The sequence below is a fragment of the Panthera tigris genome, chromosome C2 (genome assembly GCF_018350195.1).
Source record: "Panthera tigris isolate Pti1 chromosome C2, P.tigris_Pti1_mat1.1, whole genome shotgun sequence".
Lineage (NCBI taxonomy): Eukaryota > Metazoa > Chordata > Mammalia > Carnivora > Felidae > Panthera > Panthera tigris.
In genome coordinates, this window is record NC_056668.1 from 7,640,705 (window position 1) to 7,712,793 (window position 72,089).

Consider the following 72,089-nt stretch of genomic DNA (forward strand, 5'->3'; position numbering starts at 1 on the left):
GCTAAAAGACAGAACCCACACTGTAGTAAAGGGAGAGGGTGATATGACTTAGGGTAACAGGAAATGACCTTGGGTGAACGATGGCACGATGACCTTAAAGCTGTCCTGTACTTAAGTGACCCAGTGATGGATTTAGGAACAGCCAGTGTTTGTCATAGCTCGTCCCCTTCACCACCACTATGCTGCTTTGTGCTAGTACAGAGAGGCCTCCTAATTAAGAGCTTCGTATTAACTGGAGCATCACTGGAAGCCATGGGGAACGTTAAGTGACATCCTGGTCCAACAACAAAACTCAACTTTCTTTTGGAGATATTTTACGCTCCCTTGTCCTCAGAGTACACGAGCTGTTCGTGTATCTGCCCTGGCCCTACCTAGACTGTGAGCCTTGAGGGAAGGGGCAGTGTTTTGCCCTGGCTCGCCTCCCATCGCTCAGTACTCGGCCGATGATCGATACTGGGTGCATAGCAGGATGTAACCAGCATTTGCTGAACTGACTCTGCTGAAGATTGGACTCTTTTTGCCTTTCTCGATCATTCCTTCTACAAGTCTTCCTGAAGAGCCTCATGTGAGTGTGAACGATGACTAACGCACAGTGCTTGTCCTCCAAGAGCCCACAGTGTAGGACCGGATTCAGGCATGTACACAACCAGTTATAAAACTAAGTAGTATGAGCGACAGGTGAACGTATTGGGAGCGTCATGGATGGCTGCCATTTTCAGACTGGACGGGTGACAGGGAAGACAGCCTACTAGTGGGTATCAGTCCTGGTCCCCCATATGGTCTTGGCCTCCTCCCACATGTGCCTTTCACTTTTCTTTTCGATTCCCCCATCCTGCCCTACTTTTATTTTCCCTTTGTGATTCAGTGGCCGGTAGAGTTTACTAGAGACACTAAGTGCCCTGATAGGATCTCTACTGAGTACAAGTGCAGGGGCACCTGGGTGGCTCACTCAGTTAAGGATCTGACTCTTGATTTCGGCTCAGGTCATGAGTTCATGGTTTGTGGGATCGAACCCCGTGTTGGGCTCTATACTGACAGCACAGAGCCTGCTTGGGATTCTCTCTCTCTCTCTCTCTCTCTCTCTGTCTCTCTCTCAAAATAAATAAATAAACTTTAAAAATGCAAACAAGCAAACATGATTGGAAGAAACAGGTTCCTTGGTTTCTGATGCTGAACCTTCTTCCACCGTCCTGGCCAGTCCTGGCCTCCTGCCTGAGCTCTGCTTGATAAGGAGGAGGGTGGTTGACCAGCAAGCCGGCTGGAAGGCAGCCCAACCCATTCAGGGATGTCTAGAGAGCTGTGCGCGGAGCTTGTTTTCGACGCTTGCTGACTTAAAATGCCGCTAAATAAATCGCTGCAATCTCACAAAGCTATCTGCTCGGAATTTCAAGTCACAGCGCAAGGAGGGACACAATAGAAGTGGATATATATGTGAAATAGTAGCTCTGTTCCTCTCTAAAGAAGGTAATTCTTTTTTTAAAAAAAAAAATCCCCATCAACACAGCAATAGTCACAATGGGGTGTGACATTATAACTCCATGCCCAGAAATAATTCAATTATCCTCCAAGGCTACTTAGTTCGAAGCTAACATTTTGCTGTTCTCTTCCTCCAGCCTCAGTCATTCAAAGCTGAATGCTTATTGTTCTCACAGTGCAGATTGACAGCAGTCAGGAAATCAAAAAGAGCTCAGTCTCCAAATGCAACCATTTAGCTGTCCATTCCTCTTGAGGATATTTTCAGACGTGTCATTCTTCTTTTTTTTTTTTTTTTTGACTTACGCTTTCTTTAAGAAAATCTCATGCTCCCTTTTCTTGCTCTTTAAGTTTCTCTTCTCCAACTTGTGTTTTATCTTGCAAAATGTCAAACACATTAAGTGTATGAACTTCTGGTATGCTCCGAAGAAAGAGACAGACAATATACACCCACTCTTGTTCTGAAACCTGGTATTCTGGTAAGTTCAAACTAAAACTGCAGGGTCCAAATCTATCAGATAAAAATCACAGGAATGTTCTTAAGCGGCCGGCTCTCCTATCCACTGTGGACTGGAAGAAATTGCAGGTGATGCCAGCGGTCCAGAAGAAAGGCCTTCCTGCTCTAGACTTTCAGAGTTGTCCAGACAGACCTGGGCAGGAAGAGTGAGCGAGAGGGGGCTCACGGTTGAGCCATCATGCCTGAACTGGTTGTCGCTTGTTTTAAAACCAGGCTTTGGTCCATTTCCCTCCCCTCCCCCCTTTTTAAGTTTGTGTGTGTGTGTGTGTGTGTGTGTGTGTGTGTGTGTTTAGAGAGACAGAGACAGTGTGAGTGGGGGAGGGTCGGAGAGAGGGGGAGACAGAGCAGGCTCTGCACTGTCAGCTCAGAGCCCGGCAAGGGGCTCAAATCCACAAACTGTGAGATCGTGACCTGAGGGGAAACCAAGAGTCGAACTCCTAATCGACTGAGTCACCCAGGCGCCCCGGGTCTGTTTCCCTTTTTACTTAATCCTGCCACTGCGGGTTCACTGCTGTAAGGTGTAGCATGTGCGGATAGTGTGTGCGTGATGCACAGGGCCAAAACAGGTGCAAACCAGTTTCTTCGAAACCATTCAGTATCCATTCGGGGGCTGAGCCCTTTGGAACGTGACTTGTAAGAATACAAGTGCTCCGTCGCCTTGGACTTGAGCCAGACGAGATAAACTAAACGGTGAGGCTGTTGGTGTTCCAGGTGTACTGGCCACGCTTCGAGCCCCGGCATTCAGTGGTTTCCTGGATAGTTGAACCCAGGCAGCCCCAGGTCCGATGCGCTTGGGCTCTGACGTGGTCTTGGTGTCATGGATTGAATCGTCCAAAACGCTGCTTTGAGCTTGGGCTTGGCCAACTTGCCTATTTCCTGTCATCCAGACTGTGTACACGCGAACCTGACCACGTACATTCCAGAGCGTGGGCTTGCTCACTCACCAACACACACACACGCACACGTACCTCTGTGACTGGTGTCAGTTCTCGTGTGTAGAGGCACAGATGTGTCTTTGAAGATTGTGGCTCTGCGGCCACCGCCTCTGTTTGAATCTCGGCACTCCCCTTTATTAGTGGGGTGACTTTGGTCAAGTAACTCAACCTTTGACAGGCTCAGTTTACTCATCTGTAAAATGGAAATAAGAAGAGTTTCTATCTCGAAGGGTTTTGGTGAGGATATAATGAGATTGTACGTGTAAAGCGTGCACCTCAGAGTTTCACACAGTCCGGGCCCAGTTGTGGGCTTTGGTCCCGCTTGCACAGGGGCCAGTGCCCAGAAGGAGAAGGGCCCTGCGCTTGGCCTAATGCTCTACCGTCGTTGTATTGAAATTCTTAACAATTTTTTTTAATTTAAATTCAAGTTAGTTAACATACAGTGTAGCCTTGGTTTCAGGAGGAGAGCCCAGGGACTCATCTCTTACATTAGGACACCCAGTGCTCATCCCGACAAGTGCCCTCCTTCGTGCCCATCCCCCATGTAGCCCACCCCCCACCCACCTCCCCTCCAGCAGCCCTCAGTTCGTTCTCTGTATTTAAGAGTCTCTTATGGTTTGTCCCGCCCCTGTTTTTATTTTATTTTTGCTTCCCTTCCTTTATGTTCATCTGTTGTGTATCTTAAATTCTACATATGAGTGAAGTCATATATTTGTCTCTCTCTGACTGACTTATTTCACTCAGCATAATACCCTCTTTTTCCATCCACGTTGTTGCAAATGGCGGGTTTCATTCTTTTTGATCGCCGAGTAGTATTTGGCATATATATGTATGGTGTGTGTGTGTGTGTGTGTGTGTACGTATATACATACACACACACACACACACACACACACACACACACATAGATATATACATATATGACATCTTGAACAAGGGACCCTGTGTTTTCATTCTGCACCAGACTCCCTCAAATTATGTAGCTGGTCCTGAACCCAGTAAATGTTAACTGATACTATCAATCATTGCTTTTGGTTCTTTTTCTTTCCAAGCTCAACACACACTCAGAACTTAATGGATCTTTACTATTATCTTTTAACTATATAAACCAGCCAGCAACGCTCTTAGGGCCCTGAATTATTTAGTAATAGAATAACTGAGCCGGGGCTCCCAGCACCACTGGAGGGTGAGGCACAAACCCCCCGCCGGCCCTAAGAAGCTGCTATGGAAAAGGCCAAGGTTGACTTTCTACCATTGAGTCGAGTTCAAAGAGGAAATGACTCTGCTTTAACCTCTCAGAAGCACAGATGCATCAGCCACTGAGCCCGAGGAAGCTCAGGGTGGACAGTGGGAGGGGGAGATCTCTGCCCGCCACCCCCTCCCCACCATCCTGCAGCTTGGGCTCTCCTGGTCAGTGGAGGACATAAGCACAGGCCGGACGGAAGGAGAGGAGGAAACAGCACGACAGAGCTTGGCATCTGGAACACACAGGAAAGGCGGTGCTTGGCCCCACCCCCACCCCACCCCAGAAAACAAGGCAGACAGCCGTCCAGCTCCTGGCCAGCAGGCTTCTGCTTTTAAGGTTCTTCTTCCTTTTACAGAAATAATGCCTGTTCATTGGAGAGAGCTGGGATTCCCCTTGCAGGGGTGACCACGTTCAAGAGAGAGTTCCGCAAACCCTCCATTTGTGTTTCTAGAACCGCCGGTGGAGATGAGCGGGCCCCCAGGGTGGACTGACACCCTCCAGCTGGTGGCCAGGATGCCCTGCTCCCCAGCTAGTGTCAGTGACACAAAAGAAGACTTACCTTGTGATCCAGACTCCAGGTGGCCAGAGGGCTTGGGTTCATCCACACATTCAGTCCCGGAACGTTCGATGAGGACGCCTTTCACACCACACCCGGCGGCTTTGATTTGATCCGACGCCTGGGTTGGGCTGCTCCCCGGGAGATGTTTTATTTATTTATTTATTTATTTATTTATTTGTTTGTTTGTTTTTTAAATGTTGATTTATCCTTGAGAGAGTGGGAGACACAGAGGGCAAGTAGGGGAGGGGCGGAGAGAGAGAAAGAGAGAGAGACACAAAATCGGAAGCAGGCTCCAGGCTCTGAGCTGTCGGCACAGAGACCGATGCAGGGCTCGAACCCACGAACCCTGAGATCACGACCTGTAACCGACTGAGCCACCCAGACGCCCCAAGATGTATTCTTTCTCGATGCCCTTCTGCAGCCGTTACTTCACCTGCTAGGTACTGAGTGATTAACCAGCTTCACTGTCTCAAACTGCTCCTGGCCCTGTACTGATTGATTGTTCAAAGCAGCCCTTAGGGTGTTTGTGCCTCTTACGTATTTATTTTCATCTGCATGTAAACGTTTGTTTGCTTAATAATTAAACTCCCTCCCCCCCCCCCCCTTAAAGAAAAAGTTACACTACATTTTCAGGGGGAATTTCCCTTTCGTTGAAAAATCCACACGTTTAACTTCCAAAAAATGAGATCCGTATGTCTCCGGCTTATCCTAAATCCATCACAACATTGTAACAGCTGCCTAATGCCCAAGAAACATTTTGATGTTTCTTGATAGGTTTTTTAAAAGCTTTTTTCTTAAAAAATAGAAGAAGGAACGGGTGGCTGTACTCCGTAAATGGGAAATACACCCAAACACCAAACTTCTGCCGCTGGGGACACATTTCACGCTATAGACTCACCTCTCCCTCGCCGTTGATGGAGCAGTTTCCCCATCTGTCTGTCAGTTTACTCATCTGTCTGCAAAAGCACATTGTTCTTTGAGTGACTTCTTCCAGATGTGAGGAGGGAGCCATGAGTCATGGGTGAGGAATACCCAGGAATACAAGTCCTGCTGGGTGTTAATTCAGGAAAAAGTCTCAGAGCCCACGGCGTTATTGTGCACACACTTTTGTCCTCTTGTCCAGGGTAGAGCTGGCCTCGGGGCCTCCCCTGGCTCTCTTCCAGCCCTCCACCTGCACGTTCTGCTAGGAGAGTGGGCGGGAGGTACCCAGGCCCCCATCAGCCTCGTCCTTCACACCTCGATTCCCATCCACCCGGAACACTCAGCCCACGCTGTCTGAGCTCTCGCTCCAGTCTGAGTTATGGGTGCCGGGCCGAGAACAGGCTCAGAGGGGTGGACACAAGCCCCATGCAGTGACAGTGGTGGCTGGGATGTCCCCCGAGCCGTATTCTCAGTCCAGAGCCCGCAGCTGTCCTGACTGCATCCGTCTGTCTTTCTCCATGCGAGCTGTCCTCACCTCTACTGTCCCCTCTGATGTTATTAAACTCTTGTGTCGGTGGACAGTGGCAGTCTTGGGAGCCCCCAGTGTCAAGAGGGGAATATGCAAGCAGGAAGTGGAAGGCAGTGGATGGGAAAGAAGGTTCAAGATCGTGGGAAGAACCCCTGAGCATGACAAATCCGGGAGACAGAGATAACAGCGCGTCTCCCAAGACTTGCCCTCCATCTGTGAGACCCACAGACGGTCCCCCGATCCGACCACGAAGCTCCCACGAGCGTCCAGGCCAGGCTGCGGGGTCCAACGCAGGGTCCGGCCGAGCAGCAGGTGCGGTGGATATGGGAACAAGAAAGCCCATGATGGACATGGGCATCACCAGATCCCCCTTTGATTTTGGTGGGGTGACGCCCTCGCAAAGTCCCTCCGAGATTTCCAAACCTCTTCATCAAGGGTAAACACGGGATAATAGAGAAGCCAAACCGATCAGGCGCACCTCGTACCGCGCACACGTTCTCCTTCAAATGATTTAGAACTGCTTTTAATCCTTTCCCAAGAGCGGCACTTGAAGGCAAAACAAGAAATTATCGAATCGTTTCACGTTTTTTGAGTGCACTACGTGGGCTACCTCAGGATGATTCTCACAGAGTCTGAAACCCACAGCGGCAGCTTTCAGTCGTGGCAGACTGGGTTTTGTAGATTCCCGAGAGGCGACGCCGGGGGTGGGTTTGGGTCCCTGCCAGCTAGGTACTTGGGCTTGAGGCCAAAGAGATAAATACTGGGCTTCAAGTAAAACAAATGTTTAAAAGGTCTGTTCCGCTCCTAAGATCTCTGTTTAATGGCGGCTATTGCTGACATTATTGCTTCCAGATCTTTAATTTATCTAACCAGATGCATAAAGCGCCGTGTCCATCTGCGTTTCAGCAGGCCAGGGAGACTCATCAATCGCGTGCCCTCTTAGTTACCGCAACACGCATAAGCCACAGGACGGGGATAGCTCAGCGTGCAGCAAAGCCTCCTGCCTCCCACGCTTCCGGGACGCAAGAACTTACTCCGCAAGCTGTCCACTTTGGAGAGCTGTGGTCCTTCTTTTTTTTTCAATCCCCTGCATCCTCCCAAGGACCTGTGCCACTCTCTGTCTCGGCTTGCCTCTGCTTTTGCAGGTGCGTCTTCCGACTGCTGCTGTCCACAGCACCTCACCCCTCAGGCTTGTCCGCAAGCGAACACAGTCCCTCATTTAAACTGCCTGGCCCCGGAGCCCACACTTTCCTACTTCGCATCTACCGGTGGGGCCACAGCCATCTGGTCAACCAACAGAGTGATGGGAGATGGGTTGGTTTTCCAGGCTCGCCCTCTAAAGGATCCTGAGTAGGACTTTGCTGTCTTGCTTGGAAGTGCGAGTGACACAGGAGGTATACGTACGCCACACCACGTATGTGTGGGAGCACGTGTATAAATTGCTCCCACCCCCATCCAAGCTCTTGATGGGGTTTGAAATGAGCAGAACGAGCTACACTCAAATTATACACACATGTAGAAGCCTGAGGTGAAGGTTCCTATCAGAGTCCAGCTTAACCAGATCCGAGAGTCACTGAAACTGACAACTTAGGAGAACGGTTATACGTTTAAAACACAAGCTTGGAATAGTTCTATGAATTCGGGCACGAAAAGCACAGAAAGCAATGCCTGGCGTATAGTAGGTGATCAATAAATGTCAGCCATTATTACTATTCTTTTTTATTTTAACTTGTTTTATTTATTTATTTATTTATTTATTTATTTTTAATTTACATCCAAATTAGTTAGCACATGCCAGCCATTATTCAGATCAGAAGAGGGGTCCCCTAGGAAGAACGTGGCTTAGAGCCCATGGAAACGTTGATAACAGAGCAAGAACTCTGGCTCCTTCCAGGCCCCCACAGCATGTGATTCATTATTTACTCCCGAATCCTGCGGATGCTTGACTCACGGGCTGGTTTGACAACCCCAAGAAACAATTCACTCACTGCCTAGAGCTCCGCTCAGGGACCCACAGAACCTCATCTCCGCTCCGCCCGCCCGTTTGAGGGTCACTGTCAATTTCTAGCACCTCATGCAAAGCCCACCCTTTCGTCATCCCTTCCGTCCATCCCCCCCCCTAAACTTCCGAGGGAGACCTCAAACACACAGCTTGAGAGCCATGTTTTAAAACTGTCACCCACGTAAACAACTTCCAAGAATTTTCTGTACTGTGAATTCGGAGGCACATTTTTGTTTCACTTGAAAACTGCTGGTCCCTCTTCCCTCCCCACCGGTGTCTGCCCATCGTAGGAGCCTGCTGTCATTCTGCTTAGGCTGTTACACAGGGCTCAGGCTGCGTGAGTTGTGTATTGCCCCGGCACGTCCCGGAAAGAAGTTCTTCTGCCTTGGTCTGGAGCTCTGCTTCAGTCTACACCTCTTAACAGCAGCCCCTAGAGAGTAAGGGAGTCAGTCCTCCCATCTCACTTTCCCAAATGCTTTTCTGGATAAGACGCGCAATTTACGTCACAGGGGCACACTGTTTCTAACACAGTTACACACGTATTCAGTTTAATTCTGTGATCTTTTCCTCAAAAAGGCCTTCGAGGAAACTTTTTTTTAGAAGTATGTTCTGGAGGGTATAGATCTCTGATCGCGGATCCCATACAACTCACCCCAAGATCGGCGGTCCTTCTCTGTGTACGTAGCCCTGTCGGTTGAGAAAAGGAGAGGTAGGATGTGTCCCCCTCTGTTCCATTTATTGCAGTGTTTACAGGGTGCCCACTGAGCCCTGACGCTTCCAGCCCCACCATCACCAGGGCACCAGGACACCAGACAGGTGGGAGACCCGGAGTTCCGTCTTTCTTCTGCTGGCCACGAGGTCCGTCCCAGGGAAGGGACAGTCCCCACCCCTGCCCCAGTGTTTCCGGCCACCCAGGAGAGTTAGCAGCATCCGCCGCCCCACCCACCCCCCACAGGAAAGCCCAGTGATGAAGGCAAACTCCCCCCCCGCCCCCCACTTAGCTCTTTGGACACTTTTGACACAATAAATCCCAAGTGCCAGGTAGTGCTAGCGTCTCAGAGCTGGTGACCTTGGATGATCCCCTCCCCCAGCTTTCCCCTCTGTTCCTCGGTCTCACTGGCTGCCTGCTTGTTGTCGTAATGTATTTACCACGCGTCCTTCTGTTATTTTTATCATATGGTTTTTCACCATCTGCTGTGTGGCTCTCCAAGCGACATTGCTCTTTGCAAGGTGAGGTCTGGCCCGCTACGCGATCTATTGAGTGTCTCTCCTTTTACCATTTGATCCATTTCAAATGCAGCATTTGGAAGCAGATAAGCTATAAACACACGCGCATAAACAAATGCTTGTCGGTATATGAGAGACGGAGAGTGCGTTTAACTCTTCTTCAAAGAAACTATAGCAGCGTCTCTGGTATCAGTCTCAGAGGACAAGATAAGGGATCTGTACGTTACCCTCATTTAAAAAGAAAAATAAAAGAGTATATTTGTGTTCACGTTGTCCCTGCTGCAAGCCTGCTGCCTGGGCCCCCCCGGGGGCCTGGTGACCCCTCGGCTGCCCTCACTGGGCAGATTCTTATCTCTTGCATCCAAAGACGACGCAGCCCGTGGCATTCCTGCCTGCATGTACCCAAGACGTGTCAGGCATTGTTAGAAGATACTTTTTTTAAAAAGTTAAGGGGCACCTGGGTGGCTCAGACAGTGAAGCCTCTGACTCTTGATTTCAGTTCAGGTCGTGATTTCACGGTGCGTGGGATCGAGCCCAAAGTTGGGCTCTATGCCAACAGTGTGGAGCCTGCTTGGGATTCTCTCTGTCCCTGTCTCTCTGCCCCTCCCTCGCTGTCTCTCTCTCTCTCTCTCTCTCTCTTTAACTAAATAAATAAACCTTTAACAACAGGTAAAACTATGACTCTCACCCAAACCTAAAATGAACACGTGCCAAAGATTTTACGGGACTCATTCCTTGACAAAGGAAATCATCTAGATGTCACAACACGTTCAAAGAAGTCAAAGAACCACAAAGTTATACGGGGTCCAGGAACGTTGAGATGGTTTTTCTATGGAGAGGGAGACCTATTGAACCTCTGGGGACAGAATTTACGTGCGGGGTCTGCCCACGAGGATTATTTGCCATTGGTAATTATCCTTGCATTGCCATCCGTTCTCTACAATTTACAGATTCTAAAAATAGCTCCGTGGCAATAAACAGCTAGAAGCAGGGAACCTAGAAGGGTGCGCTCTAAGCAGTGCATAGTTTTCCACTGAAAACATCCAGCTTCATCACTGCTTATTCCTAAATGTCCACACACAAAGCCTGACTGCCTATTCTTGGCCCTCCGTTCTCTTTCTGGCAGCCATTAGCCATCTCCACTCATCCAGTGACCCCCCCCCCCCACCGCCCTTGACCATGGTCTTGTGGCAGGTGAATAGATTCTGGTCATCTGGGAGTCACCATTCACCCATTCAGCTCCTTTCTGTACTGCATTTCTGATCTACACGTCTCTTGCCCATTCTCCCTTTTCCACCCAGTAGCTGCTGGGCACCGAGCCAATGTCCAATAAGTCATTACATCAGAATGCAACCCTGGCCTCAATATCCAGCTAGGGCCAGGTCTGCTCCTTCAATAAGAGCTGCACAAAGCTATTTGAAAGATCAGGCTCCTGGTTCCATGAAGTAAGAATCAGTGGCCTGTGGCCACACAAAGCCTTACCTTCTCTTTCTGTCTTCTATCCGTGTATGGAAACCTTAGGATATGATCACAGTATTTCAGACCCATGTATTAATTACAGTTGCTCCCTTGGGTATCAGTCAAGATTCAACCAGAGAAGCAAACCCCACAAAAAGTATATAGGAAGAGGCTTACGGTAAGGAATGAGCTTCCATGACTGAGGGGCTGGTGAAGCACGTCAGACATCCACAGGGCAGGCCGTCGAGAAGGAAAGACCAGAACTCTGCAACATGGACTGAAGTTCTCTCTGTCCACAGGTGGAATTTCTTGTCTCAAAGAAGCCTCAACCTTACTTTTAGGCCTGATTAAGCCAGGCCCACCGAGGTTACCTAAAACAATGTCAGCTGATTATAGACGTTGATCACACCTACAAAATACTTTGACAGCAACACTTTGATTAGCATGCGAGTGAGTAGCTGGGGCCTGTAGCCTAGACAAATCCACACACGACTCGGGAAACAGACCATTGAGTTAAAGACACAGATTAGGTTATGTTGTAGTGACAAAGACGAATCACTTGATCAGTGCTAGTTCCAAGCCTTGGGTTCCAGACGGGCACTGTCACCGGAGCCATCAGCCTCTGTGTACATCCTTCATCTGTGAAATGAGCATACCCGGTCCGGGTAGGGTACCTGATCTACTGAGCTAGTCAGATGCGATGTCGTCCGTTTGTGCAGAGTTGCTACTGACGTGTATACTGGCGACTAACTGGGAACTGGCGTGCGTCTTCCAGTTTACTCTTAAGACGTCTGCAGGTCCCAACAAATTCGCTCAGTGTAGCCTGCTTCCCACAGCGGAAGCGGACGAGCAGAGAAGACCCAGGGAGGGGAAGGCAAGAATAGGAAGCAGAACAGCAGGTGCATTTTACCTCCGTGTCCTCTGACGTGTACAGGGTAAAACAGGGCTACGTGGGATCATGAAGAAAAGTTTAAACCCAAGTTTGTGGAAGCTGGTTTCAATCCCGTGTCACGCAAATGCCAACCAAACACCGAAAGAAGCTTCTTCCCATGTCCCCTGTTTTGGAGCTCAAAGGCTGTGAGGATATGCTCTCTAAAATGGAGAAATAATGGGGCGCCTGGGTGGCTCAGTCGGTTAAGCGTCTGACTTCGGCTCAGGTCATGATCTCGCGGTCCATGAGTTCGAGCCCCGCGTCGGGCTCTGGGCTTACAGCTTGGAACCTGGAGCCTGCTTGGGATTCTGTATCTCTTTCTCTCTCTCTCTCTGAACATTCCTTCTCACGCTCTGACTCTCTCTCTCTCAAAAATAAATATTAAAAAAAATTTTTTTTTAATTTTGCAAAGGGATTTGCATTGAACTCCCTATAAGATCATGTGTACGAATTCCTTCTAAGCAAGCTCCCCCATTTATACAGTGGTGAATTCCATAAGCCAGGGTCGGTTCTGCCTCTGGCTCCCAACGGAGGAGCTGGGATCCTCATCCCGCAGAACAAGTGCATTCTGAAAGGTCAGATACGTCGCTCCTTCTCCACCTCGGGCCTCTGTCTTTCCTCTTCTCGTCTTGCGCCCTACGACATGGCCAGGAACTGGACATAGATGTGGGTGGCACATGGGTAGCAAAGAAGAATATCCCCAGCTACCTAAAAATGTTCGTGCCATGCCAGTGCCGTGTTTTTCTGTACAATGGTCATTTCTGGTTTCCATGTGAACTGAAGTAGACTATGCCTTTCAGTCACATTGAAAACACAGCTCTCCAACAGTGTGCACGTTTAGTTGAATTCACATATTCAAATGATACATGAGTCACCTGGTTAATGGTGACTCCAGCTTTTCTAACACTCCAACAGAGATTGTGTACGAGTCAGGTTTAGGGGGAAGGCTCGGGCTCTTTCAAGGAGCCCCCGAAGTCTAGTTCTAAGTAGTGAAGGCAAGGAAACCAGGGTCCTGGAGCCTCCTTGGAAATCGTAGGGGTGCTAACGTCCCCAAAAGCACTCTGAGTAAAAAGGAGATAAGGTGTCGTCGCCTGCATTATGAGAAGGGGTGTCGGCAAGGCATACATTTGCAGGGAGCAAGTGCTTGTGAACTGTCATCTCCTGTGACAGTTCAGATCCAATCACGTGACCTCAGCAGAAGGCTCTGACTCCGTGCCACCCCTGAGCTCCGGTCGTACTTTCACATCTTTGTATTTAAAGAGACTTAACCACAACCAGAGCTTAACGGGCCTGGGTATGTTGTTCACTTTGCAAACAAGACAGACTCGTTTTGCAGTGAAGTGAATGAACTGAACTGCAATGAATTGAATTGAGTGAACAAACGCTTCCCTCAACCACGGACATTTCGAAAAGAAAATCGATTAAGGATGCGGACGTTCCTTTCCTGCGTCTCCGTCAAACATCAGGTGTGAGGGGCGCCTGGGTGGCGCAGTCGGTTAAGCGTCCGACTTCAGCCAGGTCACGATCTCATGGTCCGTGAGTTCGAGCCCCGCGTCAGGCTCTGGGCTGATGGCTCGGAGCCTGGAGCCTGTTTCCGATTCTGTGTCTCCCTCTCTCTCTGTCCCTCCCCCGTTCATGCTCTGTCTCTCTCTGTCCCAAAAATAAAATAAACGTTGAAAAAAAAAAAAAAAAAAAAAAAAAAAAAAACAAAACATCAGGTGTGAGTGGATGTGTTGCCACGGACTGCCGTCACACCAGCCCCAGCCCTCCGGTCCTGTGTACCTGTGACATACTGGCTATACTGAGCCCGTGTCTTCAGAGAGTGTCTCCTGGGCTCCCCAGGCAGTCAAGCCCAACTCAAGGTTGTCAGTTCATGTTCTTAACGAACTTAAACAAAGACAAACTAACGAGTCCGGGACTACTCCTGCAAAATATTCGTGAATAAAATAATACAAAATAAAGCAAAGTTTTTAAAGAGAAGAATCCGAAACTTGTTTAAGCCCTCAGTTTTGCCGGTTGATCTTCAGCAACGGTTTTTTTCCAGCTGTTGGTTTTAAGTGTGTCAATTCCTCACGGGCATCGCTCTGCCGTTAGCTGTCTTGAATTCACCTTGTCAGAATCTTTTTTGCCTTTTTAAGAGTCTCTGTTCTACCTCCTGGAAAATCTCCCCGCTGCGGCTATTGTGTGAACCTGACCTCTTCGTCTTTGACTCAACTCTGCTTTTTCTACGTTGGCAACAAAAGATGTCACCTGCCAGTCAAGACTTCCACCCTAGCTCTTTCCAGTTACACCTTGGGGCTGTCTGGAGGGATGACTCAGCAGCTTAACGTTTTTTTTTTTTTTTTTTTTTTAATTTTTTTCAACGTTTTTTATTTATTTTTGGGACAGAGAGAGACAGAGCATGAACGGGGGAGGGGCAGAGAGAGAGGGAGACACAGACTCGGAAACAGGCTCCAGGCTCCGAGCCATCAGCCCAGAGCCTGACGCGGGGCTCAAACTCACAGACCGCGAGATCGTGACCTGGCTGAAGTCGGACGCTTAACCGACTGCGCCACCCAGGCGCCCCAACAGCTTAACGTTTTTAAGGCATTATACTCAATCACAAAACCAACACATTGCACCCAACTAAATCAGCTTACCAGACAGCAAAAATATAAGAAGGAGAAACCCAGTTTCTTCACCTGTCTTTCTGACAATCCACACCTGGTTAGCACTTGTCTCTGTAGCAAAGTCAGGATTTACCAGGCTCGTGCCCAGAGGAAAGCAAGGTCCCCAAAGTTGACAGGTGCTGTCTCAGCTTTTCGTGATTTTTAGCTTCACCTAGCTTCCCTCTAGGGTGGGAAGAGGTCAAAATTTTTGCTGCGATTCTGGCGGCTTAATACAACTCTCCTCTTTTATGGTTAGATCTGAGTTAGATAGCAGGTCAGGTCCTCACCAAGCCAAAGGCAAAAAAGTGTGCGTGTGTGCATGTGCGCGTGTGCATGTGTGAAAGTCACAGTTACAGAACAGAAAAGATAAATTGCAAGCCTTCCTTGCTTGCCAAAAGAAGGCACACTTGGCTCTTTAAACGGTGAGCCTCCCACCTCGCCCATTGTGCAAGTAACGTAGCCCTGAATGTAAAACTCATAATCAACCTTTGGGGAATTCAACTGTACTGGAGAGTGAGGTCTGCGTGATCATAAATAACCAAAGTTTAGCCCTTCCCCACCGCACTCGCAGGAGAAATGCCAAGCACTGGAGATTCTGACCCCTTGTGATGGAAGCCTGTTCCCAGCAAGGCTGTCTTCCAAACTTCAGTCAAGGTGTTGAGGAGCAGGGCCAACGGACGGACACTGGCTGTTTCATTAGAATGGGGATCTGTCCGGCTGCAGGGCCCGAGCCACCTGCTCAACTGTGTGCTGACCAGAAGCCCCGGGGAATTCTGCCTCCCTTTCCTTTCCAGTCTCTGGGTCACCAGAATCCAGCCTCAGCTCGTCAGTGCGGCTGGCGGCCCCCTACTTGCCTCAGGACGGTGAAGGGGTCTTTTAAATTTCAGGGGGCAAAAATCAAGGCACGAGGTATCCCCATCTGGTGCTTCTCAAGGACACAGCGTGTTCCTCAAATGCCTCCTCTCGTCAGTGCTCAGCTGCTCTGTGCTTTGGGGACGTGGAACACAAAGCAAGGATGGGTGGGAGGTGCTCGCCCGCTTTCAAGAGGTAGTTAACGAGAAACTGAACACCCTGGGTGTGTAAGAGGGAGGGGTAGGAGGCACTTCCATCCCGTCCGGAGATAGTTACTGAGACATTGAGGCGTGCTAAATTCACTTCTAACGACTCAGATACGGAGTTCGCTGCCCATGCGGGTTGGGAGCCATGTCGTGGGGGTCCGGGGCCAATGGCCGAGAAGGAATTCTTGAGACGTCTTTGGTATAAAAAGGGGGTTTTATTAAAGCAGGGGGGGACAGGACCTGTGTGCAGAAAGGGCTGCACTGGGGTTGTGAGGAGTGACTGATTATATACTTAAAGTCAAGGGGAAGTATTGGTCAATGGGCCACAGGTTATAAAGAAAGTTAATTTTATCTACATTTTTTTCTTGCCTTTGTTCCGCACATCTCTATGGAAGGGAGGGTGATGTTAGGGCTCCAGGAAATTGAGTCTATAGGTTTCTGGAGATGGCCTTTTTTTTTTTTTTTTCTAGTAAATCATTAAAACAGTTGCAAACTGATGGAGACTCCTGTCTGTGATCTCTATCAGTTAACCATTTGTTTTGTTCTCAGGCAGCCCGGTGCCTGAGGAATGTCGCAAATATCCCACCTGGGTTGCTGCTGCCTGTTCACTTGTGCTTTGCCCTCAGCCTGCCTTGGGCTCCCTCATCAACTACCTCATAATCTTGTCCTGCAGACGTTAAGGGTTGAATTTTGTCCTCTCCCCCCAAATTTATATGCTGAAGTCTGAACTCCCAGTACCTCAAGATGTGACCCTGTGGATTTTACAGAGGCAATTCAGTTAAAATGAAGTCATTAGGGTGAGTGCTACTCCGATATGACTGATGTCCTTAGAAGAAGAGGAAATTAGGACACAGACGGGCACAGCCAGCCAGCCAGATGAGGACACGGGGAGAACGGCCGTCTGCAAGCCAAGGAGGGAGGCCTCAGAGGAAACCAGCCCTGTGGACACCTCGGTCTTGACACTTTTAGCCTCCGGAACGCTGAGGAAATAAATTACTGTTGTTTAAGTTCCACCACCCCCACCGCCCACCCTAGTCTGTGGCGCTTTGTCACCACAGCCCTAGCGAACTAAAACACCAGAGGGACAGTCTACGGTGTGGAGTCGGGAAGCCATGAGTAAATAAATACCGACATTATAATAATAACAAAACCTGTGTCACCCTCATCTTCTGCCTACCACCCTTCTGAGTGCTTCTCATTCCTCGTGATGTTCCTGTAGGCTGAGTGTCACATCACCTCCATTTTACAGATGAGGAAAGTGAGGCAGAGGGAAGTGAAAGACCCACACAGTGTCACACAGCCCTAAGCGGTGGAGCTGAGATTTAAACCCGAGCAGTCTGACCCCTCGAGACGTTTTCCACTCCCATCTAGAGTGAAGATGAAAGTTGCAAGATAAATAAAGCAGAGAGAGGGCTAGAAAGTGATGGGGGTAGAGAAGAGCTCTACACTAGGTCAAGCATCAGGGAAGACCTGGAGGTGGGAACAGAGAGAGCCATGCAAAGACCCAGAGGAAGAGCCTCCCCGACAGGTGCAATGGCCCAGGAGGGAATGGGCATGATGTGCTGAAAGGACAGCAAGGAAACCAGAGAATGAGGGAGTTAGTCATGGGGAGTGTGCTTGGAGATCCTGCCGGGGCTTACAAATCACCTCAAGCTTAAATCTTGTCACAAGTGTGCTGGGAAGCCATCGGTGGCTTTTCAGCCAGAGAGCAAGGCCCTCTGATTTTATGCTCAAAGCCAACAGTCACTCCAGCTGCCATGTAAAGAATGAACTGTAGGAGGTGCAAGAGGGATGGCAAGGAGACCAGTTAGGAACAGACCAGGCAAAAAGTGATGGTTCCTCCAACTAAGGTTGTAGCTGTGAAGTTGGTGGGAAATGGTCAGTTCTGGGAGTTACTTAGAACATAGAGCCCCATGGTCTTCCCCCAAAGGGGTTAAACTCACGTTGGAGAAAAACGATCATGGGAAAACAGTTAAAGGCCAACTTGTGAGCTACTGACTGTGAGTGTAATAGGATTCAGGAGAGAAAGGAATCAACGTGGGGCTGAACGGCAGCTGGCTTTGGGATTGTTCCCAACCGACGAGGCAACAGAAACGAAGATGGAAATGAACTTGATGTGTGCGGTGAACAGTCCACCTGGACAACATGGTGGGTAGACTGGCGCCATGTTGCCGTGGGTATTCGGACAGCAGAGTGTGTTTGATGGAGTGTCTACAGGGAGCCATGGTGGAAGGGACCAGTGAGGTGAAAAATGAGGAAGAGTGGGAATTGAAAGACAGACCAGAGACTAGGAGATAAGCTAACGGGCCATTCGATCAGTTCAAGGGAGTTTAAAGGAGGGTCCTCTAACATTAAGAGACAAATATAAACTGTAACAGAGAATCCAAAGCCCTAGCACATTATAACCTCATGATTGACATTCTGCTTCTTACCTTTTTTAAGTTGACTATAATCTACTGAAACCAGGAAATGTCAGACACAAGTAAATCAATAAGACCATTTGCTGGTCTGGCACAACCCCCCATGAAACAGAGATGGCAATCATCATCTTTATCCCTACCACTGAGATACAATGAAACAGCCATCAGGTTGTCAGAAGCCCTAAAATGAAAAACCAGGGCTTCTCAGCCCCTGATGCAGGTGACCTGTGGAGCTTTTGAAGTATTATATATATTTTGAAAAAGGCAATAAAAATCCATAGTTAAAATAAAAAGTACAAAATCACAGATAGTGAAAACCCTCCCTAGACACCAGTTCCCAGCCTTCTGGCCCCGAGGCAACTCCTATTAGGAGTTTCTTGTGTATCCGTCCAGAGATAATCTATTCATATGTCCACATGCATGTGTGTGTGTGTTTATATGTTCATTGTTTTATATCCTATAAAAATGTAGAATATATACATATATATGTGTGTATATATATATATATATATATACATAAAATTTAGAGTGTATACATATATATGTGAGTATACACACACTCATATACATACATATATATGTATACATGTACATACATATATGTGTGTGTATGTGTATATATATGTACATATATATATGTATACACACACACACACACACACACACACACACGGTCTTAAACACAAGTAGAAGACTGTCCATACACTTTCTTTTATAAATACCTTTTTCGCTTAGCCACATATCTTGGAGATTTTTCCATAAAAATTACCTAGAGCTATATGTATATTTAGAATTGTTACTTACATTAAACCTTAAAATCCTACAAGTATTTGTTTTTTTTTTTTTTTTTGGTCTTTCATGTTATGTTCTGTGTTTGCTTTGCTTTGTTGTGTGGGGGGGAGTTTTTTGAAATTTGCAAATTTGGCAGACCAGCGGTCTCATTTTGTTCTTCTAGAATATATACTATTGACAGAATCTATTGCCTCCCCATCACGAATTTTATTTAATTCAGGTTCTTTGATTTTCATCTACCTTTCCTCCTCTTTCATTACCTGATTTTGGCTGATTATGTTGTTATTCCTGGTTCATCTAGGGATAATTCCCTTCAATAACGTTCTTATAGTTTCCTAATGACCTTTTTAGTTTTAAACATATCTGATCTTCCTGGCTCTGTAAGGTAAGGAACTGAAGTCTCTTTTACTACCATCATATCTTTCTCTTGACCACCTGGATTTTGTTAGTTATATTATTTTAACATTGCCTTCGTTTTCCCTTCTCTCTTCTTTTCTATAATCATCATTCCCGTGACTGTTTTATTCTTAGATCTGTATGTAAATAGATTCATCATTTACTGCATCCTTTGTCACCATTTCTCCTTTATTCTCTTAGATGGCTGAGGTATGTTTTCATGGTGTCTTCAAAAAGGCTCAGAGAGAACAAGATTCCTTGAGTGCTTGCATATCTTTCTGTTGGAATGTTCATTTGGCTGGGTATAAAATAGTTTTGTCCCACTAGCTGTCCCTAAGGACTTTAGATCGGTTTCCATGTCTTCTACCATTGAATGTGTCCAGGCAGAAGTCTCAGGACAATCTGGTTTTACCCCCTTTCCAGTGTGTGCTTTGTAGTTTTATGCCTATCAGATTACTTTTTTTCTTTAAAGCCCAGTAATTATATCAGGATATATAACAATGTCCATGAATCCTTCCTCCTCCGGGATATAGTATCTCCTGTCAATGTTAAGAATTTAGCTTTATCAGAAAATTTTCTTAAATGATCCGTTTGATATTTTGTCTACTGATTTATTTATTTTTTTTCTTCTCCAAGGATACATACTATATGTTGAGTCAATTTGGTCTGTAATCCATGTCCATTATGTTCTATTCAGTCTTTTTTTTTTTTTTTTTTTACTTTTTGTTTGTTCACTTTATTTTCCTTTTGCTCTATTTTCTCAAGTTTGGCCCCATGTCTTTGATTGCATTTGCATTGATATCATTTCTCTTTTGGCCAAATCCAATGCTGCTTCTCTTATCATATTCATTTTATTTCTTCTTCTAGATGAGGTTTATGTTCATTCAGTTGTTTTATCATTTCCTCCTCCAGCTCCTGAGTATCTGCTTTTAGCTCTTGAAATATCGAAGTTATTTTTTTCACTAGTTCTCGGAGTTCATGGAGAATCATTTTGCTGTATTTTCATCCACTGTATCACAAAATGTTTCTTTGTGTATTTCCTTGACAGCTTCTAGGCTTTGGGTTTTGGTTTTGGTTTTGGTTTTCTGCTTTTGGGGTTTTTTGGGTTTTTTTTGCAATATTTTGGGTATGTCCCTGCTCATTCTTAATGAATGAGAGGAGTCCTTCCTTCCTGGATCAGCTGTTTCTGAACGAATGGTATTGATAGCAGCCAAAACAGCACTGCAAGTCAGCAGGGAGTCTCTCTGGCTCCATGTGAAGCTCTAACAGTGGGATTTGTCAGAGTTTAGTCCTTACATCACTAGAACTAACAAAGATTGACAGCCCCAGAAATGCTAAGCATCACAGTGTCTCCTTTACTCAGCCATACAGGGAAATGGCTTCTTGCAGATCCAAGCATTTTCTAATTTCCTTCCGCTTCCTCTAGCCCCTCTGTGGTGTCACACACTATCCACGAGGGCTTTCAGAGCGGATCTTACGCCTTTATCTTGCTGTTCTGAACGTCACTCACACCCTGGATGTGCCCCCAGGATGGAGAAGGCCATCCTGTGTCAGCTCTGCCATGGATATTCAACATCAACCTCCTTCTTCACTGACTGCCTTCGTCCTGGCCCAATTTCTGCTGTATATGGTGCATATCCCTCTGCTTTGAGATCATAGACATTTCCTAGTTTAAAAAAAGATGATTCCTCGATTCCTTTTATGCTTCTTGGTCTCTTTACTATTTTTGTTTTAGAGAGAGAGAGAGAGAGTACAAGCAGGGTTGGGGCAGAGGGAGAGGGAGGCCCCTGACAGGGGACTCAATCCCATGACTTTGGGATCATGACCTGAGCTGAAATCAAGAGTCAGATGCTTAACCAACTGAGCTGCCCGGAAGCCCCTCTTTACTATTTTCTAAAGGAGGTGGAGAAGCCCTCGTCCCATCATCTTAAAATTAGGTATCTCCACAGAGAATTATTTAAATAAATACCTATTCTTTGCTTCTACACCCAGAGATTTCAATTTAGTACATCTTCAATGGAACATAGGCATCTCTAGGCTTAAAAAGAGCCCACAGGCAATAAATATCTAAAGTGCATGTAGGGAAGCATTTAGGGTGCCACCGAACACTACTTCCATCCAGAGTATTGACTGATGAGCCGTGCAGGAGCATCTCGGAATGGAAAGAAATCAAGTCACCCTTGGATTTAGCCGTGTCGGCATCCTAGCCAGACCCCTCCCCCAGTGCAAAGACCGCCGTTCCCCCGTGAGGTTGAAGAGAGGCAGTTTATCCTCACTGTGCTGGTTTTGCACGGTTTTCTAATTTTGAACAATTTCAAATCAACCGAAGAGTTACAAGACGAATGCAGTGTCCATGTTTATACCCTTCACCTAGATTCCTCAACTGGTAGCATGTGTCACATTTGCCTTATTTGTACAGCCTCTCTCTTTTGAACCATTTGAGAATTAGGTGTAGATGTCAGGATACTTCACCCCCCGAATAATTGAGTGTGTATCTCCTGAGAACAAGGACACTTTGTACACTGGTCTGAAGTCTACCTGGTGCCGACTTGCCCATCTAGGTAGAGAAAGAGATTCAGGAGCAGAGGATCTGGCTCCCTGCATAAGGGCCAGATCACAAAATCACCCTGAGTTCAAAAGCAAAAGCAGGGAGTAGGGAGAGGGCAAGAAAAATGGTAGCATCTCCAGGGGAAAGAGTCCAGGCCAGAAGAAGGAAATGAAAATGTTTAAGCTGGTTCCTGCCTTCAGCAGAGTAATTTTGTCCCTACCCCCACACTAGGGAATACGGCCCAGTGAACACCACGTTGCATAGAATTGCCTCTCTGATATTTAGAAAGCAGAATTATGTGATTTTAAAATGCAAGGAGCCTGAAGAACTTCAGAAAAATGATGTTTGGACACCCCCAACGCCCAAGCTTCTGGCCATGGCTCCCTGACTGATGGAAAAAGCAAACACCATCTGCCCCAGCGCCCAGTCCCAGGGAGGATCCAGCCTTAGGAAAGAATTTTTGCCTTGAGTTCCCTGAATCCTACCTCCACTCCCTCCCCCTTGCCTTCTGCTGTCCTCTGGGACGGGGAGCCTGAACAGCTGCTGCCTGTCAGAGACCAAGGCTCCCGGCCATGCTTGGCCAATAGCCTAACTTGTAACTAATGATGGTAGGAGTCGTCTTTCCTTTCCTTTGGATAAATGTCAAACAATTAGGAACCACTGAATGGTCGGTGAGAAGCTCATTACTGGGAATACGTGGTCTTGAGAAAGATTCACTGTGTTTGAGCAGAACCAGGTTTCGTGGCTCAGCAGCATGAGAGAGCCAGATGAACGGAGCACATGGTTATGCAACGACTGGTCCGCAGGGAGAGGGTCCCCAGCAGATGCAGTCACTCTCAATTTCTGCCTTTTGAATTGGAAGTTTATGGTTGAATTTTTAGGTCTCATAAGGCATAAGGAAAGCTATTTTTTCTGCTCTATTTAATTTTTTTTTTTTTTTTTTGGTCACAAAATGCTTAAACTGCACAAATGATGCAAAACCATTTTCAGCGACACAGACGCAGAATCTCAACCATCCTCCTCTCGCCTCTGTCTTTATATAGGAAGGTCCCAGGGACAGTCCGAACAGAACAAGGTGAGGATCGTGGCAATCCTCTAAGAGGAGGGAGAGAGAGGTTCTAAGAGGAAGGCTTATGAGAATGAGAAGTCCTAGTCTCTCTTTCCTTTAAAGCCCTGAGATACGGAAACCACATTCCCGTCCAAAACATTCCCATTAACTGCATCCTCATCGCAACACTTAGAATGAGGGCAGAGCAGAGTGGCTGAGTAGGAAGGGGGTGGCACAAAGTGGGGAAAGAAGGAAAGATTAAAAGGATAGAAAAAAAAAAGAAACAGAAAAATAATTTTTTTTATGTGTTGGAGTTTGACTCCATTGTGGTCGGACAACGTAATCTGTGTGATTACGATTCTTTTAAGTTTGTTGAGGTTTGTTGTGTGGCCCTGGATGTAGTATATCTTGATGTATTTTCTGTGGGCACCCGAAAAGAGTGTGTATTCTGCTGTCATTGGGTGAAGTTTTCTATGAATGTTGACCAACCCTCCTGGTGGATGGTGTTGTAGAGTTCCTCTGTATCCTTGCTGATTTTCTCATTAGTTGTTCCAGCAATTGTTGAGAGAGGCGTGTTGAAGTTTTCAACTGTACGGGGTTTGTGGGTTTGTTTCTTTATCCTTTCAGTTCCATCCGTTTTTACTCCACATATTTTGCATCTCTGTTGTTTGGCGAGGATACATTTAGGATCGCTGTGTAATTGCTGTGTATTTTATTCTCTCCGTCCCTGGTATTTTCTTTATTCTGAAGTCCACTGCATATAATAGAGCTACTCCTGCTTTCTTTTGATCAATATTTGTGTGGTAAATCTTTCTCCATCCTTTTAGTTTCAACCTACCTATACCATAATAGGAAATAAAAAGTCTATTGTATTTGCCTACGTATTTTCTCTTGTCGTGTCTTTCTCCCTTATGGTATTCAAAAATTCTTTCTTTTTCATTTCCTCTTTGTTTAGATAGCTTCCTTTAACCGTTATTTTAGTATAAGCCTGCTGGTGACAATGCCATTATCTTTGAGGTGAGTTTCTTTTAGACAGCATATGATTGTGGAGTTTGCTTTTTATAAACTCTGTCTTTGCATTAGTGCATTTAGACCATTTATATTTAGTGTAACTATTAATATCTTAAGGCTTAAGCCTGCAGTTTTATTCTTTGTTTTCTGGGTTTTTTTCTGTTTTTTGATTCTCTGTTTACTTTTACCTGAATTTCTGTGGCTTACTTGAACACTTTTTAGAATTCTATTTTGATTTATCTATAATGTTTTTCTTTTGTTTTTCTTTTTTTTTTAACGTTTATTTATTTTTGAGACAGAGAGAGACAGAGCATGAACGGGGGAGGGTCACAGAGAGAGGGAGACACAGAATCTGAAACAGGCTCCAGGCTCTGAGCTGTCAGCACAGAGCCTGACACGGGGCTCGAACCCACGGACTGTGAGATCATGACCTGAGCCGAAGTCGGATGCTTAACTGACCGAGCCACCCAGGCGCCCCTCTATAATGTTTTTCAGTGCATCTTTGTTTAGCTTTTTCAGTGTTGTTGTAAGCATTACTTTAATAACTTATCTACTAGTGCCAACATTTTCCCAGTTCCAGGGTAGTGTAGAAACCTTAGAGCCCTTTGTGGCCATTTACCCTCCCCAATTTATAATATAATTGTCTTAAATAGTTCCTCTATCTACATTGAGAATCACATTGCACGATACTATAATTTTGCTTTCAACCATCAATATAATTTGGAAAACTCAAAAGAAAAAGGAAAATCTACTATATTTACCTATATATTTGTTCTTCCCATATCATTTCTCCCTTTATGATGTTCCCCAAATCCTTATTTTATTATTTCCTCTCTGTTGAGATAAGTTCCTTTCACTATTCTTTTAGGGTGGTTCTGCTGTTGATGAGTTCTGTCTTTTCCTTCATCTGAAATGCCTTGATTTCACCTCAATTCATGAAAGATACTTTTGCTTATATGGAATTCTAGGTTGACAGTTCTTTTCTTTCAGTAACTAAAAAAAAAATTGTTACTACCTTCTGGCCTCCCCAGTTTCTGATGAAAACCCCACTGTTTTTTTAATTCTTTTTTCCCTAGGGGCAACGTGTCATTACCCTGGATGCTCTCAAGACTTTCTCTAGTTCTCAGAAGTTTGATTATGATGTGTCTTTGGGTTTATCCTGCATGGGGTTCACTCAGCTTTTTGAATCTGTAGGTTATTTTCTATCTGGTAAAATCTGGGACTATTTCAGCCGTTATCCCCTTGAATACTTTTTTCAGCCCCATCCTCATTTTCCTCTCTACCTGGTACTCTATGACATGAATATTATATATTTTGTTGTAGCCCCACATGAATATTATATATTTTGTGGGAGCCCCACATGTTCTTAAGATTCTGTTCATTTTTTGTTCATCCTATTTTCCTCTACTGTTCAGATTGGATAATCTCTATTAATCTGTCTTCAAGTTCGCTGTTTCTTTTCTCTGTCCTCTCCACTCTGCTGCTAAGCCTACTCGCTGAGTCTTTCATTTCAGTTATTATCATTATTAGTTACAAAATTTCCATTTGGTTCTTCTCTATACCTTCTAAAATTTTTTTGCTGATGCATGGCTGTTTCTTTGCTGAGACTTTTGAATGACGGCTGATTTAAAATCTTTCCCAGATAATTCTAAAATCTGTGTCACGTCAGTGTCAGTGTTTCTCTTTTCTCATTTGGTGTGATCGCTTTCTGACTCCTGTTGTGACAAGTGATTTCTTTTTATTGCAACCTAGACATTTTGGGTGCTACGTTATAAGATTCTAGATCTTATTTAAAGCTTCTTTATGGCAGGGCTCCTCTGACACCATTTGGGCGGGTTAAGGGATTGCTTATTGGGATGTCAGTCTCCATTGACAGGGTGGGGGAGGATCCTTGTTGCTCGTGGGTGGGGATGAGTGTTCAGGCTCCCCACTGGACTCCCAGTGATACCACCTTGGCTGGAATAAGAAAGGCAGCTCATTATGCTTCCCCTATGGTCTCTGCCACACTTTGGAGGAGTTGCATTGTTACTGTTCAGTGGTGAAAGGAAGTGCTGACTCTACACTGGGATCCTTTTAATGCTACCCCAGTGGGAATGGGAAGCTGCCTCATTACTGCTGAATTTGAAGGTTAAGTCCAGGCGTCCCATGTAGTCTCTGGGGGACCCATTACCCCTCAGTAAGGATGAAAATCTGGGCTTCTTTCTCTGTCTTCTCTGAAACCACCCTGGCAGGAGGTTTGGGGCACTTGTCACAGCCTAGTAAGGGTGAAAGTCTAGCCTTCCCATTCATCCTCTACTCTCGGGGGGCAGGGGTGGGGTTGGTAATTGTTTTCTGTGGCTTTTGGCTCGAGTAGAGGAGTTAAGGTCTTAAAGTTTTCTTTCTAGGTTGCCTTTTTTTCTGGTCTTTTTGCTAGAGGTGGCAGACTTCCCTTGGGATGTTTTTATCTGTACCTGTTGACATTTCCAAGTTGCTGGCTTCTCCAGTAGCCACTCTGAGATATAAGAACAAAACAAAGCAAAAACCAGGAAACTCAACACCCCAAGATCCCTGGCTGGTATCCCTTCTTTCCCCCACTTTTTTTGAGCCTTCTTATGTTTGTTGTAAAATATAAAATACAATCTTCAAGGAGTTTTAGCCGTACTTAGTGGGGGGAATAGGGGAAAAACTACATCCACTCCCATCTTCCCAGAAGCGGAAATCAGGGAAATTTTAAATAAAAAGAAGGAAAAAAAACCAAAGAACAACAAAGAAGAAGAAGAAGAAGAAGAAGAAGAAGAAGAAGGTTAGAGTGGTGTTCTCTTATTTTCCTTTCTTCTCTGAGATCTCTACTGCTGAGAATCAGCTGCAAAGTACCAAATAAAGGAGTCACTTTCGCTCTCTTCCCTCCTCTTCCCAAACAGAAGTTCAAGCTGAAAATATGTGAAAAGGAGCACCAGAAAATGATATGATGTCTATCAATAAATGTTCCTCATTCTCTAGCCCAGTAAATGTCACATTTGGTTATGAAATTGAATTTTGCAAAGTAACATTTTAAAAATACTCCTCCAACTTAGTGTCTTTTATAACTATCGACACAGATGAGAGATTGAAGAATCAAATCCCTTGTCCCCTGTACTCTTTCTCGCACGCGTACGCAACAAGCTGACTTCCTGGGTGATTCCAGTAACGGGGGTTCTCAGCGGCCCTGGAGGCTCTGCTGTGTCACAGTGTCACTTCCCTGGATGCTGACAGTGCCCAAGATTGGTCCGGCCTGGGCAGGAGCTGCCATTGTACCCCACTGGTTACCCATCCGATTGGGGGATCCCCACGTGGGTCATCCAATATCGGGCAGCTTCGTCTTAAATGATTGGGTGAATCTCCTGTCAAAAAACACGATCATAACCCTCTCAAAAGCTCTGCAATATCATTGCCTCACCAGCCTGAGCCATGAATGAACGAATGAATGAATGATTCATTGACTCCCTTCCTTTGCATTACAACCCAGCCAGTTCTTGAAGGGAAACGTAACGAATGGTCTCAGGCGGTATGGAAGAGCGCAGCCCTGGGGGAGGAAGCTGGCTCATTCCTGCCATTGGAAACTATAGGAAGACATTAAGAGGCAAGAAAATCTTGGGCACCGAGCAATTGCTTTCTTTGTGTAACCAAGATCCTGCCACAGTACCTTTGCACAGGGCTCCTTAATACAGCGTTGCATCGTTAGACAAACATAAGGCCTTCTAGTGACCATGTCAGTCCCACCACTTGAATGACTCCTTAAAACAAAGTCAATCTGCCGGGTCAGGTGATTCGTTTCTAAACATCCCGTGTATGTCAAAGTAACTAACCAATTATTAGTATGTCACTGTCCTGTCCTACTTCATGAATGCCACCGCTACCCTCTCCGCCCATCTCTGATCAAATAAGAGAAACAATTCCATACGATCACAAATAAAAGGGATCAGAAGGGATTTTTTTTCCTTGAATGGACCACGTCTCCGAAACAATTTTGGAACGGCTCTTCCTAGGTCCTTTCATTGCACCACATCCCGGAGCAGAAACCCTTTTGGAATGTTCTGTACAAATCATCAGTCAGCAATCCACGTCCAGAAACTCCTGACAACACAAGGAAACAAACCCTATTCATCCTACTCGTATTTTAGTTTTCCTTCGGGATTTTATTTTTTCTTCTTTGGAAACAAAGGGATTCATCCTTTTTTTGCTTTCCAGCTGTTCCTGAAGTTGTCATGAGTATTGCCTCTGAGGTGCCCTGTTTTGACAGCCGCGGGTCCAGAAATAAGAAGTCCTGTGACAGAAGCATGCGCAGGTGCTGGGGTGCCGAGAGCGGTCACTAGGAAAGGGATAGTCGGGGACAATGTCAAGACAATGTCAAACACACCTGCGCCAAAGTCCTCAATGACGAATAGGGGGTAATTGTGCAAGCAGAGAAAGCAGGAGGAGGGGTGAGCCCATGCCATGTGTTCAGGTCCCTAAAGGGGCTCCTTTGGCTGGAGGATAGTTTAGAAGCGAGGAGGGGTGGGAAACGCTCCTGGAGAAGTACGTGGAGGCCAGGTTTTGAAGCGAAGGTGCTGACCTACCACGGAATGGAACAGAGCTGGGAGGGCAGACCGGCCATTGCGACTCCACGGGCCCAGAACTTGGATTGTGGACCAACCGGGAGAGTAAAGGGAAAGAGTAAAGGGAAAAGGAAGGAAAGAATACGGCATCTGCTCACCCTTTCTGGTCAACAGAGAGGGGTTAGCAAAGCTTGTGTCTCGGATGAAGGCAGGTAGGAGCGGCAGTGGCCGCTGTGAGGGGTAGGTTTCCTGCAAGATGGCGCTGGAGGCAAAACGAACCTTCTGAGAGCTGCTGACCCAGAAGAGAAGCAACGGATTGGGTGATGAGAGACGGACAGAAGAGTCCCTGCTGCTTCCGAGATGCAGCCCTTGGCAGTTGAGTCCTGGGGAGGCTGGGGCTGACCCTGGCAGAGACGCCTCCTAGAAGCAGGAGTGCTTGCCTGGGAAAAAGTCCCCCGATGGCTGCCGGCTACAGGCTCTGCCGACTTCCGCTGCCTAGAAATCCTCTGTGCCCTTCTGCAGCCTGGCTCGGTATCTTCTTTAAAAGGAACTTCTTGGTATGACTTTGGGGATAATGCTTGTCCTACATTTTATGATATTTCCAGGAGCTCTAGGAAAGGAGGAATGAGTCACTCATCCTATTCAAAGAAACCAACCACACTGGGCATTCAGGAAACGTTGCTGGGATGTTGGTGCTGGGAGTCTAGAGGTTGGCCCACAGAATTTCAAGCAGGGGAGGACGCAGGCAGAGGTGGGGTTGGGGGTGTTCCGCACCTGGAGGGTCCACCAGTTTCCCAACTGTTAGCCCTTCAACCTTCAGAAGTCCCTGAAGTCCATGCTTCCCAGGAGGCACCAAAGGACGTCCTCCAAACCCCTTCTTCCAACCTGAGCCCTCATCCCGAAGCCCAGGTGAATCAAGGGGATTTAGTACAAGCACAACCTTGAGTTTGATTTCATTTTTTTATGACATTCTCCTACCTCAGTGCATTAGGGCCATCGCCGGTCTGGTCAACGTGGCCACGGTGATGTCCTCATCAGGAACCCAGCAGGGTGACCTGTACAGAAGAGACCTTAGAAAGGGTGTCTGGGTGGGGCAGTGGCCCTCCCCACCTTTTGCAAAGGAGGCTGTATCCCCAAGGACTTCCTGCATGGCCCTCCTTCAAACAGTCCCCTCCGGGTTTTTCACCCCAAACCGTGAAAGCTGGAGATCACTGTAGGAGCCTTGACTGAATGAATCAAGGAGGAATACTATCTAGGTAAAATTCTATCACATTCTGATGGGCAAGTTCTTAATTCTTCAAACCCCTCTGCACCTTGGTTTCCAGGAAAGAGCATGCGCTGTTTCCCCAAGGTGCTCTTGGAGGTTCAGACCTTGGCCCCCGTCCTCCCCTCACCGCTTCAAGCACCGCCCCAGCCCCAGCCGAAATCTCCCCCCTGAGCGACTCAGCCTGGCATCACGGCACCCGGCACCGTAGCCCTCCACGGCGTGCACCCTGATTTGCAACGTCAGCCCCGTACCGTCTTCTCGTGTTTTGCCGCACGAGGCACCTGCTACACAGGCACCGGGTTTCCCCCACGTTTCCTTGTGCTGTGTCTCCACCTAAGATCCTCTGCCTCGCTGTTCCCCTTCCCTCATGATTCCTCCTTTCTCCTTGACACATCGCAGCCCTTCCTCTGTGAGCCCGTTCTGGTCCCGTGGGTTAGAACTTCATTCTGTCTCTCTGTCTGTCTCTCTCTTTTCTCCCTTTCCTTCTCTCCCCTCTCTGTTCTCTCTCCCTCCTCCCCCCCTTTCCCTCCCTGCGCCCTCTTCCCTTTGATGTCCTTGGAACTCTCTTCCCCTCAATACCGTGTACTACAGCTGCTGTATATGCACATCTTTTCTCCTGAACTAAGCTGGAGGCTCCCTGAAGGCAGATACAGAGCCTTCCTTACCTGCGTCTCCCTCCTGTTCTATCTGGTGCCCACCTTGTGGAAAGCAATCCATGTTTAAGCAACGGGTGAGTCTAGGGAGGATGTTGGACCCGGATCCTCACCACGGGTCCCAGCCCTGGCAGCTTTGCTTCTGGCAAAGCTAGCTCTGGGAGACTAGTTCCTGGGGACACGGTTCCCGGTCACTAGTTCTTAGGGACGCAGGTGACCCCAAGGTGAAAAAGGCGGGTGCAGAAGGGAGACTTCTTGGGCTTGACACCCGTCTCTGCTGCTCTACCGGCTGTGTGGAACGGGGAAATGTGCTCAACCTCACCGTGCCTCAACCTCCCCATCAGCAAAGTGTGGACGCCAGTGCCCATTTCGTGGGGCCATTGTGAGAATCCAGTGGGATGGTCCAGTGATGCGCTCTCCATGCCGCCAGGCTAGACACTAAATGGGAAAGAAATGTTAGGGGTTACGATTTTTATTGTCCCAAACCATGCTTGCACGCCGACAAAAAGCTGATGTGTGGTTCTTACATCCTCCGCCTTTATATTTTAGTGGCTACTCAAGACAATATATACGGTACCATTTATAAGGGCACTTATTTGATTGGCTGTTTGAGGATGTGGTATTTTCCTTTTAGATCAGCCCCTCCCCTCCCCCGTGACCTGCAGTGACATCCTGTCGGGAAAGAGAGGGGAGGGACGTTGAGGCTGGAGACCACAGCCGGCGCATTTATAGAGAACCCTGAGAACAAGATGGGAGATTGGAGGGCCTCAGCTTTCACCTGGAGGTGAGGTCCAGTTGAGGACACAAGTTCATAAAATAGCATTATGATTTCCCCCTTGATATAAATGTTCCTTCAAACAGTTGTAACTTGAAAAAAAAAATCACAGTTTGGTGACGAATAGAAGGACATATTTTAGAGAGATAAAAATATCCAAGATGTAAATATGACTGGTTTGAAATATATCAACTATGATGAGTTTTCCCCCTCATCCATAACGGCTCGGTTTCTGGGGAGCAGAAAGCGAGGCAGTTAGCACCACTGAAGACACGGGCGTCCCTCAACCCCGCCAGGTCTTTGCCCGGGGTGCCAGGGAGCCCCTGGCATGGGCAGAAGAGCCCCCTTCCACTTTCTCCAAAAGCTTTGCCCATATGACTCTCTCTGCCTCCCTCCACGCCCCCATGCACACACGCATACACACACACACACACACACACACACACACACACACACACAGTTTCTTAGGCTTAGCTTTGAGCTACAGTTAGACTCAGTTATAATTGCCCTCATTAAAAACCTCTCTGTCATGTCAGACAGAGAGAAGTATATCTCTGGCATGGTCCCAGCAGAAAGCTATGCAGTCCTCAGCTGAAACAGGAGTGTGGGCATAAATCTCTCTCTCACACATACACACACATACACACACACACATACACACACACACACACACCAATAAAACTGTTGAGCTTTTATTTACATCCCCAGGTATAGCAGAAAGAACACAAACAATAAGAAAACTAAATCCCCACTATCCCTGAGGGCCTATATTCTACCTGAGGAGTTTGACGTGATTTCAGCACAACAGACAGAATTGTTTTCAAGTATCTGTGGGCATGTTTTGCTTCAACACGTCATCATGATTCCTCGAAACTTTAAGTGTTTCTCTTATTCCATTAAATGCATGACAACACAATCGTAAGTAGAGTGGCTCCTAAAGCAAAAGAATTTCAGCTTTTCCAAGAGGAACCTTGTATTCTGATGGAAGGTTCTGGAAATGGGGATGTGAGGTGCGTGGCCACAAGCCATTGACACTATTCGCCCTCAAATAGCAAGAAGAGACCATAACCCTCAGCCCTCACATGGTAGCCAAAGGGAATAATGATTACACGCACACACTCACACACAGGGATATAATCCATGAGTGTGTTAACATACATTTTCTCATTTTTCTCGCAATGGGCTTGTGAGCGAGGAAACACAGAGAGACACTATCTATCCCACTTTACAGATGAGCAAACTGAAGCTCCCAGAAGTTCATGGGAACTGGCTAAGAAATGGCAAAGCCAAAGCCAACAGCTTTCTAGACCTAGGTTCTTTCCTGGACTCTCCACCTTCTGTACTTTCTCTCTCTCTCTCTCTCTCTCTCTCTCTCTCTCTCTCTTTCAAAGTGATAAGAACATGCAAGCACAACAGACACAGTAAATAAGAACAATAAAATTTCAGGCCAAAATACAGATGCCTGCATTTCTGGTTTTCTTTTCATTTTACAAGGGGTAAACCTGTTCTTTATCCCCAGTATCAAAACTCTTGCTTCCCAGAAGAAAGATATTTCGTAAGGAAAATTCTTAAAGCAAACACATCTGTTTTTTAAATCTTAAAATATTACCAATACTCACACCCTCTCCCAAGCTAAGCACTTATAGACATCCTCTTCACATGGCTCCCTCGTCCTGGGGGCACCTTAGCAAACAGCCGACCAGCCTGTAAAGAGAAAACCCAGGATGCTGGCCAAGAAAAATAAAATGACTTGCTCAGGACCACAGGGCTTTTCAGTAACAGAGACTTCTGGTCTACCAAATGTGCATCCTGGCCGTGACAGCGGCACTGGTGGGAGCCTTCAGATGAGGCTACGGAGAGGCGGGACTTGACTTTCCCAAAGGTTCTGGAATCTCTTACCCCCATCACAAATGATGCGGTGTGATACAAGGATGCACTGGAGCATGAACAGGCGTAGAAGTAGAAGTCAGGAAACATGGTCAGTAGAATAGGGGGGAAATGCACAGATCTACTTGTGTCCAGTGGAGTCCTTGGGGGTAAATTTGGGCGCACAAAGAGGAAATGGAAACTGGGGTGTCCAGGCAGAAGGAACAGCGATGGCCAGGGAAGGAAAGTAGCTACAACAAGAGAGTGAGCGTGGAGGACAGAACCATCCCCTCCAAGCGGCCCTGGCTGAAAGACCAGGATTGACTGCTTACTTGCCAGACAAGTCTGAGAGATTTCGAGCTGGGCGTTCCTGGGTCAAGCCTGCATTTTAGATAGATCCCCGGGGCTGCTGCAGGATAAGCCCTTCGGTGTTGAGGTGCGACCCGAGGCAGGTGGAAGCAACATTAATGGTCCCTTTAAAAGGCAGTAGCCAAGGGGGGTTAGATTGAAGACATGTGAACTATTGGGGGTGTGGAAGAAGGAGAGGGAGGTGTGTTCTCAGACTTCTGGCTTAGGCGCAACGTGGGTGGTGATGCTATAAACTGAAGGCAGAAAATGGAGAAAGAAGCCGGGGTAGGAGGGCTGGCGGAAGTGTGTGAGGGACAGAGGAGCTTTGGCAGGTTGCTTTGGAACATCCATTGAGCATCTGGGTGGAGTCGTCCAGTACCTAGCAGAAGCCCAACGGAGAGGTCAGAGCCGGTCACCAGCCGTCTGTAGACAATCAGGGATATTGTTGTGGGACACAGAGAAGACAAACGCACAAACCCCAACGTGACACCGAGGTCGCCGGGTGAGGACTCTGGTCTCGGTGTCCCCGCACGCGGTGGCCTTTCCTATTTCCGGGGGAGTAGAGGCTGTCGACCAGGAGAAGAGACCCGCATGGTGGCACCTCCGCTCTGGGCAGGGGCTTCGGTTTCCTCGACTGTGTTCCCTCAGGGTTGGACTTGACGATCTCTTAAAGAATCTCTTCCAGCTTTCCTGCGCCGTAATTCTAAACCTCTCTCCAGTGTTGTGAGGCTGGTAACCAGAACGTTTGCTTTGGAGGAAACTCTGAGCTTGAGACGAGGTGGAGGCTTTGCTGGGGGCCGAGAGTGGGATGTCAGTGCTTCAGCGGGGTTGCAGGTGCAACCCTCCGCCCTCTGACGATAATGCGGGCGGGACAGGAGTTTGAAGACAGCCCGTAGAACGACTGAACCACTGAACACGGAAACAGATGCCATGATTCCCAGCATAAGTTATGAGATGGATGAGTCAAACTGAGAGAGCTAAATTTAGGGTTTCTAAGGTCCCCTCCCCCCCTCGGTGTCAGAAGTTTCCATTCGACTACAGGGAGGAGAAAAATGCTGATGCAGGCAGTGTTTGGTTTCCCCAGGACTGGGACATCCAACACATCTGAATGAAAATAGCTGCAAGGGGGTGGGGTGCCTGGGTGGCTCAGTCTGTTGAGCTTCTGACTCTTGATCTCAGCTGAGGTCGGGAGCTCACGGTCGTGGGAATGAACCCTGCGTAGGGCTCTGCACTGAGTGTGGAGCCTGCTGGGGATTCTCTCTCTCTCTCTCTCTCTCTCTCTCTGCCCCTTCTCTGCTCATTCTCTCTCTGTGTCTCCCTCCCTCCCTCAAAATAAATAGCTGCAAGGCCCACCCACCAGCAGGACCAGGTACGAAAGGTGGCAGGGTCCTTGGGTCCCAAGAATAAGGTGGTGCCACCCACCGGAAGATGGACGAAACTGACAGGGCCTCAGAAGGATATAATGTCTGGCATCTGGGTGCCGGTGCTCTGGGGACTTTCACCACTGGGGCCATCTCGGGAGGGCCAAGCTGAAGTGAGCAGTGATCCAGGGTGAGGTCCTAGGAGCACGGAGCCAGAGAATGAAGGAAAAGCAGGCCACACACCAGGATACCAGGAGGCACCGTGTCACGGGGGGGTGGGGGGGGGGGGGGTGACAGCAGAGCTAGGCTAGCAGAGCAGGGTTGTCGTGGATCGTCAACCCAGAGCAGGCGGAGGCAGAACAAGACCTGTCCTACAGGTCACGGATGATCATCGTGGAATTCTCACCTTGGAGTTGCTTCCACGCACAAATTGTCAGCAACCACTAGAGTGGGCCCGCTTTGAAGCAGCCGCTGTGCCCATCTCTGTGAGCCTGTGAGCCGCGACGAGCTTCTCTTCGCCTGCCCCGGTTGACGCGCTTAGCCTCTCCATAGTCATGCCGTTCCCGCCTCCGGGCAGCAACCACGCGGCAGGCTGCCTATCGTGGGTCAGATGCCCCTGCAGGTAGGAGGGTGGGTCGCAGTTCCCGGGTCCGTCTGTTCTCAAGGGCAACGATCAGTTTAAGGAAGAGGCAGCACACCGATCGCGTGGCTGTGAGTTCAGGCCTCCTGAAAATCACGCGTACTTGCGATGTGCAGAGCGGTTTGTTGACATTGAAAGCGGACTCTTCTAGTTTGGGAAGAGTGGCGCCAGGAGGGTGAATGATCATTCTGTGAGCCGGGTGCCAGCACCCGAGCCGCGACGACTCAAGCGCTAGCCAAGCAGCTGTGACTTGCTCAGCGCTCTACCGTGGCCACGGGGAGTGATAGATGCCACGTTGGCTTCTAGGAACCGCCATGTTGATGGCAGAGGGGCTGGAGCACGACCACGTGAAACCGAGAGTCCATGATGTATGAGTACACGTGAAGGAACGCTGTGGTTGTTCAGAAACAAAAGGGCAGGGAAGGAATAAGGACAATAGAAAATAACAAGAAACTTGGCTTTTTTGCCTATCAGTTTGGCCAAGATTGAGGGGGGAAATGTTCTCATGCTATGGGCAAGTTGGCAAGAATGTAAGGAAATGAAGACTTAAAAAAAATTTTTTTTAGTGTTCACGTATTTTTGAGAGAGAGAGAGAGAGACAGAATGTGAGTGGGGAAGGGGCAGAGAGAGAGGGAGACACAGAATCCGAAGCAGGCTCCAGGCTCCGAACGGTCAGCCCAGAGCCCCGACGCGGGGCTCGAACCCATGAACCGCGAGATCACGACCTGAGCTGAAGTCAGACGCTTCTCTGACTCAGCCATCCAGGTGTCCCAGAAATTAATACTTTTATCCACTCCCAGATCCAGCGTTTTGGGGGACAACTCATATGTGTCAAAATTCTTAGTACTCCTACTTCCTGAACAATTCTAACCCTAAGATTTGTCCTAAGTAGTTAACAGGACAGGTGCACCAAGGTGTGAGTTCAGGGATGCTCATCACAGCATTTTATAAAAGAGTGGAAAATTGTGAGCAAATTGAATGGAATCTGCTTGAAGAAATCACGGTGCCTTCATCCACGATGAATGCTATACAGTCTTTTAACAGTGTGCTGTAGTCTACCGCACTGACCTAGAAGGATGTGGGATGTAGTTTTAAGTGAAAAAGTAGCTGACGATGTTGTACGGATAGTGTAGATATTTATATCTATAAAAAAGGAATTACATTTCCATATCTGCGTGTTTTCATAGGTACAGAAATGGGAATACAAAGGTTTTCACCAAAGTGTAAACAGTGGTTTTCCTCTGGGGGGGGGTGATTTGGGGAGAACTGTATTTTCTGATTTATAATTTTTCAGTATTTTTGGAGTTCTTGAATAATGAGCATGTATCCGTTTCATACTCAGAAAAAGAATCAGGCTACAAAAAAGTAAAACAATGGCCAATGTTTCAGTTACTGCACATGTTAAGAACCCAAGGAAATTAAAGAAATCTGAAAAAACTGAAGAGAACTTTACAGTCGAGATGACCATGATTCTTAACAGCTCAAAGTAATTTTTCAATTAGGACAGATTCCATTTATGTATGTATCATTCTGGCTCGCAAACTCAGTGGGTAATAACCTATATCCCAGCTGAAACAAAAAGTTTCAACCCAAAATAGATATGGTTATAAACCCATCAAAAGTGATAACTTTCAAAAGACCCCAGGAATTCAAAAAAGTAAGACAAAGGAAAAATGTATACAATCTACTTAGCCTTTAGAAAAAAAAAAAAAAGAAAAGAAATCAAATGACTGCAAAAATACCAGCTCCAAAAATACCAAAAAAGCTTCACCAGGAGAAAATAGAAAGCAAAGATTGGCATATGGATGTCAAAAATCCAGTGTCAGAGAGGTTTTGAAAACTGGTTGTGCGTCACCAATTATGTATATCCAAAATCAGTGTGACAGACACTCCCTTCCAAGAGCAATGGCAAGGTTTTTTAATGCCCTAAAAGTCTCTTTCCGGTGACTGATTATGTAGTAGCCAGAATATGAGATTTTTAAATTCGGTTCATCATCGGTGACCAAATTCTAATGTAGGAGGAAGAAAAGAAAGAAAGAGAGCTGTATCTGATCCTTTGTGTCAGTTCCCATTTCAGAGGTGTCTTCTACATGAATGTCTTTTCTTCTCATCTCCAGAAAAAGCACAAAGAAGAAACTACAGCGATGGCCAGGTTGACAGAATCCATGAGTGAGTAACTGGAAATTTCTTCTTTATTTTTGGTTTTAAATGGAAAACCACAAAGTCACACAAAACCCCCATTGCTTTGTGATTATCTGTCTTTCTCGTCCATTCTTGTGATCACCGAGGTCTACTTCGCGTAGACGGGATTGTGTTGCTATTACAAGGTGCTTTCCTTGAAAGTCATCTTGTGTGGGACTGAACTCTGTGCTGAAATTGTTACCCCAGTATGGGGTTTTGTTTGTAGGTCTGTGTTGCGGATCGGGACCCACCATAATTCCAATCTCGCTTTTCGGAGGTTTGGGTATAGTCAGCTCACGTTTTATGGGCAGATATTCCATAGGCTGGATCATCATCTAAAGAGAAGAAAGAAAGAATGGCTTGTCGTTGTTAAACCTTTCCGGTGTGCTTCCGAATTTTCAGATTCGAGGATTTAAAACTGGGGTGTTTGACGCGGAAGTAACTGGTAATGATTCAGGTTTGGAACAGATCACTGGTATCAGGCTCTAAGCTCGTAAGTTAGATAAACGGGACACACGAAGCACTTTTAAGAGGAAAGAGGGATTAATTATAATACCTCCTCCTGCAAAATGAGACATGTGGCTTTGTACGTTGAAGTTTAAATATTAAAGACCGCGTGGATATGAAATAAACAGACAATGCGGGGTTTTTTCCCCCTTTGGAAATATGCGTTGTCCTGGTGACAGAATTCATATCTCAAGTTACAAGGGAAGGTTGCAGACACTTCTCTATCATCATTCGGGCCATGAACACCTTATTAAATTCGATCTGCGTTAATCTTGCCCACATTTATCTTGGCCCCCGCTTTCTCCTTCGACTATTCCTAAATCATGAGACTATTAAAATATGTGTCTTTCCGTAGCATAGTCAATGAATCCTCATCCCCCAAAGTCTACCCCCTCCTGGAAAAAAAATGATGGTAAAGTGTTCTTTACATTGAATTTTTTAATTCCTGACCCCAAATCCCTAATTTCCTGATTTCCTTTATCTCGAACGCGTGCCAATTTCACCATGCAAATGATGACTCCACGGGGGGACCGCACAGCCACCCCCAGCATTTACACGCCTCTCTTACACTCATTTCTGTATCATCCCTGCCCTGTCTCTGCCTCACCCGTCTTTCTGACAGTAGTCTTGCAGACTGGAACATTGCAAAGCATTTGCTCCTTGGTTTGAAAGACCCCAAATTGGTTCTCTGCAAGGGAGAGGAGCTAAGTCACAGAATGCACTCTTCTCAGACCTAGAAGGAAAGAGTGAGGTGGCCAGTACCGTCACAAAACTGACAAACCTATGTGGTCAAAATATGCAGGGACCGTGGACAGCACCAGCTGATTCACGATCCACAGCACGTTTGCAGATTTCGTTCTAATCTCTAACTCCAAAGTCACCAGCACAAAAGACCCGTAGATTCTCTGAATGCTGGAAGGATCGATGGCCTGGAACCCAGCATCATTATGAACAAAATGGAGTCTTGAGCGTGGGGGCAAATTGAACTGGATGGTGTTGTGTGTGAGTTCTGATGCTAATAGTTTTTATAATTAGTTCCGTGTTAGAAATTGATACTCTAGTTCAGTGAATTTTTTAACTAGTCTAACTGAATCGTAAATAAAACATTAAGGGTGCTATACGAGTCAATATTTTCGACACGGTCACAATTTCTGATAAAAGTGTTTTAATTTTTCTATCTCTGTGGGATCCAGATGCATTTAAATAAGAGCCCCCCACTGGACTGCTGATTTGTGGGGCTTCGGTCTCCGGGTTACCTCTGCAATAATTTTAATGACTTTGATCTATGAATCCACTGCTTAAGAGAAGTCTGTAAAAATTGAATTCCAAACCCTTGGGGCAGATGAAAGGGTATTGCCATGCTTCTATGAAAACGATTACATGGATATGTTCAACACACAAGGAAACTTAAAGAGTGAGAACAGATCTTGGAATCGCACCCAACAGTCCAGTTGCCTGAGCCTTATAGAGGTAAAGAACACTACTATAAAAAATGCAGAATTCTTGTAGGCACTCGCTATGAAAGTTAATCATGCAGTCCACACTAATAAACATTTCATCAAAACTAAACTCAGGAATAATGTTGTACACAGCTATACATTGATTCTACATAGGAAATCTACAAGGAAATAAATACATAATTATGTAGGGAGATTCTATCCGTAGGCTAAGCAAAGAATTAGCATACAATTACTACACAATGCATTTGATGGGAACATCAAATCCATGGCCACTGGGGAAAAGGGACATAAACAGAACCACAAATGCCCAGGACACAATGCACTGAATGGTTTTTCAGAGTCAGTAAACACTTTGCTTGTTAAACTGCCAAGCGAAAACCATCTGGTTAGGAGAACATCTCTGTGTTGAACCAGAATGGGATTGCAATTCTCCTGTCACCATACGGGTCCAAATGTGATCAATGGATATGCAAATACTGTAATGAAGATAGGTAACTTCTTCATCTTCCAGAGCAGGGAGAAGGAATATATTTTTCCGGGGGCTATTAATCGCCACCTCAAAAAAGCCTATGCGGTGTCCCAATTTTTTTACAAAAAAGGGCAAACAGAAGACACAAAAATGGTAGCAGTTTTTTTTTTTTAATTTTAATTTATTTTTGAGAGACAGGCAGAGACAGAGCGTGAGCAGGGGAGGGGCAGAGAGAGAGAGGGAGACACAGGATCCAAAGCAGTCTCCAGGCTCCGAGCCGTCAGCACAGAGCCTGACAAGGGGCTCGAACCCACAAACCGTGAGATCGTGACCTGAGCCGAAGTCGGCCGCTTAACCGACTGAGCCACCCGGGCGCCCCATGTTAGCAGATTTTTAAATGTTTAATTAAAAGAAACTTTATGTGATAAAAGTAAGATTACTTTTCAAAACATGTTTATGTCGCACGGTTGAAACGAGGAGGGACACGAAAAGGAAAAAGAAAAATAGAGAAAGGAGAAAAAATCAGCTGTGGAGGAAGAGGTAGACAGCAAAAGTTCACATGAGAAAAATACCCGGGAAAAAAAATATATATGAAAAGAGACCCAGAAGAAAGGTACAAAATCACAAGGAGCAGAAGAGGACAAGTAGGCAGAAAGGAAAGGAGGCACGGAGAGGTGTTCACAGACGGTCTAAAATTAGGAAACTGCACACTGGCGTTAACCAGCTGTGGACTTTCAACCCTTCAAAGGCTATTGATTTTTTTTACCACTGCCTGTTGACATTTTAATCTGTGTCTGCACCTTGGAAACGGATATACTCATATTTACACCACCAGAAGCCCAGTTCCAAATGGTGCAAAACAAAACCCACATTGGAAGAGATCACTCTGAGCTTGCCCCTCGGGTACCAGCCCTTTACTACCCCAGCCACTAAGTGAAATCAAGCTGAAAGGCTGACCCAGGGGGGGACTGCCGACCTTGTCTATAAATCGGCATATGGTGACCCAGCCGAGGAAATCCCATCCCGCATCGCGCTGTCATTGGAGATGACGTTGGGGAGGGCAGGGTCTGCCCTAGCCGCTGCAACCTAAGTCAGACAGTGACAGATTGGAGGTGTCCAAAGGCGTGCAAATGACCTGGGGGCTCTGGGATCATGGTGCGTCTGCGCTACCTTGGTAGGCTGTGCTTATGTAGATTCCTGTAGATAATTCACTTCCCGGGCAATGCGTGTCGGTGCATCTTCCCCACACCTCGAGCTCCAGGGCACGTGTCAAATATAGCAGGGGGTGGAGAGCCGTCCGACCTGGGTCCGTGAATAATGTGGATTATAACCAAATAATCTGTCTTGCGCACCGTGATGGGGGTTACAGGGCGGAACGGGTAGGGACGCTGGCCCCGACGCCTCCTCCAGGACGCAGGGCCCCTTTCCAAAGCCCCCCACCCAGCACCCCGCTGGCGTCACACTTCTGCCTCCTTCCCCACAGCGCCGCGCGTCTTGGGTCGTCACCGCGGTGGCAAATGGTGCACGAGGCCGGCCGCGGCTCGCTCCAAATGCTGGCAGGGGTTGACTTTCTCGGCTTCCGGCTGCCACCCGCCCAGCGTCTCTCGGGCACACGTGCCCTGAGCGTTCCCTCTGCCAGCCACGGGATCCCTTCCGGTCCTTCCCCAGGAGCCTTTCTGCCAGGCCGCAAGGCCAACCCCGGCCACCCCGCTGTGTCTGCGGGGCACACCTGCACAGGAAAGAAGAGTGCCGCTCGTTGTTATTCCCAAAGACACCGCTGAACGTCAGCTGCGCCCCCAAGCATTCCAGGACGGTTCCTTCCCAGCTCGGCGCAGAGGACGAGGGGGCCGTGTGGTTCCCCCCACCGCCCATAACCAGAGCCGGGGGCCTGTTCTGTGGGTGCTTGGAGGTCTCGGCCGTCCGCATCAACGCAGAGGGGATCCCTCTGGGATGCAAGACGCCGCCCAAAGTCGGCCTAGATTGGAAACCGTTTAGTGTCAGAAGAAATGAAGGGGGAGAAGCAGCTACAACCCGTGCACATTGAATCAGCCCCGTGCCAATGCAGTGGCTTCTTTAACCATTTCTTCCCTCCGCGTGGAGACGCTGTCCTAACCCTGGCGTCGTGTTAAGGCGGGGGAAGGCGGGAAAACAGGGTCCCTGGCCGCACCGAGCGCGGCGTTCTGGGGAGGCAGGGGACACCAGCCGCTGTGCAGAGTCGGGCCCTGGCGGAGGCTGCCGGACAAGCGTGCAGCCTGGGGACGGATGGCCCGCAAAGCTCTCCTTCCACGGACTTGGCAGCGCGCATGCGCATCGTAAAGGCACCCAAAGGGTGTGGGGGTGCCACCAGGCGGCCGATGGGAATGTGAGTGTCAGGCACCCAGCACCCGGCACAGGGACGGACAGAGGTGTGAGGGAAGAGCAAAGTGCTGATGTGGGCTCGGCGAGGAGCCCGGGTGGCAAGACAGCAGATGGCTGGGCACGTGGGCACGAGTCAGATCGTCAAAGGACTAGGGCGCAGCTCAGGGGTCTCCCAGGGGCGAGGGGGTGAGGGGCGGCACTCTGAGCAGAGGCAGACGGGAGCTGGGGCCGCCGTCGAGGATGGACCTGAGTGTGTGAAAGAGGCCGTGACCGGGGACGTGACCGACAGGAGGAGGAAGGATGTGCGCACGCTACCCAGGCTCTGCGCTTCGGGGAGGAAACTGGCGGAAGCTTCCACCAGCCCCCCTGCCGGGCCGGGAACGCCAGCAGGAGAAAGAGTGATTTGAGGCACTGATGTGATGGGTTCAGATTTGAAGGTACTGAGTCAAGGGAATGCTTCGGTTGGTCAGGGTCCCCTTTGTAGGAAAAGTGTCCCCTCCTCTCGCAGGTGCAAATGGGGCGGCTGTGAAAGTGTCGGGAGAGGCCAGGTCATGCTCTGCTAACAAAACATTTCTGCCACTTCGCGCACACACTGGCACACATTGACACAGCCACACGTGCCCACGTGCGTGTTAATTTCTCCTTCAGGCCACGTGTCCACACTGGCCGGCCAGGGCTCGGCTCACCTGGAGGGCCCATCTCCACCGCCGCGAGAGAACACGGCAAATCGACACGGCACCGTAACATTCCACCCAGAAGGGACACGTGTCATTTCTGCTCTCGTTGTCTTAGCCACACGTCAACGCCGCGCCCAACTTCCAACATGGAAAGGGGTGCTTGGAAGGAGGGCGGAAGGCCAGCTCTAACCCAACACAGAGGGATTGGAACCTGAGGGGACAGAGAGACCGCTCACTTCTGAGCAATGGCAGGGGACACCGTAGGTCACCCCCGTCACCCCTAGGTCAGGGGATGGAAGGAGGCGGCCCCTTAGAGCTACTCAGGAAACGGGATGGCTGCTAGAGATTCCTTCCGAGGCCTAGAAGAGAAACAAAGATCCTGAAGAAATACCTAAGGAAAGGAAACCAGGTGGGAACAAGCAAGACAAAGAGAATTCCAGGAAGCAGGTATCAGCATTCGCCTTGAGGGTCTCTTTGTCCCTCAGCCCGAGGGTTCCTGAGACCAGGTGAATGGAAGCAGGATCCCCTTTTACGTTCCATCCCCGGGGCCTGTCCTGCTTGCTGGGATATTGTGAGCCACTTAACCCCTGGGGAAGGTGCCCGCCCTCCCAGACACAGGGTGTCTGTGCCCCAGGCTGGGCCCCCTTGGGCAGGGTGTTAGGAGAACACAGCACACCCTGCAGCCCCCTCCCCGGCGGGCAAGGACCAGAGCCACAGGTCCAAGCACACACTGCAGGCCTTGACCTCTCAGCTGGACCGAGAGCTGGGGGCCGTGCGGGACAGTTGAGGCAGGGCAGAGCTATTCTTGGTCTGAAGTCACCAGGGTGCTCAATCCGGGCCCACCGGGGAGCGCGTTTTCAAACATACCTTCTCCCTTCCAATAAAACTCAGACACTTTAAACGCTGAGATCCGTGCCGCAAGGTCACGCCCACACGGGAAGGCACAGCATCATCTCACGAGTGACCAACTTAAAGTCCAGCTCATTGCTCTTGACTACTCCGTCCTGCCATTACACGGTCTGTATCAGGCTGCATTACCTCCTCCTCTAAATGAGCTCCTCAGCGAAAGCCATTCAGGGAATTAAAGGGTCCCTCTGATAGGAAGTTTCAGGTCTCCCGGAAGCCCCCAGGGCTCTGCCGCGCTCAGCCCTCCCTGGCTGCCCTGCCCTCTCTTCTCATCTGCCTTCCCCCTTGGCGGAGGGTGTTTGTCCTTGTGCCCGCCTGGTCTCCCTTCTGCCTCCCGTCCAGTGGCTCCCCACCCGCCTTCCTTTCTCATCTCCCAGCCCCCCGTGTGGATGGGGAGCCGGCCCGACCCCCTCCCGCAGGTGCACGGACCCCGATGAGCTACAGGGCTGGGTGCAGGCCAGCATTCAGACTGACAGAAGCACCCTTTGCTTTATTAAGCAGCTCTGACAGGTGCTTCTGGGGATAGGTTCTGGAAGCCCTGCCTAGAGGCTGGTTCTCTCATTCTCCCTGGACCCCGGGAGCTAGATCATATCCCTAAACCAGCTCACCCGCTCACGCCCACCGGATTGGCTTTGCCGTCTTGCCTAGTAACTCAGGACCCATGCAGCCTCCTTTCTGCATATTCATTCCTGGCTGCCCTGGGGGACGAGGGGAGGGAGCACAAGGGTGGCCGCTGAGAGGGGGACCAGCTCAGAGGGGCAGCGGAACGGAGATCTATCCAGAAGGTCCCACTGCACATACGGTCCCCTGGCAATACATCATTTCAGTCCCACCACCCGGCAGAAAAGCTTCCTTTGATCCAAAGCCGAAGACAGTCAGCAGGTGCTTCCCTGTCTGTGTGCCTCCAAAAAGCTGTTATCTTTTTTTTTTTTTTTTTTTTTTCCACTATGAGGCACGCGCTTGTCCTTACTGGAAAGCATCTTTCAAATTCAAGGATAATTGCTCTCCAGTTGAGATCAGGGGCGTGTTCAGTGGAATCAGAGCTCTCAGCTCTGAGGCCGAAGGGCCTGTAATGGACTCTAATCCTCATTCCGCTCTCGGTGGCCTGAGCCTCGTCCCCGTGAAGGTAGGCTCGTCATCCCGCCTGGTCGCCCCGCCTCACCCTGCCCATCCCTCAAGGCAGGACCGTTGCTCCTGTGATTTCCATCTGCCTCGCACTGCCCAGCCTCCCTCCAGCAGTCGGCTCCACCCTCGCCATCCCCAGAAGAGCCTGTCCCGGAACAGCTTGTAATTCAAAGGATTTCACTGGTAGAAACACACAACAGTGTTCAAAACGGCAAAGTGAGTAAATTTCAACATAGGGTGCCTGATATTTGTATAATTGATTACTGATCTTGGTGCCAGTGGAGATGGGGCTAGACCCGTTTTCTCAAGCTCATTTCTGTCCAAGATCTCGGAGATCGCTTTGACCCCCACCTTCTGACCCGTGTCAGACTTGGTCACGGAGAAACTCTTCTGATATCTGCACTTTCCCTCTGGAACCCGGAGAATTGAGGTCGGGGTTTCTCAACTTGGGCACCATTCGCCTTTGGAGCTGGGTAATTCTGAGTTGGGAAGTTTTGTGCACGGGAGGATGTCTAAGAGCACCCTTGACCTCAAGTCACCAGATGCTGATAGCGCCTGCCCCGCCTTATGACAACCAGTCTTCAGACATTACTTCATTTGCCTTGGGGAGCAAAGTCCCCGACTGCTGAGAGGTTGGGAATCACTGTTCTAGATCCAAGCGGGAAGAAAGCGAAACAGACCCCAGTGGCTCATTCTGCAGCAATGGTGGGATTGGCCAGTCGACTGCAGAACTCTCCTGAGGCTTCCGTCCGCAATGTCCACCCACACCACCGCTTCCCACCAATACATGCTTCGTGCAGGAATGGTCAGCCTGAATGTCCCCTGGCGGCCACCTCGGGAGTCTGTCTGCCTAGGCTGCCATGACTTTAGGGACAACCAAGTCATTTGTATTTCTGTTTTATTGATGATGCAGTTGAAGTTCAGAAAGAGGAAGTGATTTTTCCACTAGTGTTCAAGAGGAGAGCTGGAAGGACCACAGGACTGGTAGAAACAGGAAAAGTGGAAAGCGGGCTGAGGGGAGGGGAGGCGGAGACCCCGGCTCCTCTAGTCTGCCGGGACTGTTGTTCTTTCCAAACACCAGTTTTTAGGGCCTCCCCACTGGCTCTCTCAATAATAATTTTTCTCGCTCGTTTTGCCTTTCCAAGCCACTGACGGTGAAAGCCCAGCTCTGGGGCAGCCACGTCCTCTCCAACCTTCTTCGCTATTTCCTTTTGTTCCCATCTCAGGGGGCACCCGTGTCATTGGCATTTCACTGGAGGGGCTTCCTCTCTTGTTTGGGAGCAAAGGGATCTTGGACCTCCCTCAGTTTCCACTCCTTTGACACGAGGCGATCACACACAGGGCGGATGTTCGAGGCGTGGGTCACCATGGTACCAGCCCAGCTTGGCAACGTGGAGGCAGCTGCCAGAGCCAGGCTGCTGTCACCATCCACTGTGGCCACAATCAGCCAAAACTCCGTCTCTATCCCGTCCCCCAACCCACACATGCCCCAGCAACAGGCTGTGCTCCTCAGCCAGTGGGGTGTTCAGGTGACTCCCCAGAGCGATGGAAAAGCCATGGTTCCCGATCAAGACCCAAGTGTAGAGCCACCTGTCCAAGCTGGGGACCCAGATCCCAGAGGGAATGGGAAACACGCCCACCCCTTGCCTTTGCTCCAGCCCAAAGTAAAAAAGTAAACAAATACATTTTTAAACTCTCTTCCCTCACACTTCCTCCCTCGCCTCCCTCCTCCCACACGCTGCCACCCCGTCTCACTGTCCCTCCCCTCCCTCCTCCCACACGCTGCCACCTGGCTCCAAGAGTCTGCTCCAGCCTCCCACCACCTGCCACCGGCTCCTGATCCTTCCCTCCTCCTCCCCCCACGCCCATTCCTCCCCCTCTCCCCACATCAACTGCTCTGCCAACCACAGGTTTCATCAGGAAAGACTGAGGGGGGGCGAGGGGGAAATCAGAGGCTGCGTCCCCCACGGTGGGGTCACCCCGAGGCAGGCCGTGGGGCTGGAGGGTAAGACAGATGCCCAACCCGGCACCCAAGGGTGAGCACGCAAGTGTGGGCAACCCCGAGTAAGAGAATGCGGGCATGTGCACGTTTAAGAAGCCTGGGATAAGGCACCGGGGACACGAGTGAGCAGGTGGTTGGAGGGAGCAGTGGAGAATACTGAAATCTACCAACTCCAGCGACTCCAGCTCGGGACACAGCACCGGAACTGGGGAGGGGACGCTGCCCGGATGGAGCGCACAGTGTTTTCTCACACCCGGACAAATGTGATCTCCTGGGCAGGGGAACTTGTTTTACCTTGTGCCGCCCTCTTTGTCTCATTGATATTCCCGGTGAAGGGAACGCACCAGCCCCCTTGCTGGGCTGCTGCTGCCCCCCCCCCTCCCGTCCTCTCCCAGCCCCCTCTCCCTCCTGGCGACAAGCTGGGACAGCCCTGGGGCTCACCACTTCCCACTGCCTCCCTGGATTTGTCTGGGGAGGGGAGGCAGGCAAGGGAAACACCTGCCTTCTGGCGCGGGGGAAGTCTAAAATCAGGTGGAGGTGCGTGGCACCTCGTGGGAGAGAGTTACTTCCCAGACTCACCAAGTCTGGCTTCGCCAAGAGGAAAGAGCTAAGGGGATCAGCGGTAAAAACATCGCTGCCTACGTTTGTCGCAGGCTTTTCTGCCTTGATTTAATCTCCCTCACAAGCTATTAAATTTCAGGCCCAAAGGCTTTAAAAGGAGGGAGGCATCTTGATTTTAAATATTGACCCAGAGAATTGCTTTGCAGCCCAGAGGTGCCTTCATCAAGGTTTCTACACAATTAGCAAAACCTCCCTGATATGCGTGGGGAGGCCAGTGTGGTCCTAGGGAGAGGTCTGTGTCACTGTGGTCCTTAGCACCGCGGGCGTCCCACGGCCCCACCCCCTCGCTGGAAGCCCACCAGCAAATGAACCATCCCTCTCTGCAACTGAGAATAACAACCGCCCAGCGCCGTTTTGATAATGTACATAAAACGATGTATGCATATACGAGCTAACATGTATATTCGTGTACATAAATATAGGTAAACAATTGTATTTCGGTATGAATTCACATGCATAAGCTAATAGGTACCTTGAACGTTTACATAGAGAGAGAATATATAGTCTTATACTGAAAGCTAACCTAGAAAGCATTTGGCACAGCAGTTGTCCCGTGAGACTTGCTCTTATCCTCACACCTTGTTTTACTTACTCTTCTCGAGCTATTAGAAGAATATTCATATTGTCGGGGTACCTGGGTGGCTCAGTCAGTTACGTAGCGGCTCTTGATTTCGGCTCAGGTCATGATCTCACGGTTCGCGAGCTAGAGCTCCGAGGCAGGCTCTGCTCCGACAACGGGGAGACTGCTTGGGATTCTCTCTCTCCCTCTCCCCCACCCTCAAAATAAATAAATAAACATTAAAAAAAAGAATATTCACGTTGTCAGGTTTCATCACCTTGTACTATATATATATACAACTCTCGTAAAGATCCAAGGGTTAGGACAAGGCTCTATGATTTTATCAATTGGCATTCGGCACTAGAAATTTCTTGTTGACTGATCTGGGCCACTTGGGGGCTTTTAATATGTGGTGTTGGTGTCCTGGGGTACCTTTGTTTTGACAGGTAATGCGGCACCTTACACACGACCTTCCGAAAGTCTCCTTATGGGTTTCACTGCCACATACAAGTACTCCTTTTCACCTCCATCTACAGACACTTCCTTCCCGATATCCCCTGGCACAGATGTGATAGCGATGGGGTCTGCTGCCCCGACTCACAGCCCAGCTCACGACATTAAGAGAGAGAGAAATCGCTGTTGATTTTCTGAAGTCAAACCCAAACGAAACATCACTCCGTTCTGGGTCACTAGGGATGCTCCTTACCAGATATGTATTTAACTCAGATCACAGCTCTAGTTTCCACCTAAGTGTCCGATTTCATCAAAGAAGGGCACCCAGTGAGCTGTGTGCCCTGACCACGAAGCACTCCCCTTCCCCAGATCGTTTTCTCCTCCAAGATGCTAAGCCCCTGGGCTACAGGGACATGCGCTCCTGTTTTCTAGCACACAATTTCAACAGGAGCGCTCTCTGTAAGATAGTGGGTAGGAAGAAACAAGTCTGGGGTTTTTTTCCCCCCAAAATCCAGGGTGCTAGTCTAGATTGCTTTTTTTTTTTTTTTTTTTAATCCAGAATGCTCTCCTTCTGTATATGTTCCAAATTCTCTTTCCTTGGCTTTAGTGAAAGGAAAGGTGTCAGACGCATCTCTAAGACTCTCCCATGGAGATTTTCTTACCATTTTCTTTTCTTACCATTCTTTCCCGTCAGACTTATAAATATCACTCTGTGGCCACTGAGGAAAGAAGAAATAAGTTCTTGCGTAAATCAAGACTTGTATTCTTCAAAATTACTTCACGTGATCCTTCTCTGCACCCTCTTAAAAAATAACCTGGGCTTTTTTTTTTTTTTTTTTAAATAAATCGAGAATGAGTCCATCACATACAATTAATCAAGTAATAGCGAAGGGCGTACCAGGAGGCAGCATGAGCCTGTAGGGGAGGGGAGGTGATTTATAGAACAAGGGCCCTGCCCTGAGGGCTGGCCGAAAGAATGACACAGTACTTTGGACAACAAGACAAGAGCTCTTGTCTTGTCATAGGGAAGAAGGTGAGAAAATTCCTAAGGACTGCGGCTCACCTGCATCTGAGTTTCTTAAACCAACACACGATATCGGATGAAGTTTTAGTCGCCGTTGCACACTTCTTGGAGGAACCCTGCGTGTGTGTTATCATTTCCCTCCGGTCTTTCCATATCGGAAAGACAAGATCATCCACAAGGATAACCCTGAATCCGCTCGCGGTGAAACAAAAAGGTGACAATTGGCACACGTCTGTGCTTGATTATCACTGACCCCAGACTTTCTCAGCACTGAAGCGGAGATTCGAAAAAGGAGAGACTCTTTCCTAGGGGTCCCGGAAGGCTTCGGGAAAGCTGGGCCCTGGAGAGTGAACGGGCTCTCCCAAGGAAAGGAAAAGGGGGCTACAGTGGTGTAGGTTAGGGGGCGGTGGAGAGCGCGGGGTTCGGATGGGGTGGGTGGTCATTCTCTTAGGAGAGAACAGCGGAGACAAAAGAGCAGAGGTGTGGATGGAGAACAATGAACAATTGGGACACATTGACTAAAGCTGGACATTTTAAGTGGGGCAATAGTAAAAGTCTAGAGCAGTGGATGGGGTCAGGGAGGCATTGAATGTCAGATAAGAAGTTTTTAAGTTATCTGACAGATCGGCGTTTTCGGACGTATATTCCTACGGACGTTAGTCCCATGACATCTCCAGAATAAATTTTTAAAAAGTAGAGTTGATGTAGAGGGTGTTGCTGATGGAATTATTTCAGGAAGACCTTGTTCCTCCCTTTGAAATTCCCAAGGTCTACTAGTATTAAAAAAAAAAAAAAGCTTTAAGATGCCCTGGAGTAAAGAAATCTGCCTAACTTCTGCAGCCGGGTGAAAAATGGGTCTCCCAGGAGAGCCACACGCTAATCCCTGTGAATGTGACCTCGTATGGAGAAAACGTAGGGGGAGGTCTTGGCAAATGTAATCGATTTAAGAATGTGGACTTGGGTAGATTACCCTGCATTATCCAGATGGGAAATCGCATGTACCCTCCCAAGAGGAAGGCTGAGAGGGATTCGACCTCACACAGCAGCGCCGGCCGTGTGAAGACAGAACAGAGAGATTGGGAGGCACCAGCCTTAAAGATTGGGGCGATGCAGCCACAGTGGAGGCAAGGAGGCAAGGAAGAGCTTACCGAGGCCTGGGGCAGTGCTGACGCCTCGGTCTCAGGGTTTCTCAGCTCCAGAACTGCGGGAAAATGCGTCTCTGTTGGTTTATGCCACTCAGGTTTGGGTAAATTGTTATGGCAGCCTCAGGAAATGAACGCAAGAGAGATGGCAATTGAATGACCGTTCTGCTTCACAATCACATTTGTTTAACAGATATATCATCGTAAAGATTATAGAGATGTTAAATGTGACATTAAGAAAAGATTGGGGGGGGGGCCTGGGTGGCTCCGTCATTTGAGCATCCGATGTTTGATTTTAGCTCAGGTTGTGATCACAGGGTCATGGGTTCGAGCCCTGCATCAGCTACACACTGAGTGTGGAGCCTGCTTGGGATTCTCTCTCCCTCTCTCTCTCTTTCTCTCTCTCTCTCTCTCTCTCTCTCTTTCTCCCTCCCTCCCTCCCTCTGCCCCTCTCCTCCACTCAAGCTCTTGCTCTCTCTAGAGAAGAGAAGAGAAGAGAAGAGAAGAGAAGAGAAGAGAAAGAGAAGAAGAGAGAGGACGAGAGGAGAGAGGAGAGAGGAGAGAGGAAAGGAAAGGAAAGGAAAGGAAAGGAAAGGAAAGGAAAGGAAAGGAAAGGAAAGGAAAAAAGATTTGGCAGTAGGAGTTCTGGTGTATTTATCAATTGGGAATTTTGAATTTTCCTGATACTCACTGACCCTCTAAGTTAACCAGAACCAAAATAGGCACTATTTTGTACAAAAGCCCCTTTTTGATGTCGATTCCACTAAATTAATTGGCACTGTTACATCAGGCACAGCCTACTTGTTTGTTAGAAATGGTTTGACTCTGTGGCCCCTGCGCAGAGCAGCTATCCTTCGGTGAACCTAAGATGGGAAGAGGGTTTTATTATAAAAGAGACACGAATCCACGGAGATTCAGAGTTCTTTGAGAAGTCTCCCACTCACTGGTCTTTGGGAGCCAGCTCTGGCAGAGCTGTGGACCCTAACATCTAAAGAAAGGCATTTCGGGGACACCTGGGTGGCTCAGTTGGTTAAACCTCTGTCTCTTGGTTTCAGCTCAGATCATGATCTCACAGCTTCACGTGTTCGAGCCCCACTCCGTGCTGACAGTGCGGAGCCTGCTTGGGATTCTCTCTCCCTCTCTCTCCCTCTCTCTCTCTCTCTCTCTCTCTCACTCTGCCCCTCCCCTCCCCAATAAATAAATAAACTTTTTTTTTTTTTTTAAAAAGGGCATTTTCTTGTACAAGCATCCTCTCAGCAAAACCATGCTTTTTAACACTGGGAAGGAAAACGCAATTAAGGAGTTTCCTTGGACAGATCAAAGCAAGAGCCAGTAGCCCTTTAGAGGCTGTGAGGAGCGGGTCCTGTGGGTTTTCAGAAAGGAGAGCTGCCAGTTGTAGAGGCCCCAGAGCTGGTCCGGGGATGCCGGCTGCCGAGGGGAGGGATCCAGGCACCTGGCTGTCCCCCCTGCCTTCCCAGCCACAAGAAGTAGGGGTGACCGCCACAGCGGTCTGGGGGCCACTCCCCAACCCTCAGACCATCCATAGTAAGGGACTCGTCCCCCTCCTTACGCATCTGGATTGTTCTCACAAATGCCTCTCAAAGGGCAAACCCAGGGCAACCGGTTCGTCCAGAAACAGTAGTTAGTTGTAGGTTGTACTCAGTTCAAAAGGTCTCATTTGAACCACTGTGAGTAATGCACGTTTTTGACATGTAGGTGTGACAGTTGCCTGTGCATCGATCCTCCCATCAGTTGGAATCCTTGTATTGACTCAGAGATGAAGTCTTATCTCTGATTGCGCCTGACCTCTGCTCGCCTGACATCTGCAAACTGCTCGCGGCCGTTCTAGAATTCTAACCCAAAGTGATTACAGCAAAACTCCGCCATGCGGCATTTCCTATGTATTTGCTGTGTGTCTGCCCCTTTTAGCTGGATGAAATGGATGGTGTAGACTCTATCCATGGAGTAGAATTTTCTAGATGATTAACCCAAATCCAGTAGACCAGAATCGTCCTGTAGCTATATACAATCCATTTGGGAAAAATAAGAAAATGATGGAGAAAAAAGTATTCAACCTGTATCCCTAACAGTGTGGGCATAAATATTTGTGAAGTGGATGACTGAAAATACAGACTTTGTTTACAGGGGCGCCTGGGTGACTCAGTCGGCTCTTGATTTCAGCTCAGATCACGATCTCATGGTTCGTGAGTTCAAGCCCCGAGTCCGGCTCTGTGCTGACAGTATGGAGCCTGCTTGGGATTCTGTCTCTTTCTCTCTCTCTCTGCCCCTCCCCCGTTTGTGCTCTCTCTTTCAAAATAAATTAAAACTTTAATAATAATAATAATAATAACCTTCTGACAGTGAGTAACTCCTGATAGGTACAGGGTTTCCTTTTGGGGTGATAAAAATGTTTTAGAACCAATGGAGGCAGTGGTTGCCCAACACTGTGAATGTATTAAAAGCCATTGTATTGTCCACTTATAAATGGTGAGTTTTATGTTATATGCCTTTTGCCTCAATTTTGAAACAGTGACTTTCCATATTCCCTTCTGATGTACCAGGGACAAAACAAATCTAGCCATGTCTTCACAAAACTGTACAGCAGAAAGGTCCACGGGCTGATAAATCACTGTGGGAGAGAATCCTCTAGGCTGCGAAACCTAGTTGATAAAGCACAAGTACTTCTAGAAAACTCCATGGGCCCTGTCAGTTTATGACCTTCTCAGAGTGTCCATTTCTGAGTCTGGATTGCTTGAAGCCTTTCCCATAAATACATAACCCTCAAAATGCAAAGAAGATTATGGCCTTAAATTCTCGACACCATAGTTCTTTCTGTAAGAGAAAATGCCATTAATTGATGAAGCCACTGATGTAAATAAACCACCGGTTAATTTATTGGTGAGATTGGGGGTGATAAGGCAGTGGGGGTGGACAGAAGAAACAGTTGGGGGGGGTGGCGCCTGGGTGGCTCAGTTGGTTAAGCATCTGACTTTGGCTCAGGTCACCATCTCATGGCTCATGAGCTCAAGCCCCACATCAGGCTCTGCGCTGACCGCTCAGAGCCTGGAGCCCGCTTCGGATTCTGTGTCTCCCTCTCTCTGTCTGCCCCTCCCCTGCTCGCACTCTTGTCTCTGTCTCTGTCTCTCTCTCAAAAATAAACATTAAAAAAAAATTTTTAAGAGTACTTCAAAGGCATGAGGTACTCTAAGTATCTTAAGAGTACTTCAAGGCAGGGGCGCCTGGGTGGCTCAGTCGCTTAAGCGTCCGACTTCGGCTCGGGTCACGATCTCACAGTTTGTGAGTTTGAGCCCCACATCGGGCTCTGTGCTGACAGCTCAGAGCCTGGAGCCTGCTTCGGATTCTGTGTCCCATTCTCTCCCTGCCCCTCCCCCACCTGCGCTCTGCCTCTCTGTGTCTCTCAAAAATGAATAAATGTAAAAAAAAAATTTTAATAAAAATTAAAAAAAAGAAAAAGAAGCAGCAGCAAGCTGGAACCGGAAGCTTCCAAATTTCTATGTTGAGGCAAACATTTTTTACATAAAAGTCCGATTTGGGGAAAATGGAGTCCAAGAATAAAAATAATTAAAACTGCAGCTTTGAAGATGGGCAGAACTCAGACGTCACGGTATTTTGGCAGGGATCAAGACAAATAACCAGATAAAGGATTAGGTACTTAACAACAGTGCTAGAGGGAAAGTGACACATTCGTCAGTGACAGCACAGCTTGGGCAGGAAGAACGGACATCTGGAGTGGTGATTTGTCCTGCCATTTACGTGTGGCTGGGGGGTAATAATCAATGCATCTGGTCCTTGTCCCCGGGTCCTGGCCCAGAACTTCAGAACCACTTCAAGTTCTCTGAGTGATGAGTGTCTTTGCTCTGCTAATGAGGTGACGCCTGACGGGCCCCTAAGTCACTTGAGGATGGCGGCTGGTCACCTGAAATACCGAGCCTCACCTGGGGGAGGGAGAGGAGGCTGGAGATTGAAGTCAGTGGTGTCGCCAATGATTTAATAAAGCTCAGGGGAGCTTCTGGTTGAGGAAGACGTTGACATCCCAGGAGGGTGATGTGTCCCGACTCCCCAGGGAGGGAGCCAGGAAGTTCCCCTATGTGCTTCCTTTTTACAAAAGACTGAAATAGAGCTTTCTTGAGTTCTGTGAGTCATTCTATCAAGTTATTGAACGTGGAGGGGTCATGGGAACCCCGGAATTTATAGCCAGCAGCGTGGTCAGAAATATAGGTCAAAAAAGCAGGTGGCCTGGGGACCCCTGAAGTGTGGCTGGCCTCTGAAATAGGGCAGTGTTGTGGGCAAATGAGCCTTTAATTTGGGGGGTCCGATGCCATTGCCAGGCGCTGAGTGGCAGAACTGAATGGCAATACATCCAGTTAGAGTGGAAACATTTTATATCATTTTTATTTCATATTTATTACATATATCATAGTTCAATTTCCCCCCTCACCAAGCAAGGTGCAAAACACCCTTAAACAGGTAAGAATTCTGGCAGTTTCGCTTGGGGAACCAACACAAGAAAAGCTACTTCAGAATTAAAGCCACTTATTTTCATTCATAATTATGACTTCTGAGATATTCCTAATGCAATTTTTGGCTCTTTTTTTGGTCAAGCAAGAGAAATATTGTTTCTACTCACATGAAATTAGAAACGGAGGTGGGTTTTTTAATCTTATTTTTCCTCTCATCTTTTATCCCAGGTTTTTCTGGTAGGAAAATTACTTAGAATTTAATCAATGCCTTCTTGATAACCTGGCTTTCTTGACAGCCAAATATAAAAGATAAATGAATCAACTTCCTGCAATTTTAAAAGGCAAACCTGCATTCTTTTGGGGGCCTTTACTTATGTCAGAACCAGCAGCATAAAAATACAAGAAAGGGCCAGATTTAAGAAGTCTGACAGATTTACTAAAAAGCATAACCATATAATTTTATAGGTACAGCCGACCCTTGAACAACACAGGGTTAGGGGCGTTGGCCCCCTGAGCCCCGCCCACACACAGCTGAAAATTCACATGTAACTTCTGATTCCCCCAAAACTTTACTAGTAGCTTACGGTTGACCAGAAGATCTGCCGATAACACAGTCGATTCACATCTATTTTGTGTGTTATGTATGTTGTATACTGTGCTGTTACAAGGTCAGCTAGAGAGAAGAAAATGTTACTAAGAAAATCATAAGGAAAGGGGCGCCTGGGTGACTCCGTCGGTTAAGCATCCAACTTCGGCTCAGGTCACGATCACACGGTTTATGGGCTCGAGCCCCACGGCGGGCTCTGTGCTGGCCGCTGGGAGCCTGGAACCCGCCTCGGATTCTATGTCTCCCTGTCTCTCTGCCCCTCCCCTCCTCATGCTCTGTCTCTGTCTCTCAAAAATAAATAAACATTAAACAAAACTTTTTAGAAGATCATAAGGAAGAGAAAATACATTTACAGCATACTGTATGTGCCTAAGTGGACCCACGCAGTTGAAATGCAGCGTTCCAGGGTCAAGTGCAGTACGTTATTTAACAGGGAACATGGCTTCAAACAAGTTTTTTTTTTCCCTTAAATATATCATTTCCTTTCAAATTTGCCAAATAAATTTCAATCCCCAAACATTCTCAAACTGCAATATCTCACCGTCATCACCTTAGTAACTACTTACGATGGTTCGACTTTACGATGATGCAAAAGCAATAGAGACCCTATTTTGAATTTTGAATTTTGTTCTTTTCCTGGGGACCTATAGGCGGTCGCACCTTCTTTCGTGGGGCTGGGCAGCCCCAGCCCCGGTGGCTCCCAGGCAGCTGGCGGTCACAACAGCAAACGCCCAATACGCTAGCAAGGATTCTGCAGCCGTGCAGCCATATTCAATCAATTACATGAGACATTCAACACTTTATTATCAAACAGGCTTGATGTGAGCAGATTTTGTCCAATCGCAGGCTAATAGACATGTTCTGAGCCCAGTTCAGGTGGGCTGGGAGAAGTATGCTGTTCGGTAGGATAGGTGTGTTAATGCACTTTCAACTTACGATATTTTCAATTTACGATGACTTTGTCAGGGTGTAACCCCTGTTATAAGCCGGAGACAGGTAACGGTGGTTTTTCAATGCCAGGAATTGACACGTCTAAGCAGCCAACAAAAGAACAGCCTTCAGTTTGAGGCAATGATGCTGTGATTTCAGTTCTAAAACCACAGACAGCTTAGCACAATTTGGTTCTCAAATGACCTCATCCTCTGTTGTTGTTTTTTTTTCCCCAGAGAAATGGTCCAGGCAAAATGTCAAATTAAAAGGTCAGATTGAAAAAAAAAAAAGTGGAATCTTTCACAAGTTGCTGCCAAAAGGATCCAGAACAACAGAAGGAACTGTAAACAAAAAGTTAAGACAAGAACCACCACATATCCGGTTGGCCCGGGGTGGATGAGATCACTTATCTGAAAAACCGTTCAAATGTTCAGACAATTGTAATGATACGAAGAAAGCTTTAGTGTTAACGGAGAGATAAAATATACCATAAAATATACCGGTGAAACGTGGACTTCATTTTTTTAGCTCATCAAGTATCTGTTTTATCCCATCTGTTAATATTTATAAGTTACTAACAAACCTTTGAAGTCTAATATCCGGTGGTTTAACCCTCTTATCAATGGGATACATAGCGATTTTGATCCCTGTCCAAAATGCAAAAAGATTCAGTATACATTGTCTACAGCCTTAATACCCATGCTGTAGTGGGGAGAAACATAGGAGGAGGTGAGAGCAAGTTTAAAAAAAAAAAAAAAATCAGGAATATTCCTCTTGAAATCACCTCCCGTTTTTTCCAGTGAATTGAAAAATATCGTTGTGGGGAAAGAAAATAAAAAGGGGGGAAACGCATTATGACCACACGGGAGACCCAAAAGGCAACTGGAGGGTGATGGGTGGGTCTGAGCACTATGGAGAAATGATGATTTGAAATTGGCTGTGTTGTAGGTTACTGTAGAGACTTCCTTGTAAGGGCATGATCGGGGGTCGTGAACGCCTCCACGGTGGCGTGGCGGGCAGAGCTCGCCCACACTTGCACTTCTGTGGAGTGAAAACACGGGATTCCCTCCTCATTCAGATGCCACTGGCTAATTAGGAGTCCCAGGGAAGGGGCCCTGCCTTCTAAGATGGCACGTTGTGTTCTATTAAGTGCCTCACCAGTCCCCGCCCGCCTTCCAGATGATGTATTCCACACCGCAGAGGCCCGAGGGATGGGGAGGCTGGTTTCCATGGAGATGTTCCGCAGCTTTGCTGGTACTCCCTACAGAAGGGAGACACTGCCCCAGTGCTCAGCGTGTGCACACGTACGAACACGCGCGTGTGCGCTCTCCTTGGCGGCACAAACTGGCTGTAGATAGCAAGACATGTGGGGTCATGAAAAGGGGCAACTGGGGTCTGCAAACTCAGGACCCGATTGGGGAGCGTTTTGCGGGGAAGAGACCTTTTTAAAGCGTCTGCAAGGTCTAGATTCTGTGTTCGGCTGGGGGTGAAGCGAGGTTGCCGTTTTGGCTGCATCCTGGGCACAGGCAGATGGGCTTTCTGCAATGACCCGTGTACCTGAGTGGGCAAGACTTTCTCCGGGGGGCTGAAGGGCCTGGCCTGGCAGGAGCCGAAGCCCAACCCCATTACCCCACCTCCCCAGGGGGCGGGGAGACCGTGGAATCACTTCCCAGAGTAATTGTCTGGGTGCCTCAGCATATCCGTATCGGACCAGAACAACGTCAGCAAATCCCTCTCAGGGATTTCTGGACCATGATGGGGGTTCTGCTGTTGGCCGACTTGGAAAGGGCTGTTCCAGCCTGCAGGGAATTTCTGGCCTGTGGTGGAAACTCCCTTGCCCTCTCCATCGAGAAAATGCTTTAGAGACACACAAGAGAATCTCCCCTTTTTTGGGGGGGAATCTGGTCTCCCCGTGGTCTCAGCACCCCCGTGTATTAGCTGTGTGACTTCGGGGAAGTTACTTGACCTCTCTGTTTTGGCATCTGGAAAACCAGATTGCTAAATTGGTATGTGTAGAGCGCTTGGTATGTGTCAGGGGCTTTTCCGAGCACCTTATTTTCTTGTTAATTCATCACAGCAACCCTCTGGGATGAATATGGTGCTGTGGGGGAGGAGCCTCAAGCACAGAGTGGTTAAGAAACTCGCTCAAGATGACACAGCTAGGAATGAACAGTCCGGATTCAAAGCCAAGCTCTATCCCCAGTCGCTTAGCCTCCGCACTGTAGCACCTCGTAGAAGGCTAACAACACTGAATCATAAAACAACTTGCCCAAAGGTACACAGCTAGCATGTGAGGGCTCTGGGATCTGAGCTCATGTATTCAAGCTCCAGAGCAGTCGGGATCAAAATTCTGAAAGAGTGGCAAAAGAAACCACCGTAGAAGAGTAAGTGGCCAGCGACCAGGGTTAGCGCGGTCTCTCTGGGGCTCGGCACGGTTGTGTGAGTCAGCCTGGGGAGGCAGGGAGCTTGCTTCCCTGGGGACCGGAGCTGTGGCCCTGCCCACCGCGCTCAACAGGGTGAGAAGGCCCCCGCCCCACGCCTCCCTCCACGCTCCGCATATGTAGCACCCTCCGCACCCCTTCCCTGGCAGGGGATCCGCGGTCAGCAGATGTCACTGCGAGAGCCACGGCGGAGCCCCCCTCTGCCAACCAGCCCCCCATGCCGCCCCCCCACCCCGAGGTCTAAGCCAACACTAACCGCGTCCACTGCCAAGACCACTTTGTAACCTCCGTTCGAGAATTCACACAAGGGCGATAGGAGAACGCGTGATGACAAAAAGCTAAACCAACTTGATCCCTACACGTATCATTTGTTGTCACAACAGCGTATATTCACATGGACTAATAGTAACACAGATATGGACTGGAAAATCGGTTATTACACCCGCAGCGCTTAGTACAAGTATCTTCAAACCCTTGACATAACTCCTCTCCCTACTGCCCGGGAAGGATTTTAGGGCTGGCGGTCAGAAATCTAAGGCCACCTCCTAAAACACCAGGGGCCTTATCTGTCGCTGGTCCCTGGGACACTGCGTGGCACAGAGCAAGGATCAGTGAAGGGGTTCTGGGAAGGGCTGGTACGGAGTCCCTGGGTGCTCCCCAGAGACCCTCCAGAAGGCCAGGTGGGGAAGCCAGTGCTGCTCTGGGCTTGGCCTCTGTGCCTGGCTTTGTCCCCTTCAGGGGGCCAGCGTGGCCAGCACCTTTTCTGCAGGTCACCTCAGATGCAGGGGTGGGGGCCGGGGGTAGGCATGGAGGGAGCGGAGCCCGCGTTCACCAAGATGCCAAGCTCTCCACACGTTGCTTTTGTTGCTGTCGGGGACTCACCGCCGCCTCCCGTGCCTTCTGCAGGGGTTCCGTGTGGCCCCTGTGAGACACCAGAAATATTCTGAAATGTTGTGTGCGTGCTCGAGTTTATTTACGTGATGGCGGTTGAAGCCAAGGGCACAACGCTTTTGTCGGAGCCCCCTAAGGGGAACAGTTCTGGAGAACTAAGGTCCCTGTTCCCTGAAGTCTGGGCTCTGAATATTCTTCAGAGTCAAAGGAGTCCTCACTACTCCACGAGGGACCACCCTACCTTCACCCATGCCTGCTCTAAGCCACTTGCCAATATGGAGCCAAAGCCCTTGCCATCCATCCAGTCCCCAAATTTATGGGGAACTGACTGCAGACTCATCAGCCCTGTTACTGACCCTGGGAGGCTGCTTTATAGACCTGCCTTGTCCACTGCAGAGCGGATGGGGTCAGGTGATCTCCCCAGAGCGCCAACCTTCCATGACCTTCCTGGAGGACTCTCCAAAACCCCATTCTGGAGACTCAGCCCCATTACCTGCCCCCGGTGGCTTATGGGGCTGGCAAAGGCAAAATCCGGCTGTCACATCACATGGTGTCAGCCCCTCCCCAACTTCCACATCCATTTTCTAATGACAGAGTCAGGTGACCCTTCAGTGAAATTCCCGGCTTATCTAATGCCAAATTAGATGGACATCTTTCTTTTTCCTCTTCCAGCTAGCCATTTGCAAGAAAATACAGACTCTCTGAGACTAAAAAATGCTTACTCTGCTCAGCACTCTGTTCTAAGAGGAACACCACCGTGACTCTCCAGCGTGACCAAGGGGCTAATGGGGTTGACAGAGTAAAGGTAGCCACGAGGATTCCCCAAAGGCTTGCGTGACAAGCATTTGCTTTATAATTCAGACAGCAATGTTACATTCTTTCCAATTTACCAGCAAGGAGGGACCCCGCGTTGGCCAATTTCCTTCAGTAATTCAGCTCTTCCGAGGTAGGAGAATATTCCTTTCCTTCTACCTGAGCGATAAAAATAGCCCTGCCATTCAATTATCTTGCCAAATTGGCAGTGTTGTGATTTATCCTTCTGAGACGCCTTTCTATTTGCAAAATGTTTTACCAGCGTTCCGTCTCTTGGCTAATTTCCTGTCTCCCTTTTGCAGAATCACCTTTCAGCCTTTCCCCAGGTGAGCGCTGCTGTGTTAACCACAGAATGGCAATGAACTCATTGCCTCCTGACATATCTGAGGCTAGGAAGAGGTTCTGCTAAGCCCCCAAAGATCATTTCAGTTCTAGTGCTGGGTACTTATCAGTGTCAAAGCACATTTCCCTGGCAATAAAAAAAAAAAAAAAAAAAGGTTAATTAGGACAAACTCTTGCAAATGTGTAAGAACAAGACAAACTTCCCAGTACAAAAATTGTTGAAAGACACACACAGGTTATGCACAAAAGAAGAAACACACACAGTTCTTGATCGATAGACATGTAGAAAGAAGGTCTGTATCAAAGACAGTGAAAGAAATGCGGATAAAATCACCACAGTGATGACTCTTTGCCTATTGAATGGGCGGAGATTCTTAAGTCTGACGGTATCTGCTGGACGGAAGTGAGGGAGACAGATGCTTTTCACTGCCTGTTGGTTCACAAGTGGATTATCCTAACCCAAGCGGCTTGGGCCCTGCGGATCAAACCTCAGTCTTGCAGTTCCCCTCCCCACACCTTGTCCTGCAGCTTTCGTTGGACAAGTGCCCAAAGAGGTGTATACAAGGTTGCTTATCTATAATGAAAATTTGGAGGGGCGTCTGGGTGGCTCGGCCGGTTGAGCGTCCGCCTTCGGCTCAGGTCATGGTCTCGCGGTTTGTGAGTTCGAGCCCCGAGTCGGGCTCTGTGCTGACAGCTCAGAGCCTGGAACCTGCTTCGGATTCTGTGTCTCCCTCTCCCTCTGCCCCTCCCCTGCTCACGCTCTGTCTCTCTCCCTCTCTTAAAATAAATAAATAAATAAATAAACACTAAAGAAAAAATGAAAATTTGGAAACAGACTGCATTTCCACCGATGAAGAATTAATTTCTTTAATTGAGATATAATCATTCAACGGAACAACCTGAAGCCCTTTGTAAGGATAATACATGTTAATGATCACAATATATGGAAATAGCCACACCAGATACAGTTGAGTGAAAAAAGGTATCGTGTATAGTGTGATCCTACTAGGAGAAAATTGTGTTTGTGTGCATGCGTGTGTGTGTGTGTGTGTGCACGCGTATGCATACACCCCCATAGGTGTCACTCATAAAGAAATATCTGGAATTATATTTACAGAAATGTTACATTGTTATCTCTGCTGGCAAGATATTGCGCTAGGCAGGGTAGGATATTCTAGGCTGCATGAAGAAATAAACCCAGGCATGACATGATGCGATACGATAGAAGTTTATTTCCCATTCATGTCAAGTCCAGATGATAGGACTGGCCACCTGTAGAGGGAATTCAGACTCCTGCCATTTCGTACATTGCCATCTCCAGTGTGGGAGCCCGCTGTCACTTTGCTGGAACTCTCCATTCTAGTCAGGCTGGAGAGGAAAAGAACGACTATGCAACATCACAAGGAAGGAAGGCTCTTACTGCCTCAGGCTCACGAGGAGCACCCGCCCCACGCACGGTCACGGCCCAAGCTAACTGCAAGGGAAGTGGGATGTCAGCACCTCCGTGTCCCCACAGGGAGAGGAAAGGCGGTGAATAGCCCAGATCCCAGATCCCAGATGTACCAAGGTCTTCACTTTTATATATTTTTTCCGTATTGCTTGAATTTTCCAAATGAGCTTCCATTATCTTTATATTCAGGAAAAAAATTAGAGCATGTTTCTTTTTTATAGAGTCATGGTCTCTTTTTTCAAGAGGAGAGAGAATAAGGGAGAGAAATCGAGATCACCGAATGCGGGTGCTCTCAGGCAGGCAGAGCCAGCGTAGCTGTGTATCTGGCTCTCATTCCGGGGGTCAGGTGGCTTCTCTCCTCGGGGGCTCCTGTCTTCAACCTCAGTCAACAAGCCCTCGGAGAAGGGAGTGAGCTCAGTCTTCAAAAACTCATCCTTCGGTTTTGATATCTTAGATCTCTAGGGCATAGGATGATATTATTGAACTCGGTGTTTGACATAGGGAAAAGTCAACCGCATCCTTAATGGAGTAGCCACTGTCTTTTTTTAAAGTGCACACAAAGCCCAGCACAGTCTCCTAAAAGGGAATGATTCATGTATCTCTGGAATGGAGCATGGGAAAACATACGAAGGTTTCCAGTGAAGTTTCCAACGGTCCGTCTTTTAGTTGTTACTCTTGCTCGTGACTTCTGTGTAAAGCAGACTGTGGCCCTTTCCCCCCGTCCTCAGAATTACACGGCAAAACTAACTTGATAACCCATCACTGAGATAATCAGCCCTTTTGAGGTCACGCACGGTATGACAGTGAACACTCTTAACATCATGCCCCCATGCCCTACGATCAGGTGAAGTTCACAGATTTCAATGCACAGTTACAACGTAAAGTCATCTCGCTCGCAGATGCTGTTTATTATTTAAGTCATGAAAGGATTCACACACCTCCTGTTAATCTTATCACGTGGCAAATGTGTGACTACCTTGAATTCTACAGAGAAAGATTTTTTCAGAAGGGAGAGTCCAAGGGGACATATTCTTAGACCTGCCAAGTGCCATTGATTCTCCCACAATCCTTGACCGTCGGAGTCACATATTTGCAACATTTAGGCTGGACAGACTCATTCCAGGGCTGAACTGTGGCATTTCTTTTTACTGGCTTAATTTAGTTATGGCAGGTAGTTTTCTGCTCATTTCTCTGAAAGCTGGGGGAAAATGGGCTAAATCATCCCCAACTACACGAGCAGTCACTCTAACGAAAGTAATTCTTCCAAAGATTATAAAACATTAGTTCAGCTACACTCAATGCTCTTGATATGTGGGACAAGCATAGGTCATTAGATCTTAAAACCTATTCCCAGATGCACAGATTGTTAGCAAACTTCAAAATAAGCCAATCCTCATAAAGATTTTGTGGAAAAATGGAAAAAAGAAATTGAAAACAATCTGTATTGCAACAAAATATTTTTTAAATTAATGTTTATTTATTTATTTTTTAAGGGGGGCGTGCAGAGAAAGAGAAGGAGACAGAGAATCCCAAGCAGGCTCTAGGCTGTCAGCACAGAGCCCGATGTGGGGCTCGAACTCATGAACTGTGAGATCATGACATGAGGCAAAGTCAAGAGTCAGGCACTCACTGTAATTTTGAAAGAAATTATGCCAAAAAGAAAACATCTTGCATATCTTATTAAAAGTTAGTTCCAGGGCGCCCGGGTGGCTCAGTCGGTTGAGCGTCCGGCTTCGGCTCAGGTCATGATCTCACAGTCTGTGAGTTTGGCCCCTGCTTCAGGCTCTGTGCTGATGTCTCAGAGCCTGGAACCTGCTTGAGATTCTGCGTCTCCCTCTCTCTCTGCCCCTCCCCTGCTCACACTCTGTCTGTCTCTGTCTCAAAAATAAATAAACATTAAAAAAAATTTTTTTAAAGTTAGTTCCATTTATTACTCCCAAAATAATAAAACTATATAGCCTACAAATATAGGCTTTTATCAAAATGTTTGTCAGCCACTTCATCTACAAAAATGAAGGCAAAAGGTATAACTATTCATGTTTCACTGCCTGGTCATACTATTTATCTTAGCAATTTATTATTCTCAAAAGGGCTAAAGTTACACTGGATTTATGAAAATAATATTTTTGTTCTACTCATCACAGAAAAATTTTATACTTGTGAATTTATAATCATTACAGTCAGTGACTAGAAAACAGGGATATTGAATTTTTCATCCCAGACTTGACTTATAAGGTAAATAGATCCTGGTCATTTTCCAAATCAAGTTGAAAGGCCTTCCTGAAGTTTGAAAGCTGTCTGATCAATAGATCCCCTTAGTGAGATCAAGGGAAGCTAGATCCGGAAATCCTAAAGACCTGGGTTGGGCTTTGGCTTTGCCATTTACTAAGTGATCTTGGATATGTATCCTAATCTGTGTTTTCATGGTAATTACCTAATTTTCAGAAAGGCAGATAAGAATACATGTGGCACAGGCTGTGGAGAGAACTGAATGGGATTATGTTGCCATCACCTGACTCATAGTAGATTCTTGATTGGCTCATTCTTTTTTTCCACCCTCCTTGGTTGACTAAGAGTTGAAAGATCTAAATGGAATTCTAGGTCCCCCACTCTGTTCCCTATGTGGGGTAAACCACTTCAGCTCTCTCCAGATCCCTCATTTGTAGCAACAGGACCACATTTCCATTTTTTAGCAGCCAGTTGCTGGGATTCCTTTCCATCTCAGCCATGACAGCTCACGTGGAAGCGGAAGACCCGTGTGCTGGGCACACATGCCTGGGTCTCTGTGTGCGAGGCTCCACACTAGAGGCACGTATTAGTTTCCTAGGGTGATCGTAAATTATCACAAAGTGGATGGCTTAAAAGAGTAGAACGTTCTCTCAGAGTTCTGGAGGGTAGAAGTTCAAAATCAAGACGTTGGCAGAGCCGTGGTCCCCTGAAACGCGTGGGAACACCCCTTCTTGCCCATTCCAGCTTCAGGTAGCCACTGGCCATTCTCGGCATTGTTCGGTTCATAATTATAGCCCTTCCGTCCCTGCCTCCCATGTCACATGATATTCTCCCTGTGCGTCTTCACGTTGTCTTCCCTCTGTGCACATTTATGTGTCCAAATTTTACCTTTGGTGAGGACACCAGTCAATGGATTAGGGCCCACTCTAATCCAATCTGACCTCATCTTACCTCGTTACTTCTGCAAAGACCCGATTTCCAAATAAGGTCACATTCACAGATCCTCGGAATTGGGGCTTGAATATATCTTTTCGAGAGACACAATTTAGCGCCCAACCAAGGGGGAATACAGTGGTTACAAAAGGCCCCTGGGGGGCTCACAACCAGAGAGATAGGCTCAGATAGCAAAAAGACCACATTCAGAGGCGCAAGCCCTCGGTTCTTATGCCCCGGGAGTGATACTTAGGCACTGAACGCCAACCCAGGAGGGAGACAGCACCTGAAGCTGACAAAGCATATTTTCCTTTTGCAAATATCGTTATCTTCATTAAAATAACACAATTTTTGAAATTCAAGCAGAAGAATAGGACCACCCTGGGACCCTAGCATCACTCCTCGGAGGTGAATTTTTTTGTCACATAATTTTTTTTTATTGAAGTATGCCATAAAATGTATGCTTCCAAATGTACAATTTAGTGGGGTTTTTTTGACATGTATATTCACAAAATTGCAGAATCATCACCGCTATCCGATTTCAGGACATTCCGTCATCCATCCTTCAGGATCACTCGACACTCCCCTCCCCACCCCTCCAGCGATCACTAATCCACTCTCTGAAAATCTGTAGATTTCCTGTTATGGATACTTCCTATAAATCGAGTTGTACAATATATGACCCTTTGTGTCTGCCTTCTTTTACTTATAATGTTTGCAAGGCTCATTCATGTTTATACATCTGATAGCTGGATAACATTGCCCTCCGTGCATGCACCACATTACATCCATCCATTAGGCAATTGATGGACATTTGGTTGTTTCTACTCTTTGGCAACTGTGAGTAATGCTGCTACGAACATTCTCATAGTAATTTTTGTGTGGACACATGTCTTCTGTTCTCTTGAATATATACGTAGGAGCGAAACTGCTGGACCGTATGTTAACTTTATGTTTAACTTTTTGAGGAACTACTGAAATGTTTTTCAAAACAGCTGCATCATCTTACAATCCTGTAAGCGATGAATGATGGCTCCAATTTCCCTACATCCTCAACAACACTTGTTACTGTCCGTCTTTTTGATGATAGGCACGCTGGTGGGGGGGTGTGGTATCTCAATGAGGTTTGATAGGGAAATGATTTGCATTTCCCTAGTGACTAATGATGCTGAGCATCTTTTCATGTGTTTATGGGCCATTTTTGTATCTTCTTTGGAGAAATGTCTATTCAAATCCTTAGCCTGCCTTTTAATCAGGTGCGGAGCGTTTTTGCTCACACAGATTTTGAGCCCAGAAATTAAAATTCAGAAAGGGAGATCTGGAAAAAAAAAAAGTGCAGGACAGACAACATGAGCTAGAGTTTTCTCTGAAAGCGTCTTCACTCACTAATGCCTCACCTCTTCCCTCTGTGCCCGGGCCACCATGAAGTCGGGTCAGGAGTTAAGATGAAAGAAGCCAGCCCAAAGATGAGCCCAGCGCAAATGCTGTGAAGGAAACAGAAGTGGGTAGAGTATTGTTATCTCTTTGAGTGGGGAGTAAGTGTCACGTGTTCATTTCAGTTTGCTAGGATACCACTTTCTTGTCACTCTGCCTCTGGTCTGTTGTCTGCCATGGGGCGAGGACACTGTGTCTCCACCAATCTCAGGAAGCAGTCATCAGCCACAGTGGTGAAGTCTATTACAAATCATCCCCCAAAGCAAATTGCCGTGATGAAATGCTGTCCAGTACTGTGCGAAGAGATCTTTCAGCCAATTCGAGTGGCAGGGATAGTGACAGATTTTGTGACTGTGGCCCAAGCAGACTGACTATAACCCATGAATCCTCTGCCCACTCTGGCCCCTGTGTCCCACAGACTTATTTCTATGGCGGAATGATGTCTTGTTCTATCAAGTACGTGTTGAGATCTCTCAGATGCTGTGTTATGGGACATGTGGATTCGAGGTCATAGAGTCTCAGCCAGAACTGTTGCCCGAAGAAAGGCACTAAAACAAGAAATGAAGTCTCACAGTCTAGTCAGCTGTTCTGTGGCCACTAAAGAAGAAGGACAGTCCTAGGCAGGGTGATGGGTTGGCTTTTTGTTCCCCCATCACATTCCTGGTCTTCTAACTGGCCCTAGAGAGAGAAATATAATTTTCAAAATAATTGTCAAAGGGTTGAAGCTTGACTAGCTCCTGCTGCTTTGACAACAAGGAGCAGAGAAAGTCACCTACTTGAAACTCAACGACCTTCCAGAGGTTTTGAAATTCTTACTGAGTCCGGTAGAGTGGAAAGTCCTGTAGGCACTCCTGGGTAAAACAAGTCAGGAGTGAGGGTCTGAGTGAGTGGGCACAAGACAGAGGAGCCCACTGGCCTCTGGGTGGGAGAGTCTAATGTCTACACCGACAAGTCATTGCTGCCATGTTGAATTGCTACTTTAACTACGGTAGACGCCGCATCTCTTCCTCCTGTGGATTTGTTTCTGAGCAGCTCTTTCTTGCCATGGTCTCCTATCAACCTTTAAATGATTAAAACATTCTTTTTAGTGGGACGAGTACAAAGCACCTAGATTTATGTTGTTTTCAGCCACTCAGTTTGTCGTAATTTGTTACAGCAGCAACAGGAAACTAGTATAGATTCATTCCCATATGGTCCCTGTGGCCGGAAATCTAAAATGGGTTGGCTTTGCTAAGCTCCTTGTGCAGATTCTAGGGAAGAATCCATTTTCTTGTTTTTTCCAGCTTCTAGGGCCACTTATCCTCCTTGGCTTGTGGCACCATTCTGCATCTTCAAAGCCAGCCGTGTAGCATCTTCAAATCTCTGTCTCTGTCTCAGTCTCTCTCTCCCTCCCTCCTTCTGTCAGCACATCATCTCTTCCTTTTTCTGATGATTTTAACTCTCCCTTATAAGGACACATGTGATTGCAGTAGGTCTATTCAGATAATCCAGGGTAACTTTCCTGTCTGGAGATCCTTAACTTAACCCTATCTGCATAGACTCTTTTGCCCTGTAAGGTGACATATTCATGCATTACAGGGACTAGGAAGACAAGGACATTTTGGGGACGTCTACTGTTCAACCAGCCAGTCTCTCAGAGCTGAACACCAGGGGATTTGGGGACTCTTGCCCTGCAAAAGAGTTTGCTTCTTGCTTAGAAAGCAGACCGAAGAAAGACCTTCTGATGAGTACGTGATGAAAGGATGCTTAGATACCTCATCCTTGCCTTGGTTGGTCCTTCTCACCAGAGGTGGTAATCAGCCCTAAAACCAATGCAAAGCCCTCAACATGCTCTGTGTCTGCGAAAAGCACCGAGGGTATGGTGTCAGCTCCAGCTGTACCATTCACAGGCCACATGATCTGGGGCAGTCACGATAGCTACTATTTTATTAGCCCACTTAGGGGTCAATATCTTTCATACCACAAAAGGTGACCGGGAAGAATCATTCTGAAATAATTTACATGAAGGGGCTTTTAGAAATAAAATGCCAAATAAATGTGGCTCGTTCAGGGTTATCTGCTTTGTCCTGACCACACCCCTATGCTTTAGGGGAAAGGCATGTGTCTCTCGTTCCGTGGTGGAGAGAAGCAGAGTCGGAGAACCAGGGTGGAGATCAGTTGTCCAGCCACTTGGCCTTTCCATGGTGGGACAGTGGTGGGGAGAGGGCGCGTTTGTCCACCAGCAGCTACAGTTGTAAGAGGCAGGTGCGTCCTGTGAAAAGTGCCCAGGGCGCCCCACAACCAAGCTTCCCAGATTGCTGCTTTGAATACGAGTGGGTGGAGCTCTCCGGGGATGGCGTCCAGGAGAAAACGCGTGGGCGGGGCCTGCGTAAAATCTTAGTCGTCTTCTTAGAGTTTTTGTAGGCAGTGGATGCTCCAAAGATGGTCATTTGGTGTCAAACCACAAACAACAACTGAGGCAGAAATTTGAGAGTCTGTGCAAAACGGACTCACACAAAATGGAGGTGCGCTTTGATGCAAAATATCCGGGAGAATGAGGCCAGGTAATTTAGAAGAGATCTTGGTCATCTGAGTCTGAGAAACTGAAAGGCTGAGTAAGGAAGTCGAAATTGTAGTAAACAAGAATACTCTGTAAGGAATTGGCTGCTTTTACCAACTGGTTCTGCCTTAAATATCAGCTCTCCCCGTATCACCAACATTTCTCTTCTCTGTCCCTCGTCAACCCCCAACCAACGCGTTAAATCCTTTATCGGTTCTGTCCCTCTGAGTCCCAGATGTGGTCTGGGAATCCGTCGCAAGTGGGTCACAAAGTGAACTATGGAGTGTTGCAGATGCAGGGCTTCATAAAGTCACTGACAGTGATCAGATTGGGGTCTCCTCTGATCTCAGGGGAAACCATTGATGTATGATGACCAGGCAGAGATGGGCCCCTGACAACCAAAGAGGAGGAAACAATGAGGAACGTGGCAAATGAGAAGTGTCTTCCAAGAGAATGATAGCAAAGGCCCTCGAGGAAATAAAGACCCTGCCCATTTTTGTAGAACGGACCCTCTGTATGACCCTCCTGATAAGCTAAGTGTATAAAATGAGGGCTGTCTGATTACTGTTTCCAGAAAAATCATGCAGAAGAAAAACACTTAATTCCTACTTTTTCCCTAAGAACTTGTGCATAGTTATAATTCTAATCAAAACCGCCATCAATAGAAGATTCTATAGTCTTACTTTCCTAGTTTCCATTTCAGTTTTCAATATAAAGTCCCAACAACCATACCTTTCTTTTCTTTGTATATATTTTGCTGTTCAGCATGAAGTTTTGGTCCCCCTTGTATGTCAGGGGATTCCCTCATGGGGTCTCCCCAACCTAAGGAGGGCTTCCTGCACTCTGTCTTCCCTGCCCATGATCCAGTGTGGGAGACATGGCCACCTTGGCGTGTCACCAGCTCATACCTCTTGGAGGTAAGAAGTCTACCACAGCTCCACGTAACATATCCTGCCTCAACCAGGTTCAAAGGCAAGACAGAGCAGGAAAAGGCTTCTCTCTCATTTTACCTCCACTCGTGTCTTTTGCTGACTTCCTCTAAGGATTGGAAAACACAGCCAACCCCTAGTTGTAAGGGAGGCTGGAAAAGTGGATGTCTGGCACTTGCAAACTCTGTTGTGGAGAGTAGACTGGTTTAAAAAAGAAAACAAAACAGGTAGAGAATGTCCATGGGTAGTGAGTCAATAATGTGGCCATCTTGTTTTTAGTGTTGTTATCATTGCATCGTGGAAATGCAATCAGATAAATTACTTATTCTGAAACTGAGTATTCCATTGCCCATTCACTCCAGATGGTGGGTTCCACACATTGCCACGATTACATAGGGAATCTCCCTTGCTTCACTCTTTATAATCCACACCCAAATCCTTCTGCCCCATGGTAGCTACAAAAGGCACAAAGGACAATCCGGAAAGGCCACTTATTCCCAACAGCGACCATAAAGACTAATAACCTAGGTTATATGGTAGGGAAAGCCACATGCGGGCAAAGCATCTTTGAGGAGACCCGATTAGGGTTGGGGTTAGGGGGTGGGGAATGTGGAAGGTCCTATTTTGACCTCCTCAAATCTCAGCATTAGAACCAGGAGGGGTCTCAGACCATCTCATTCAAGTACCTCACTTTGTATAGGGGAGAACTGAAGGTAGAGAGTGAATTAAGACCCCATGATTCTGAATGACATGAAGCTTGGTCCTGTCAGTGGCCACTCAAGTCAGGCTACTGGCCTTGAATTTGCCACCTTAGACTTCCAACACAACCAACTGTTTTTGCCCTTGACCCTGAAGTCGAGCTGCCCTTTGGGTTCACAGGCTTAATCGACTTTAATGGATTAAACCTTTTTAATATCCCTTTAATTTTGCTTAGTTTCTAATGCACCAAGCTCCTAAGAAAGGTTTGCTTATTTGTCTTGACAGCATTGTAGCCTTTTCACCTCCATGCAGTGTCCATAAAAAAAAAATGAAGAAAGATCTAGAAGCAAACTTGGGTTGGGTGGCCAGTCACCGTTATGTTCTGTCATGGCAGATTCCTGGTCTTTGCCATGTTGTGCTTGGCACGTCGTCCCTTCACCTCAGTCTCCCATAGAATCTATAATTTTTCACCTTTTAAATGCAAGGGGCAGGATGAGACTATGTCAGACTACATCAAACAGGGAGAAATCCCAGAATGCCTCTGATGTCCCGAATGCATAAGGAAAATTCCTTTACCCCTTGTGCCTCCATTTCCTCATCTATAAAATGGACATTTTTATAGTGGCCATTGACATTTTCCCCCACCTTCTTTAGACTAGGTGTAATTTACAATCTCCTGTCTAGGATTCCATGTCTGTATTATGA

At 47.6% G+C, this 72,089-nt stretch overlaps 1 long non-coding RNA gene across 1 annotated transcript; it reads left to right on the plus strand.

The window, feature by feature from the left end:
• The first annotated feature begins 28,376 nt into the window (after positions 1 to 28,376).
• On the plus strand, positions 28,377 to 57,059 carry LOC122230617. The gene is made up of 3 exons (XR_006207622.1): positions 28,377 to 28,829; positions 37,300 to 37,351; positions 56,921 to 57,059. It is a non-coding gene; the product is annotated as an uncharacterized LOC122230617 (long non-coding RNA).
• The last annotated feature ends 15,030 nt before the right edge of the window (positions 57,060 to 72,089 follow it).